The 72,089-nt window shown below is 45.0% G+C and overlaps 1 protein-coding gene and 2 pseudogenes across 2 annotated transcripts; all 3 read left to right on the top strand.

Annotated features, from left to right (window-relative positions):
* The first annotated feature begins 24,574 nt into the window (after nt 1–24,574).
* On the top strand, nt 24,575–25,491 carry LOC123039199 (uncharacterized; annotated as a pseudogene).
* A 5,489-nt stretch (nt 25,492–30,980) lies between these two features.
* On the top strand, nt 30,981–38,496 carry LOC123039198 (casein kinase II subunit beta-1-like; annotated as a pseudogene). Its single transcript, XR_006417942.1, has 9 exons — nt 30,981–31,988; nt 32,176–32,369; nt 32,566–33,389; nt 33,682–36,029; nt 36,858–37,075; nt 37,672–37,781; nt 37,909–38,074; nt 38,247–38,401; nt 38,491–38,496. The product of XR_006417942.1 is annotated as a casein kinase II subunit beta-1-like (transcript).
* A 717-nt stretch (nt 38,497–39,213) lies between these two features.
* Nucleotides 39,214–42,316, top strand: LOC123044759 (ATP synthase subunit delta', mitochondrial). Its single transcript, XM_044467647.1, has 2 exons — nt 39,214–39,670; nt 41,670–42,316. The coding sequence occupies exons 1-2, from the start codon at nt 39,395–39,397 to the stop codon at nt 42,012–42,014; spliced, it is 621 nt and encodes a 206-aa protein (XP_044323582.1). The 5' UTR covers nt 39,214–39,394; the 3' UTR covers nt 42,015–42,316.
* Nucleotides 42,317–72,089: the final 29,773 nt, after the last annotated feature.

The following is a 72,089-nucleotide window of genomic DNA, read 5'->3' as shown; positions in this document are numbered from 1 at the left end:
GTTCGACACTCTTACTTATCGAAAGGACTACGATAGATCCCCTATACTTGTGGGTCATCAAGACTCTTTTCTGGCGCCGTTGCCGGGGAGTGAAGCGCCTTTGGTAGGTGGAATTTGGTAAGGAAAAATTTATTTAGTGTGTTGAAATTTTCTGTCACTTGTTACCATGGAAAGTAATTGTTTGAGGGGCTTGTTCGGGGTATCTTCACCCCGTCCAGTTGAGCCAAGAGTTGCTCCTCAACCTACTGAACCTACTGAATCTATTGAAAATGAAAGTGCTTTTCAGATTCCTTCGGGTATGATGGAAAAACTGCTAGCTAACACTTTCGCAGGAGATGGAACAAAGCATCCTGACGAACATCTACGCTTTGTGGATGATATTTGTGGACTATTTAAGTTTGCAGGTATACCCGATAATGCCGTTAAGAGGAAGGCTTTCCCTTTATCTTTGGAGGGAGACGCATTGACATGGTATAGGCTATGTGATGATACGAGATCATGGAACTATAAAAGATTGAAATTGGAATGTCATCAAAAGTATTACCCTATGCATCTTGTTCATCGTGATCGCAATTATATATATAATTTTTGGCCTCGCAAAGGAGAAAGCGTCGCTCAAGCTTGGGGGAGGCTTAAATCAATGTTATATTCATGCCCCAATCATGAGCTCTCAAAATTGACAATTCTCTAGAATTTTTATGCTCGGCTTTCTGATAATAATCGCACCATGCTCGATACTTCTTGTGCTGGCTCTTTTATGATGAAGTCTATTGAATTTGGATCAAATTTATTGGACAGAATTAAACGCAACTCTGAAGATTGGGACCTCGACGAAGGTAAGGAGTAAGGTATTACACCTAAGTTTGATTGTGTTAAATCTTTTATGGATACCGATATTTTCCGTAAGTTTAGCACTAAATATGGACTTGACTCTGAGATAGTAGCTTCTTTATGTGAATCTTTTGCTACTTATGTTGATCTCCCCAAGGAGAAGTGGTTTAAATATCATCCTCCCATAGAAGTAAAAGTAGCTGCACCTATTAAAGTTGAAGAAAAGATTTTCATTTATAATGATCCTATTGTTCCTACTTCTTATGTTGAGAAACCACATTTCCCTGTTAGAATGAAGGATCATGCTAAAGCTTCAACTATTGTTCGTAAAAGCAATACTAGGACTTATACACCCCCTGAGCAAGTCAAAGTAGAACCCAATATTGCTATTGTTAAAGATCTCTTGTCTGATAATATTGATGGGCATGTTATTCAATTCACTGGTGAAACTGCTAGAATTGCTAAACCCCGTGATAGAGAAAAACATAGACTTGTGGTAGGCGTGCCTATTATTTCAGTTAAAATAGGAGATCATTGTTATCATGGCTTATGTGATATGGGTGCTAGTGCTAGTGTTATACCCATTGATTTATACAAAGAAATTATGCATGATATTACACCTGCTGAGTTAGAAGATATTGATGTTACAATTAAACTTGCCAATAGAGATACCATATCTCCAATGGGAATTGTTAGAGATGTTCAAGTCTTGTGTGGGAAAACCAAATATCCCGCTGATTTTCTTGTTCTTGGTTCTCCACAAGATAGCTTTTGTCCCATTATATTTGGCAGACCCTTCTTGCGTACTGTTAATGCTAAGATAGACTGCAAAAAGAATGTTGTTACTATTGGCTTGGACGATATGGTTCATGAGTTTAATTTCTCTAAATTTAGTAAACAACATCGTGAGGAAGAATTGCCTGGTAAGGGTGAAATTATTGGTCTTGCTTCTATTGTTGTACCTCCTAGTGATCCTTTAGAACACTATTTGCTAGACCATGAAAATGATATGTTCATGAATGAAAGAAGGGAAATAGATGAAGTATTCTTTAAACAGGAACCTATTCTGCAACACAATTTGCCTGTTAAAATCCTAGGGGATCCCCCTCCACCCAAGGGTGATCCCGTATTTGAGCTTAAACCGTTGCCTGATAATCTTAAATATGCTTATCTTGATGAAAAGAAAATATATCCTGTTATTATTAGCGCTAACCTTTCAGAGCATGAAGAAGAAAGATTATTGAACACTCTAAAGAAGCATCGTGCCGCTATTGGATATACTCTGGATGATCTTAAGGGCATCAGTCCACTCTATGCCAACATAAAATAAATTTGGAAGCTGATGCCAAACCAGTTTGTGATCCTCAACGACGTTTGAATCCTAAAATGAAAGAAGTGGTAAGAAAAGAAATACTCAAGCTTCTGGAGGCAGGTATAATTTATCCCGTTGCTGATAGTCAGTGGGTAAGTCCTGTCCATTGTGTCCTTAAGAAGGGAGGTATTACTGTTGTCCCTAATGATAAAGATGAATTGATTCCGCAAAGAATTATCACAGGTTATAGGATGGTAATTGATTTCCGCAAATTAAATAAGGCTACTAAGAAAGATCATTACCCCTTACCTTTTATTGATCAAATGCTAGAAAGACTATGCAAACATACACATTATTGTTTTCTAGATGGTTACTGTGTTTTTTCTCAAATACCTGTGTCGGCTAAAGATCAATCAAAGACTACTTTTACATGCCCTTTTGGTACTTTTGCTTATAGACGTGTGCCTTTTGGTTTATGTAATGCACCTGCTACCTTTCAAAGATGCATGATGGCTATACTCTCTGACTTTTGTGAGAAAATTTGTGAGGTTTTCATGGATGACTTTTCCGTCTATGGTTCCTCTTTTGATGATTGCTTGAGCAATCTCGCTCGAGTTTTGTAGAGATGTGAAGAAACTAATCTTGTCTTGAATTGGGAAAAGTGTCACTTTATGGTTAATGAAGGTATTGTCTTGGGGCACAAAGTTTCTGAAAGAGGTATTGAAGTTGATAAAGCCAAGGTTGATGCTATTGAAAAGATGCCATGTCCTAAGGACATCAAAGGTATAAGAAGTTTCCTTGGTCACGCCGGATTTTATAGGAGGTTCATCAAGGACTTCTCAAAAATCTCTCGGCCTCTGACTAATTTATTACAAAAAGATGTACCATTTGTCTTTGATGATGATTGTGTAGAAGCATTTGAAATACTTAAGAAAGCATTAGTCTCTGCACCTGTTGTTCAGCCACCTGATTGGAATTTACCCTTTGAAATTATGTGTGATGCTAGTGATTTTGCTGTAGGTGCTGTTCTAGGGCAAAGAGTTGATAAGAAATTGAATGTCATCCATTATGCTAGTAAGACTCTAGACAATGCTCAAAGAAATTATGCTACTACCGAAAAGGAACTTTTAGCGGTTGTATTTGCTTGTGATAAATTTAGACCCTATATTGTTGATTCTAGAGTCACTATTCATACAAATCATGCTACTATTAAATATCTTATGGAAAAGAAAGATGCAAAACCTAGACTCATTAGATGGGTTATCTTGCTTCAAGAATTTGATTTACATATTGTTGATATAAAAGGAGCTAAGAACCCCGTTGCAGACAACTTGTCTAGGCTAGAGAATGTTCTTGATGACCCACTACCTATCGATGATAGCTTTCCTGATGAGCAATTAAATGGCATAAGTACTTCTTGTAGCACTCCATGGTATGCTGATTATGCTAATTATATTGTTGCTAAATTTATACCGCCTAGCTTCACATACCAACAAAAGAAAAAGTTTTTCTATGATTTGTGACATTACTTTTGGGATGACCCACATCTTTATAAAGAGGGAGTAGATGGTGTTATTAGACGTTGTGTACCTGAGCATGAACAGGAACAGATCCTACGCAAGTGTCACTCCGAAGCTTATGGAGGACATCACGCTGGAGATAGAACTGCACATAAGGTATTGCAATCCGGGTTTTATTGGCCTACTCTCTTCAAGGATGCCTGTAAGTTTGTTTTGTCTTGCGATGAATGTCAAAGAATTGGTAATATTAGTAGATGTCAAGAAATGCCTATGAATTATTCACTTGTTATTGAGCCATTTGATGTTTGGGGCTTTGATTATATGGGACCTATTCCTGCCTCTAATGGTTACACTCATATTCTAGTTGCTGTTGATTACGTTACTAAGTGGGTAGAAGCTATTCCAACTAGTAGTGCTGATCATAACACTTCTGTTAAAATGCTTAAGGAAGTTATTTTTCCGAGGTTTGGAGTCCCTAGATACTTAATGACTGATGGTGGTTCACACTTTATTCATGGTGCTTTTCGTAAGATGCTTGCTAAATATGACATTAATCATAGGATTGCATCTCCATATCATCCGCAGTCTAGTGGTCAGGTAGAATTGAGCAATAGAGAGCTCAAATTAATTTTACAAAAGACTGTCAATAGGTCCAGGAAGAATTGGTCCAAAAAACTTGATGATGCATTATGGGCCTATAGAACTGCATATAAAAATCTTATGGGTATGTCTCCGTATAAAATGGTTTATGGAAAAGCATGTCATTTACCTCTCAAACTAGAACATAAGGCATATTGGGCTATTAAGGAGCTCAACTATGATTTCAAACTTGCCGGTGAGAAGAGGTTATTTGATATTAGCTCACTTGATGAATGGAGAACCCAAGCTTATGAAAATGCCAAGCTATTTAAAGGAAAAGTTAAAAGGTGGCATGACAAAAGGATACAAAAGCATGAGTTTAATGTAGGTGACTATGTATTGCTATACAACTCTCGTTTAAGATTTTTTGCAGGAAAACTTCTCTCCAAATGGGAAGGTCCTTACGTTATCGAGGAGGTCTATCATTCCGGTGCCATAAAAATCAACAACTTTGCAGGCACAAATCCGAAGGTGGTGAACAGTCAAAGGATCAAACACTATATCTCAGGTAATCCTATAAATGTTGAAACTAATGTTATTGAAACCGTAACCCCGGAGGAATATATAAGGGACACTTTCCAGAACATTCCAGACTCCGAAAAGGAATAGGTATGTGGTACGGTAAGTAAACCGACTCCAAAACAATTTTTAAGGAAATATTTCTCTGTTTTGGAATATTTAGAAAAATAGATAAGTAAGTAGCAGTCCGGGGAGGACACGAGGCCTCCACGAGGGTGGAGGGCGCGCCCTACCCCCTGGGCGCGCCCCCTACCTCGTGAGCACCTCGTGTGGCCTCCGGACTCCGTTTCCTTGCATGATACGTATTTTGGTCGGTAAAAATTCATTATATATACTCCCGAAGGTTGTTACTCTCGTATCACGCAAATCTCCCCTGTTTTTGTTTCGAGCCATTGCTGCTGCAGACTAGAGCAAGATGTCTTCCCAAGATTCGAAGGGAGAGAGCTACATGGCTGATTATATTGCAAATCCCAAGGTATATGGGGACGTGGAGCATTATGGCTGGACCACGGAGGAAGAAGAAGACTATGATCCAAAGAGGAAGGAGGAAACGAGTTCCGACGAAGAGGACTATCCCCTACCTCAACTTGGTGACATCCATGTGGAGTTCAAGAAGTCAAGCCTCCATAAGGTCCAATCTATCCCACCTCGTTTTTTGCAGGACAGTAAGGCAGCACTATGCAAAAAGATAATGAAACTTGAGCTCGAGAATGAGGATCTGAGGTATGAAAATTTTAGCCTCAGACACAAGCTAGAGAAGAAAAATGCGACAACTCCATCATCAACAACACCTCCACCGCCAACAACAAAGAAGGATATATAATCACATGGGTATGGGCACTCCCCTTGGCAACTGCCAAGCTTGGGGGAAGTGCTCTGGTATCGTATCACCATCACAACTCCTATCTTTACCGTTTTTCTTAGTTCGATCCTATTAGTTGTATCTTGATTTAGTAGAATAAAGTCATGGGATGATCTAGTTTTGAGTTTTGCTTTATGATCCTTCTTTGTAATCGAGTCCGTGAGCTATATAATAAAGATTAGTGTTGAGTCAAGGGCTTGAGTATTTTGCCATGATCTTGGGTGATTAGAAGAAAAAGAATAAAAAGAGTCAAGAGTTCATATTGATCTTATTGAAAGTAATGACTTCACATAGAGAGAGTATGATGATTTAAAGTTGTTGGGAGTTGGCAAATATAGCTTTGGTCATCGTTGCAATTAATAGGAAGTAATAAGGAAAGAGAGGTTTCACGTATAGATATATTATCATTGACATCTTTTATGATTGGGAGCACTCATTAAAATATGACATGCTAAAGAGTTGATGTTGGACAAGGAAGACAACATAATGAGTTATGTTTTCTTACATCTGAGATAAAGTATGTTGTCATGGTTCCTCTACCGTGTTGAGTTTGCCTTTCCCCCTCATGCTAGCCAATTCTCAGCACTAAGTAGAAATACTACTTGTGCTTCCAAATACCCTTAAACCAGTTTTGCCATGAGAGTCCACCATATCTACCTATGGATTGAGTAAGATCCTTCAAGTAAGTTGTTATCAGTGCAAGCAATAAAAAATTGCTCTCTAAATATGCATGACTTATTAGTGCAGAGAAATAAGCTTTGTACGAACTTGTTGTGGACGCAATAAAAGCGACGGACTGCATAATAAAGGTTCACATGCAAGGGGCAATATAAAGTGACGTTCTTTTGCATTAAGATTTTGTGCATCAACCCTAAACGCGCATGACAACTTCTGCTTCCCTCTGCGAAGGGCCTATCTTTTATTTATTATCCTCTACCTTATGCAAGAGTCATGGTGATCTTCACCCTTCCTTTTTCATTTTATCCTTTGGCAAGCTCAGCATGTTGGAAAGAACATGATATATATATCTAATTGGATGTGGGGGGCGTGAATTATTATTGTTGACATTACCCTTGAGGTAAAAGGTTGTGGGGCAAAAACTATAAGCCCCTATCTTTCTTTGTGTCCGATTAAAACTCCGTAACCACAAAGTATCGCGTGAGTGCTAGCAATTATGAAGGACTAAGTGATAGTTGAGTATGTGGACTTGCTTTTAAGCTCTGACATAGACTCTTTCCGATGTTATGATAAATTGCAATTGCTTCAATGACTGAGATTATAATTGTTGGTGCCCAATAAAGTTTCTGATTCATATTTTGGCTTTGTGAAAAGATCATCACTAGAACATAAGTAATCATATGACAAAATTTATATATGTTGCTGTTATGAAGTTATCATGATGCCTTCATGTCCGTATTTTATTTTTATCGACGCCTCTACCTCTAAACATGAGGACATATTTATTGTTATCGGCTTTTCGCTTGAGGACAAGCGAGGTCTAAGCTTGGGGGAGTTGATACGTCCATTTTGCATCATGCTTTTATGTCAATATTTATTGCATTATGGGCTATTATTTCACGTTATGTCACAATACTTATGGTTGTTCTCTCTTATTTTACAAGGTTTACATAAAGAGGGAGAATGCCGGCACCTGGAATTCTGGGCTGGAAAAGGAGCAAATATTGAAGGACTATTCTGCGCAACTCCAAAAGTCCTGAAACTCCACGGAATACCTTAGAATAAATAAAGAAAAATCGTCACCAAAGATGAAGGCCAGGGGGCCCACACCCTGCTCATGACGATGCCCCCCCTGGGCGCGCCCCCTACCTCGTGAGCCCCCTAGTGGCTCTCCGACGTCCATCTTCTCCCATATAAAGTCTTTCGATGAGAAAAAAATAGAGGAGAACCTTTTGGGACGAGACTCCGCCGCCACGAGGCGGAACCTTGGCGGAACCAATCTAGGGCTCCGGCAGAGCTGTTCTGCCGGGGACAATTCCCTCCGGGAGGGGGAAATCATCACCATCGTCATCACCAATGCTCCTCTCATTGGGAGAGGGCAATCTCCATCAACATCTTCACCAGCACCATCTCATCTCCAAACCCTAGTTCATCTCTTGTATCCAATTCTTGTCTCCAAGTCCGGGATTGATGCTAGTAGGTTGCTAGTAGTGTTGATTACTCCTTGTAGTTGATGCTAGTTGGTTTATTTGGTGGAAGATCATATGTTCAGATCCTTTATGCACAATATTACCCCTCTAATTATGAACATGAATATGCTTTATGAGTAGTTACATTTGTTCCTGAGGACAAGGGAGAAGTCTTGCTATTAGTAGTCATGTGAATTTGGTATTCGTTCGATATTTTGATAAGATGTATGTTGTCTAACCTCTAGTGGTGTTATGTGAACGTCGACTACATAACACTTCACCATTATTTGGGCCTAGAGGAAGGCATTGGGAAGTAATAAGTAGATGATGGGTTGCTAGAGTGACAGAAGCTTAAACCCTAGTTTATGCATTGCTTCATAAGGGGCTGATTTGGATCCATATGTTTCATGCTATGGTTAGGTTTACCTTAATACTTTTGTTGTAGTTGCGGATGCTTGAAATAGAGGTTAATCATAAGTGGGATGCTTGTCCAAGTAAGGGCAGTACCCAAGCACCGGTCCACCCACATATCAAATTATCAAAGTACCGAACGCGAATCATATGAGCGTGATGAAAACTAGCTTGACGATATTCCCATGTGTCATCGGGAGCGCTTTTCCTATTATAAGAGTTTGTCCAGGCTTGTCCTTTGCTACAAAAAGGATTGGGCCACCTTGCTGCACTTTATTTACTTTTGTTACTTGTTGCTCGTTACAATTTATCCTATCACAAAACTATCTGTTACCACTTATTTCAGTACTTACAGAGAATACCTTGCTGAAAACCGCTTATCATTTCCTTCTGCTCCTCATTGGGTTCGACACTCTTACTTATCGAAAGGACTATGATAGATCCCATATACTTGTGGCTTATCAATCATATCTACTATATGATTCACGCTCGACCTTTCGGTCTCCATGTTCTGAGGCCATATCTGTATATGCTAGGCTCGTCAAGTTTAACCTGAGTATTCCGCGTGTGCAACTGTTTTGCACCCGTTGTATTTGAACGTAGAGCCTATCACACTCGATCATCACATGGTGTCTCAGCACGAAGAACTTTCACAACGGTGCATACTCAGGGAGAACACTTCTTGATAATTAGTGAGAGATCATCTTATAATGCTACCATCAATAAAAGCAAAATAAGATGCATAAAGGATAAACATCATATGCAATCAATATAAGTGGATATGATATGGCCATCATCATCTTGTGCTTATGATCTCCATCTCCGAAGCACCGTCGTGATCACCATCGTCACCGGCGCGACACCTTGATCTCCATCGTAGCATCGTTGTCGTTACGCCATCTATTGCTTCTACGACTATCGCTACCGCTTAGTGATAAAGTAAAGCAATTACAGGGCGCTTGCATTTCATACAATAAAGTGACAACCATATGGCTCCTGCCAGTTGCCAATAACTCGGTTAAAAAACATGATCATCTCATACAATAAAATATAGCATCACGTCTTGACCATATCACATCACAACATGCCCTGCAAAAACAAGTTAGACGTCCTCTACTTTGTTGTTGCAAATTTTACGTGGCTGCTATGGGCTGAGCAAGAACCGTTCTTACCTACGCATCAAAACCACAACGATAGTTCGTCAAGTTAGTGATGTTTTAACCTTCGCAAGGACCGGGCGTAGCCACACTCGGTTCAACTAAAGTTGGAGAAACTGACACCCGCCAGCCACCTGTGTGCAAAGCACGTCGGTAGAACCAGTCTCGCGTAAGCGTACGCGTAATGTCGGTCTGGGCCGCTTCATCCAACAATACCGCTGAACCAAAGTATGACATGCTGGTAAGAAGTTGACTTGTATCGCCCACAACTCACTTGTGTTCTACTTGTGCATATAACATCTACGCATAAAACTAGGCTCGGATGCCACTGTTGAGGAACGTAGTAATTTCAAAAAAATTCCTACGCACACGCAAGATCATGGTGATGCATAGCAACAAGAGGGGAGAGTGTTGTCCACGGACCCTCGTATACCGAAAGCGGAAGCGTTAAACAATGCGGTTGATGTAGTCGTACGTCTTCACGGCCCGACCGATCAAGCACCGAAACTACGGCACCTCCGAGTTCTAGCACACGTTCAGCTCGATGACGTCCCTCAAACTCCGATCCAGCCGAGTGTCGAGGGAGAGTTCCGTCAGCACGACGGCGTGGTGACGATCTTGATGTTCTACCGTTGCAGCGCTTCACCTAAGCACCGCTACAATATTATCGAGGAGGACTATGGTGGAGGGGGGCTCCGCACACGGCTAAGAGATTAAGAGATCAATTGTTATGTCTATGGGGTGCCCCCTGCCTACGTATATAAAGGAGCAAGGGGAGGAGGCGGCCGGCCAGGGAGAGGCGCGCCAAGGGGGAGTCCTACTCCCACTAGGAGTAGGACTCCTCCTATTTCCTAGTAGGAGTAGGAGAAGGGGAAGGAAAGGGAGAGGAGGAGAAGGAAAGAGGGGGGCGGCCCCCTTGCCCTAAACCAATTCAGTTTGGACCTTGGGGGGCACGCCCCACACTCCCCTTGCTGCCCTCTATTTCGGCCCATGTAGGCCCATTAAGCCCTCGGGGGGGTTCCGGTAACCACCGGTACTCCGGTAAAATCCCGATTCCACCCGGAACACTTCCGACATCCAAATATAGGCTTCCAATATATCAATCTTCATGTCTCGACTATTTCGAGACTCCTCGTCATGTACGTGATCACATCTGGGACTCCGAAGAACCTTCGATACATCAAAACTCATAAACTCATAATATAACTATCATCGAAACCTTAAGCGTGCGGATCCTACGGGTTCGACAACTATGTAGACATGACCGAGACACGTTTCCGGTCAATAACCAATAGCGGAACCTGGATGCTCATATTGGCTCCTACATATTCTACGAAGATCTTTATCGGTCAAACCGCATAACAACATACGTTGTTCCCTTTGTCATCGATATGTTACTTGCCCGAGATTCGATCATCGGTATCTCAATACCTAGTTCAATCTCGTTACCATAAGTCTCTTTACTCGTTATGTAATGCATCATCCTGCAACTAACTCATTAGCCACATTGCTTGCAAGGCTTATAGTGATGTGCATTACCGAGAGGGCCCAGAGATACCTCTCTGACAATCGGAGTGACAAACCCTAATCTCGAAATATGCCAACTCAACATGTACCTTCGGAGACACCTGTAGAGCTCCTTTATAATCACCCAGTTACATTGTGATGTTTGGTAGCACACAAAGTGTTCCTCTAGTAAACGGGAGTTGCATAATCTCATAGTCATAGGAACATGTATAAGTCATGAAGAAAGCAATAGCAACATACTAAACGATCAAGTGCTAAGCTAATAGAATGGGTCAAGTCAATCACATCATTCTTCTAATGATGTGATCCCATTAATCAAATGACAACTCATGTCTATGGCTAGGAAACACAGCCATATTTGATCAACAAGCTAGTCAAGTAGAGGCATACTAGTGACACTATGTTTGTCTATGTATTCACACATGTATTATGTTTCCGGTTAATACAATTCTAGCATGAATAATAAACATTTATCATGAAATAAGGAAATAGATAATAACTTTATTATTGCCTCTAGGGAATATTTCCTTCAGATTAAGCCATGAAAAAGTTATATTACAGTAGACACAATGCAAAAACAAAATATGAATTGGTTTGCAATAGTACTTAGAGTGGTGATTTGCTTTATTATACTAACGGATCTTACCGAGTTTTCTGTTGAAGTTTTGTGTGGATGAGGTGTCTAATTGAGTAGGTCTCGATATGAGGAAAAGGAAGAGAGGCAAGAGCTCAAGCTTGGGGATGCCCGAGGCACCCCAAGTAAATATTCAAGGAAACTCAAGCGTCTAAGCTTGGGGATGCCCCGGAAGGCATCCCCTCTTTCTTCAACAAGTATCGGTATGTTTTTGTATTCATTTCGTTCATGCGATATGTGCAAGTCTTGGAGCGTCTTTTGCATTTAGTTTTCACTTTTATTTTATGCACCATGCTGGTATGAGATAGTCCTTGGTTGATTTATAGAATGCTCATTGCACCTCACTTAAATCTTTTGAGTATGGCTTTATAGAATGCTTCATATGCTTCACTTATATCATTTGAAGTTTGGATTGCCTGTTTCTCTTCACATAGAAAACCGCCATTTGTAGAATGCACTTTTGCTTCACTTATATTTGTTAGAGTGTGGGCATATCTTTTGTAGAAAGGATTAAACTCTCTTGCTTCACTTATATCTATTTAGAGAGATGACAGGAATTGGTCATTCACATGGTTAGTCATAAAATCCTACATGAACTTGTAGATGGCTGAATATGATATGTTTGATTCCTTGCAACAGTTTTGCGACATAAAGATGGTGATATTAGAGTCATGCTAGTGGGTGGTTGTGGATTGTAGAGACACTTGTGTTGAGGTTTGCAAGTCCCGTAGCATGCACGTATGGTAACCGTTGTGTGACAAATTTGAAGCATGGGTGTTTCTTTGATTGTCTTCCTTATGAGTGGCGGTCGGGGACGAGCGATGGTCTTTTCCTACCAATCTATCCCCCTAGGGGCATGCGTAGTAGTACTTTACTTCGAGGGCTAATAAATTCTTGCAATAAGTATGTGAGTTCTTTATGACTAATGTTGAGTCCATGGATTATACGCACTTTTACCTTTCCATCATTGCTAGCCTCTTCAGTACCATGCATTGCCCTTTCTCACCTCGAGAGTCGGTGCAAACTTCGCTGGTGCATCCAAACCCCGTGATATGATACGCTCTATCACACATAAGCCTCCTTATATCTTCCTCAAAACAGCCACCATACCTACCTATCATGGCATTTCCATAGCCATCCCGAGATATATTGCCATGCAACTTCCATCATCATCATATACATGACTTGAGCATTCATTGTCATATTGTCTTGCATGATCGTAAGATAGCTAGCATGATGTTTTCATGGCTTGTCCGTTTTTTGATGTCATTGCTACGCTAGATCATTGCACATCCCGGTACACCGCCGGAGGCATTCATATAGAGTCATATCTTTGTTCTAGTATCGAGTTGTAATATTGAGTTGTAAGTAAATAAAAGTGTGATGATCATCATTATAGAGCATTGCCCCATGAAAAAAAATGAAAAAAGAAAAAAAATGGAAGGCCAAAGAAGCCTAAATAAAAAAGGGGGCCAAAGAAGCCCACCCAAAAAAAGAAAAAGAAAAAAAGAAAAAAAAGAAAAAAAGAAAAGAAAAGGGGCAATGTTACTATCCTTTTACCACACTTGTGCTTTAGAGTAGCACCATGTTCTTCATATAGAGAGTCTCCTATGTCATCACATTCATATACTAGTGGGAATTTTCATTATAGAACTTGGCTTGTATATTCCAACGATGGGCTTCCTCAAATGCCCTAGGTCTTCATGAGCAAGCAAGTTGGATGCACACCCACTTAGTTTTCAGTTTGAGCTTTCATACACTTATAGCTCTTAGTGCATCCGTTGCATGGCAATCCCTACTCCTCGCATTGACATCAATTGATGGGCATCTCCATAGCCCGTTGATTAGCCACGTCGATGTGAGACTTTCTCCCTTTTTGTCTTCTCCACATAAACCCAACCATCATATTCTATTCCACCTATAGTGCTATATCCATGGCTTGCGCTCATATATTGCATGAGGGTTGAAAAAGCTGAAGCGCGTTAAAAAGTTTGAACCAATTGCTCGGCTTGTCATCAGGGTTGTGCATGATGGGGGCATTTTATGTGACGAAAATGAAGCATGGCCAAACTATATGATTTTGTAGGGATAAGCTTGCTTTGGCCATGTTGTTTTGAAAAGACATGATTGCTTTATTAGTACACTCGAAGTATTATTGTTTTTATGTCAAATGATAGACTATTGCTTTGAATCACTCGTGTCTTAATATTCATGCCATGATTAGACATATGATCAAGATTATTCTAGGTAGCATTCCACATCAAAAATTATCTTTTTTTATCATTTACCTACTCGAGGACGAGCAGGAATTAAGCTTGGGGATGCTGATACGTCTCCGTCGTATCTATAATTTTTGATTGTTCTATGCCAATATTATTCAACTTTCATATACTTTTGGCAACTTTTTATACTATTTTTGGGACTAACATATTGATCCAGTGCCCAGTGTCAGTTCCTGTTTGTTGCATGTTTTATGTTTCGCAGAAACCCAATATCAAACGGAATCCAAACGGGATAAAAATGGACGGAGAATTATTTTGGAATGTTTGGGATTTTCCGGAGGAAGAATCAACGCGAAACGGTGCCCGAGGTGGCCACGAGATAGGGGGCGCGCCCTCCCCGCTGGGCACGCCTGGCACCCTCATGGGCCACCTGTAAGGTGGTTGACACTCTTCTTTTGCCGCAAGAAAGCTAATTTTATGAGAAAAATCTGGGCGAAAGATTCACCCCAATCGGAGTTACGGATCTCCGGATATAAAAGAAACGGTGGAGGGGCAGAATCTGGGAACACAGAAACAGAGAGGTAGATCCAATCTCGGAGGGGATCTCGCCCCTCCAAAGCCATGGGAGCCAAGGACCAGAGGGGAAACCCTTCTCCCATCTAGGGAGAAGGTCAAGGAAGAAGAAGAAGAAGGGGGGCTCTCTCCCCCTTGCTTCCGGTGGCGCGGGAACGCCGCCGGGGGCCATCATCATCACCGCGATCTTCACCAACACCTCCGCCATCTTCACCAACATCTCCATCACCTTCCCTCCTCTATCTACAGCGGTCCACTCTCCCGCAACCCGTTATACCCTCTACTTGAACATGGTGCTTTATGCTTCATATTATTATCCAATGATGTGTTGCCATCCTATGATGTCTGAGTAGATTTTCGTTGTCCTATTGGTGGTTGATGAATTGCTATGATTGATTTAATTTGCTTGTGGTTATGTTGTTGTCCTTTGGTGTCCATCATATGAGCGCGCGTGTGGATCACACCATATGGTTAGTTGTATGTTGATAGGACTATGTATTGGAGGGCAAGAGTGACAGAAGCTTCTACCTAGCATAGAAATTGATGCATACGGGATTGAAGGGGGGCCAATATATCTTAATGCTATGGTTGGGTTTTACCTTAATGAACGTTAGTAGTTGCAGATGCTTGCTAATAGTTCCAATCATAAGTGCATAGAATTCCAAGTCAGGGATCACATGCTAGCAGTGGCCTCTCCCACATAAAACTTGTTATTGGTCTAGTAAAGTAGTCAATTGCTTAGGGACAATTCCGCAAATCCTACCACCACTTTTCCACACTCTCTATATTTACTTTATTGCATCTTTATCTAAACATCCCCTACTTTTTATTTACGTGTTCTTTATTATCTTGCAAACCTATCCTATCACACCTACAAAGTACTTCTAGTTTCATACTTGTTCTAGGTAAAGCTAATGTCAAGCGTGCATAGAGTCGTACCAATGGCCGATAGGACTTGAGAGAGTATTTGTTCTACCTTTAGCTCCTAGTTGGGTTCGACACTCTTACTTATCAAAAGAGGCTACAACTATCCCATATACTTGCGGGTTATCACTTCCCCAGACTTGCTGGCATCCCCCATCAACTTCTGTGACTTAGCAGGAGGTGCTTGAGCAGCAACCTCTTCTTCATCTTCCTCCTCACTTGCAGAATCCTTCCTCATAGATGGATTTCCAATCACTCTAGCTATAGTTTTTCTGACCCTCTTCTTCCCTTCTTCACCTGCTCTTGGCTCAAGTGTGAAGACCATAGTTTCCTGAGTGGAGGTTCTGGCCTTTGACATGGGAACTCTCTTGGAAGGTGCGTTCTTGTGCATACCAGCTTTTGTTGCAGCAGCAGTTCCATATTCCTTTTTCAGCACTTTCTTCTTGGAGCTTACTTCCTCCTCAGCAGCCATATAGTCCTTATCCTCTAAGTCTGAGGTTCTCTTCTTCCTTGTCCTTGTAGCTGCCTTGGGAAAATTGCTTGGAGTGCTCCTGCTGCCATCATCAGAGCTACTAGAGGGACTAGTGCCCTCACTCATGTTCACTTGCTCTTCTGATTTGTTCTGGCTATCACTCTACTCAGACATTCTGGCAAAGCAAACTGACAGCAGACCCTGTGAATAGATGTAGATGAGGTAGAGTAAATGAGCATCACAAAGTGCGGAGTTTTTGCAAAAAGAATGAGTCAAAACTTAGTTTTAGTTTTCTACAGGAAGCATTTCGGAGCTACCGATTTGTAAAACTCGGTGATACCGAAGCAATTTTGGAGTCTAAACATGTGGAATCGATCAGACCAAGACACAGTTTGGTGACTCCGAGTTTGCTAGGGTTTCACAAAGTCCTGGTATCGGTCACATCGATTTGCAACTTTCGGTCAGACCGAAAATCACTTGTGCTTTGCCTAAGCCAAATTGGTGGAACCGATTCCTACAACTCGGTCGGTCCAAGATGAGTCCGACGGAAACCTAACCCTAAATTTTCAAATCAAATCTAGTCTAATGGAAGTTCTCTGTGGATGGATCGATCTCATACGTGGTAAAGAACATGGCATTGACCTTGTGCTCAGAATCTGAGGTAAAAAGAATGCACAAGGGTTCGAACTCATACCCTAGCTCGGTGGTGAGTTTGCTATGGCGGCAACGGCGGCATTGAAATACGTTGACGGCGGCAGAGACCAGCGGCGGGAGGTCGCTGGCGACGAGGTGACAATCCGGAGACCCGAGGAAGAGCAGGACACGCACGGGCGAAGAGGTTTTGAAGTGATTTCCAAAATCTGGCCCGTTAGTATATATTTCCTAACATTGTCGGTGTGACTGAGTGGAACAACTTGGTGGCACCGAGATACAGAATCGCAAGCGGTTACTTCAACTCGGTGAGACCGAAATGTTCTAATCAATTGCACCGAGATTGAAAACTTGATCAACCCAGTGAACTCGGTGTGACCGAAATGGAGGAGTTGGTCAGACCAAAATACACAAAGAGGTTTTGGAAGTTTTAAGTCTATGACAAGACGGTACTCCGAGTGCTCCTCACACGGAGGGTTTGAATTTGACTTAGATCAAACTTTGTGATGTAGCATGAATAGAATTTGAGAAGAGAAAAGCATAGATAGCTAGAGGGAGTTCTTAGGCATTCTTGTCCATCCATTTGGCAAAAAGAAGAAACTCCAAACAATCAAAGCAACAAATGGATATCCTCGAATGAGAAAAGTATGCAACCAACATGCTCACACAATAAAATAAATGAAATATCTGGCAAAGCATGCACAATCACTCTAGCATCTATCAAGCAATTGGCGATGACTAGGCCATCTATGTATGAGTATATTGACTTAGGAGTCAAAAGAGAACATTTGATCATAGGTCATACTCATCGTTTAAGCACAAGTGGGGTTACCACTTTTACATAAAGCATTGTTGTGTTCACACCATTAGAGTTGCTTTAGCTCAATTCTTAGAGTAAAGCTCCCGCTAGATGTGATATCCCCCCTTAACAGGGATCAACTAACCTTGGGTTTTGTCGATGGTGACTTCATGTAGATATCGAAGATGTGGATGCTCATTGTTAATGTAGATCATTTGAAGCAATTCATTGGAGTGAGCTGCACTTTCAATACCTACATGGGTTAGTCCCACAAGGAACAAACAAGGATATCCATAGACATAGAGTGAAGCACACACATGATGATGTCCATGGAAGCATTAGGTTACCTTGTCCCTTGTCTTACCAACAAGAGGGTTTGTGACTCCTTGAACTAGCACAAGATGTGCAAGTTGTTTGCACTTGTCCTTACCAAAATAAATATGAGTGAAGTATGTTGGCGGAGTCACCCTCAAGAACTCTCTAGTTCTTCTTCTTCGGGATCCACATCATCTTGATGGGAATCCTTGGAGTTGTAGATGTACTTGATGAAGTAGAACTTGATGTAGTCTTGGGAACCCACTTGACCAAGGCCTTCGGAGCATCTTCAAATGCATCAATATCTTCTTGAAGCTTGTCATTGCCTTTTAGCTTGTGGTCTTGTGGTGGAAGATCATCTTGAGCTTGTGTCCCCTTGAAGGAAGTAGGGTCATACTTCTCTTGTTGAGGAACAAACTTTGTCTTGGGGTATTGATCTTCTTCCCACTCAACTCCATTGGCATTGAACTTTCTTTCAAAACCAACACCTTGATTCTTCCGGTGCCTTCCTTGCTTGCGTACAATTTCCTCAAATTGCTTACTCACGGCAAGGCTTTTGTAAACACATTTCTCTATAATTCCCTTCAATAAGCTATTTTCTTGCTCAAGTGTAACTTGGCTAAGAGAATCATTAGTGGAATCAAGAGAACTACTAGAAGCAACAATATTAGATTTAGCATGATTATTTTTACTACTAGAAGAAGATTCTTTCTTGTTCTTGTTGCTAGATTTTACTTGTGGCATGTAAGTAGACAAGAGTAAACACTTGGCAATGTAAGAAGAACTTTTCTTCCGAATATCATCATTGATGGCCTTTAAGAACTCATGCTCTTGCTCAAGATTGAGCTTTTTGAAGCATAACTTCTCATGAGTTTTTAGAAGTTCCCGATGATCTTCTAAAGTAGTTTCATGAGCTAACTTAAGAGTGTTTAGTTCTTTAGTTAGACGCTCAATATCCTTCTTATCATTCTCATTCATTTTATCTTGATTAGCATGATTAGTTGATGTTTCATCATAGTATTCATCACCAGAGTTGTCAACAAGTAAATCATCATCACTATTGAAATCAACATACTCGGGGTGTGTTACCTTGGGGCCTTTAGCCATGAAGAATCTCCCAATTCCTTCATTTGGTGAATCAAATATGTCATAGGAGTTGGTTGACACAAGTGCTAGACTGGCAACACCTTCATCTTGAGTATATTTGGAGTTGGAGTGATAACTTCTCTCAGAGTGGTGGTCGGAGTCAGAGCCGGATACCCATTCACCAACATGAGCTTGATGTCTTCGTTTTGTGTAGCTCCTTGATGACTTGTCCTTCCTTTTCGAATCATTGCTTCTTCGAGAGGTTCTTCGTTCATAGCGATCATCCCTACTCCTTCTCTCTCTTGGAGGTGATTCTTCCCTTTTGCTCTGTCTTTTTGGTGAGTCTTCTCTTGTTTTGTAGGGAGCACTCATTGGAGTAGTGTACGGGTCTTCCACAATTGTAGCAGTTTCGCTCATGACTAGAAGATCTTTTGTCATTGTAGGACCTTGACTTGGAACTTCTTTCCTTGCTTCTACTCTTATAGAATTTGTTGAAGTTCTTCACCATTAAGCTCAGTTATTCATTGAAGGCTTGTTTCTCATTTGATGATGTAGGAGCATCACATGAGGCTTTGTAAGCACCACTAGATTCATTGTGAAGCTCTTCTTTGTCCTTGAGTGACATCTCATGAGCAACAATTCTTCCAATGACTTCGGTTGGCTTGAGATCTTTGTAATTTGGCATCATTTGGATCAATGTGCACACGGTATCATATTTTCCATTCAAGGCTCTCAAGATTACGGATGGCAATGGGGACAATCCCCTATGGGGATACCTACAACATCCCCATCCCCATCAATTCCCTATCATCCCGTCCCCATCCTTGTTTACATGACTGGGGATAAAAATTTCCCCATACCCATGCCCCACTGGGGAACGGGGCCCCATTAGGGTCCCCATCCCCATAAACAACACCATCTATTACCTTTTGGAGAGTGGTATCTCCTAGATTGGTTAGGTGTCACTTGGGAGCCTCCGTCAAGATTGTGGAGTTGAACCAAGGAGTTTGTAAGGGCAAGGAGATCGCCTACTTCATGAAGATCTACCCTAGTGAGGCAAGTCCTTCGTGGGCGATGGCCATGATGGGATAGACAAGGTTGCTTCTTCGTGGACCCTCCGTGGACTCGAGCAGTTGTTACCCTCCGTGGGTTGAAGTCTCCATCAACATGGATGTACTAGCATCGCCTATTGGAACCACACCAAAAATCTCCGTGTCAACATTGCGTTTGCTCCCTCCAAACTCCGCCCATTAACTTTCTTGCAAGTTGCATGCTTTACTTTCCGCTGCTCATATACTCTTTGCATGCTTGCTTGAATTGTATTGAGATTGCTTGACTTGTGCTAAGTTGCTAAAATTTGCCAAGAACTAAAATTGGGAAAAGGTTAAGTTTTTGTTTGGTCAAGTAGTCTAATCACCCCCCTCTAGACATACTTTCGATCCTACAAGTGGTATCAGAGCTTTGGTCTCCATTTGCCTTGATTTCCATAGCTTTGGTGATCATAGCCTTGGTTTCACAACCTAGGAGAGTATGGTGTCTAGCGAGGGAAATTACCACCGTAGAGGTCCTTACTTTGATGGTACTAATTTTGCTAGTTGGAAACATAAGATGAAAATGCATATTCTTGGACATAACCTCGTCGTTTGGGCTATTGTGTGTATTGGCTTGCAAGGTGAATCTTTGATGGGAGAGAACCAAACCGTGAAGCTACCACGGAAGAATTGAAGATGTTGCAATACAATGCTCAAGCTTGCGATATCCTCTTCAACGGATTGTGCCCCGAGGAATTCAACAAAATCAGCCGTCTTGAGAATGCAAAGGAAATTTGGGATACTTTGATTGATATGCACGAAGGTAGCGACTCCGTCAAGGAATCCAAGTTGGATGTGCTCCAAAGTCAACTTGACAAGTTCAAAATGAAGGATGGTGAAGGTGTCACCGAAATGTACTCTAGGCTTGTTCTCATCACAAATGAAATTGTCGGCTTAGGAAGGGAAGAGATGACCGACAAATTCATCATCAAGAATATCTTACTCATATACATAATATGACACCCTATGATCAACATAAATACATGGTGTTGTCCTTGTCCTGCTAATGCTTATCTAGGTCGTATTGACTTCTTGGTCATGGTGGCAGCTGAAGTGAGGATGTGAGATATGTTTAAGGTTTTTTTCAGAGCTTTTTTTGTTTTCGCAAGTTTGTTTGTGAATATTTTAACGTTGACCGCAGTGTCACGGTTACTAACCGGGTCCCCGATGGGTATTGGGTCTGGGGAATATGATATCGTCCCCATCCCCATTGTACCCTATGGGGAATAAATTAGTTTGGTAAATATCCCAATGGGGATGTTTTTCGCCCATCCCCACCCCCTAATAGATGAAATCCCCAAGGGTTTGGCGGGTATGGGGCCCTGTTGCCATCCCTAGATGGTGTGTTGTTGATGAACTCCTTGCTCTTGTGCTTCAAATGATAGTCTTCCCAACACTCAAAACTCTCTCATAGATTTGGCTATGGAGGAAAGATGATTTGAGTGGAAAGCAACTTGGGGAAGGCTAGAGATCAAGATTCATATGGTAGGATTGGAGTATCTTGGTCTCAACACATGAGTAGGTGGTTATCTCTCAGAAAATGAGTAGTGGAAGTGTAGGTTTGTTCTGATAGCTCTCCCATGAATGAAGACTGGGTGGAGGGGTATATATAGCCTCCACACAAACTCTAACCGTTACACACAGATTCCCAAACTCGGTGGGACCAAATCAACAAACTCAGTTAGACCGATTTAGGTCAAAATATGAACGTTAGATTTTCGGTGGGACCGATATAGTCATCTCGGTGAGACCGATATGCTAGGGTTAGGGCATAACGTAATCTCGGTGTAACCGATAGCATAAACTCGGTTGGACCGATCTCGGCAATAGGTAACAGAGGGTTGGTCAGGCAAACTCGGTGGGACCGATTTGCTCACTTCGGTGAGACCAAAGTGTTACGAAAAGGAAATAGGGAGTTTGCAATGCAGACTCGGTGGGACCGATTTGCTCATTTCGGTGAGACCAAAATGTTACAAAAAGGAAATAGAGAGTTTGCAATCCCATCTCGGTGAGACCGAAGTAACTAGGGTTTGTGGCGATGGCTATGTCAAATGAAACTCGGTGGCGCTGGATAGATCAAATCGGTGGGGCCGAATTTGACTTTAGGTTTAGGACTATGTGGAAATGAGAAAGTGGTTGAGGGTTTTGGAGCATATCACTAAGAATTTTGAGTAAGTAAGCCATTAAGCGACACCTCATCCCCTTTTAATAGTATTGGCTTTCCTATGGACTCAATGTGATCTTGGATCACTAAAACGAAAATGTAGTCTTAAGCTTGTTGCCAATATATGTCCTTTGCATTTTGAGGGGTCCACATCTCTAGTCCATGCCATGCCAATCATTGAACTTTCTGAAATTATCATCTTGAAATAGCATTAGTTCAATGAACTATATGTTGTTAAGAATTACCAAAACCACCCAGGGATTAGTTGCACTTTTAGAGATCAACTGCTACAGATTTTTGAACAAAGTGGGATAAGGCTCGATACGATACCATCCACAACCCATGGACGCGGCGACACACGACGTTGACGAGATCGGCGGCACGGGACATTGAGAAGATCGGCGACACGCGACGTCTAAGCCATCTGCGGCAGCCTGCGCCGAGGAGATCGATGATGCAAACACACACATTATTCTTGGCGGCCGGTGCGCTCTCGTATTAATTAGTATCATACTATCAATTAGAACGTGGATAGTATGTACATGTATAGAATTAGGGGTAATTTGGTCTTTTCCCATGCTTATAAATGGAAAAGGAAAAAAGAAAACCACTAAAAGAAGAGAAGTGGTATGGTAATCATGGAGCCAATGAGCAAAGTGGCAATTTTGCGAAGGCCATCTTGGAAGTGGCAATCTTGAGAAGCCACGTATTGAAAGTGGCAAATATCCAATTTTCTCCTCCCCAAGAAAATTGGATATTTGCCACTTTCAATACGTGGCTTCTCAAAATTGCCACTTTCAAGATTGGATAGTACGTATGTGTATAGAATTAGGGGTAGTTTGGTCTTTTCCCGTGCTTATAAATGGAAAAGAAAAAAAGAAAATCACTAAAAAAAGGGAAGTGGTAATCAAGGAGCCAATGAGCAAAGTGGCAATTTTGCGAAACCCATCTTGGAAGTGGCAATTTTGAGAAGGCACGTATTGGAAGTGGTAAATATCCAATTTTCTCCTCCCTCCCTGTGCCTGCCCCCTCCCCCTGCCACCCCAACCCTAACCTCAGATGGCGCTTCCCGCATGAGAGGACGCTGCCACGGCAGCAACGTTGAGGGGGGCTTCATCGTCGTCACCGCAACAGATGTAGAAGCAAGGGGCGGCCGGAGGGGCGGGGCTGGACCAAAAGCGCATCAGGGACGTGCTCGATAAGCACCTGGAGAAGGCGGTCGGGTCGCCCTCCACGTCGAGAGGCTCGGCGGGTGCCCGAGGCAACCACAACCGCGTCGTAGTGCCGTCCTCCATCCCCAAGGGCCGCTGCTCCAAAGGTGACGCGATCTCCCCCTCTCCGCACACATGACGTTCCGTGGTCTATAATTCGTGGTGTTGTGAGGCGTTCGTGGGGTCTGGAGTTAGGGCATGTACAATACATATGTCCCGCTACAAGAAGTAGTTTGAGGCACCTACATTTATTTCTTCTCCCAATGCAAGCTATAACTAGTGAGCCTCATTAAGAAATAGAAAATAAAGACTCGCCTTTTCAACTTTTGACACCGGACAACACTTTTTTCTCTCCAAGCACCTGCCTCCTGCAGAGGATCCCACTTCCCTATCCGAACCTACTTTACCTGATATCCGATCCTACATGACATGCGAGGCATCATCATGGGGCTATGCATTGTACATGCCCTTACGTTCCTGGGCTTTGAAGGGCAGCATGCGTTCTACTAGGATAAAATTTGGCATGGATTGGGGTTCCATCTTCATTTGCGAGCTGACGTGATATTGCTACGCAGATTTGAGTGCATGTGGTAGATCTTTTTTTGTTGTTGTTACGTTGAATGTTAGTGGCAAGTGTGTTGGTGTGCTTTTGGAATGGACCACTGGCATCTGGCTTTTTGGTACCTGTGAAGGTGTTAGAGATTTGCTATACATTTTGGAATGTTAAGATAAGCTTTCAAGATGTTTTTTTAATATGTCGGGTGGGTTTGGGGGGATCCCTACCTGAATGTTGATCTCTATTCAATGAAATGGAGCTGGTTTATACGGGAAACCTGTTCAAAAACCTTGATCCAGCTTATGTGAAAAACCGGATCGAAAACCAAACCCAAGTGGCAAGTACATCCTGCCAAGGCAAGAAACAGAAAAACTCAAAATAACCCAATTACCATCTACAACAGAACGCAAGGATCAACTACCTAAGAGCATCTCCAGCCGTTGCCCCCCCAGGAGGCATTTTTTCGCCGCTTGGGGGCCTGCCGGCGAGAATTTTACTCCGGGGCTGAAATTTCTTCCAGTCGTTGGCCCCCCAGGTAGCAACGAGCAGGCGGAGCAGCGCACCGCCGCGGTCTCCGAGCTCTCGCATGCACCACTGCCCCCTCCCATTTCCTTGGCGTGCTCCCAATGCTGGAGGCACCAACATCCCCGGGACGTGCGTGCATTGCGGACCCATGCACCGCCGCGGTCTCCGAGCTCGACCGCCGATGCTCCGTCCTCATGCCCGCGGCGAGCACCACGTACACCAGGCGCTACTCCGGTGCATGCGGGCACATCATACGTACCCTGGCAGCGAGCTGGTCGGCGCGCTCCTTGGATGCGCGAGAGACAGAGCGCTCCAAGAGCAAGCGTGCCCGGAGGAAGTCGATGGTCATGGGCGTCACCACCGCCGCAGGGTCCTCCATCCGCGCCGCGCACGCTCAAAGCCTCGGCATGCACACGCCAAAACAAGATGAAGCTTCAGGTAGCCACGGTAGCCATCTTCCTCCTGGTGACCGTGGCCACGTCGGCCCGGGCTGTGACGTTCGACGCGTCGAACATGGCGTCGGACACCACCGGCGGCCAGTGCTTCGACCAGGCCGCCGGCCTCGCGTACTCAAAGCAGGTCCTCTCCGACGCCTCAACCTTCATCTGGAGCACCTTCAACCAGGGCGCCGTGGCCGACCGCAAGCCCGTGGACGCCGTCACCCTCGTCGTGGAGGAGTTCGACGGCCTCGCCTACGTGTAGCTCAAGGTCGGGCTCGCGCCTGGGCACTGGAGGCCGCAGGGAGCGGCAACCGGTGGGATGAGGGGTACGACATCACAGCGAGGTTCCTCGACTATTGTGACTCGCTCAAGCCCGCGTTCGTCGTGCAGCTCAATGCCAAGATGAAGAGCGGGTACATCGATGACTTCTTCAGGCGGCTGCCGGTGCGCGGCGGTTTGCCGCCGCTGGCGCTGCGTCGTGTCCCGCGCGCCCCGCTGCCGTCGTTCATCCCCACCATGGGCGTCGCGCTCAGCCTCGGCTTCCCGTGTGGCCCGCCTACGGCGTCATCCTCATCGACTGCCGCGGCCACCGCCTCCTCCTGCGCGAGCTCGACGGCCATGGCTCCGTGCAGTCGACCAAGAAAGAAACAAAGAAGTGAAGGGAGGATCCAGAACGGCAGAGAGATGCTGGCAGGCGGGCCAGCGCCTGCAAACGGCGAGATTAAGCCCCCCAGCTTCCTAGTTTTGCCTTGGGGAAGCCGGCGTCGTTTTTGGTCGAATCCGGTGAAAACTAAGGGGCTGGGGGTGCGAGTGGGAGCTTTTTTACTCGAGCAGTGCTACACACACGATGCTGTGCGCACGATTCATGCACGACAACAGATCCCTGTCCGTCCATGCATGTAGCAGAGTCCAGCAGACCGTTTGATCCCGCATCGTTCATCTGTCGTGCATACTGTTGTCGTCCGCGCAGCAGTTCCGTTTTTACTCGCCGCGGTGAAAAAGTGACTTGGGGAGGCTTCTTAGGGGACTAGTGGAGATGCTCTAAGCATGTAGGAGGTGGGGTGATTCAGTAGTGGTTGGGTGATGGCCGAGTGGAGCAGACGTCCACCACCGATCAAACCAGGACGGCGAGGGCCAATGCGAGGGTGGCCTTCGCAGCCCTCCAATCGTGTGAGCAGGCGCCGGGTGGCTTGGCATCGGCAGGCACGTTGGGTGACGATAGATCTAGCGACGCCGCCGGCGGCATGTGCCTCCCCGGTAATGGGGAAGCGAGCAAGCAGGGACTATCGTGTGGCATGGATCGGAGGGAGGGCCGGCGCACCGGGCGGCGCCGACGTCAGGCAGGAGAGAGGACGTGGGGCGCAAGAGGGAGAAGCGGAGCGTCGTGCGACAACAGACGCGCCGTGGTTCCATCGCGAGGATGTGATACGGGCCGGCTTGGGGCCCCTACATCCTGCGACAGGCCGAGTGAGGCAGCCAGCTGACGTGATGAGAGGCGGATCCCCAGGCCGAGGCAGCCAAAGCCAAGCCATCCGCGGTCCGAGCAGAACGAGCATGGGGACGCGAGGAGGCGGAAGTCAAGCGCCACACAGGAGCGCAAGGTGGTTGTAGTCGAGCACCGCACGCAGGGACGGAGCCAGAAAATAGCGATGGGGGGGGGGGGCTTGAACTATAAGAGTCGATCACAATTATATAAGAGACAATCATATAGGCATATAGCATAGTAAATATCATGGGGTCTAAATACTCAAAAAATTGCCGCGGTTCTACAATATGAATAATTTGCATATCTGTTAATTTGAATGAAAATCATGATTGGATAATTTCTTCAGAATTCTACTAGTTTAAATTGGCTAGAAAATGTTCTCAACAAAACTCTTTCTCTTCGTGATTACAAACCCATAATTTGACAGTCAATTTTTTCTGATTGTTTCTATGTTCTAGTTCCTAGTTCCATTGTTTTTAAGGAACACATCAAAATAAGGCAAATACTGAGAGCTTGAACCAATTGACTTGAAAAATATGAATTGACTGAGTTCTCTTCCTCTATATGTCTACACACACATAATTGGACAATACAAGAATATCTAATTAGTTTTTAATGTCCATATATTTCTACAATTAGATTCTAAGACACAGACTAATCAAATACTAAAAATAAACTAACCTTTTGTTGATCGTCTGGTCCCTCATCCGTGTGTGTGCGGCCGACCGGATTGCGCCTACGATCTGCGGATCGGCACGACGGGCAGTCGTGCCGTCGGGGAGTCGGACAGAGGCCTTCCCTCCTCGGCGGATGGAGAGATTCGATGGAGAGGTGGATGATCTAGATCCAGGGACGATTTCAAGGGGGGGCGAGGGGGGGCTAGACCCCCCCCTAACGATTTTGTTTTACGTACGTAATTCTGAAGTAGCGGGTAAAAAAAAGGAAAATAACGAGTGCTTGGATAACTTCGCCCCCCCTAACCACGTGAAGTCCAAAACTACAAAGCCCATATATAGCAAGGCCCTGCAGCAGTAGCCCACGATGGGAAGACAGAAGACGCAATCAGCGTTCGTTTACCTTTCTTAATTGCCCCCGATGCGATGCAACTGCCGTCTAGGGCAGTTCCCAATCTAGCGTTGTGTAACTCCTAACTCAAGACTTAGACTGCCGAAGGGGGGCAAGGCGATCCAATGGTTGCTTGGATGCACGGCTGGCCATTCGGCCGCACAGCTAGCATGATCGGCAATAAGGCAAGCAAGGACTTCTCACTTTCGTTACTTCATCCATGGCTTACTTTAATTATTTAGATTAATTTGTGCCTATAGGAGTAGAAAGATTGCAATTAGAATATGCATGATCCGTGAGACAAGATTTTAGATTGTTTATCCCCTTCAGTAGTAGAAAGATTTAGACCATTAGCTGCATTTGTTTCATGGAGTAAAAAATTAATAATTGTTCAAAGCCACCATCTCTTTTCACCCCTTGATGAAATCTATCATTAACCTAGGCTACAACCGTCTCTGCCTAAGTTTTTTGCCAATCAGTTTCCACGCGCAAAATCTCGCCCCCTCCATGTTAAAATCCTAGCTCCGTCCCTGTCTAGATCTACTGGGCGGGCGGGCGGCGGCTAGGAAGTTTTTCCAATCGCAGGAATCGAGGAACGACGAATGAGCACATTGTGGGAACGAAACGATCGTGCGTACATCGTGAACTCGCTGGTGGTCGTGCGTATTGCTTCTAGACTCCTTGTCTTCCACGTGGGCTGTTTTTATTTTTATTTTTTCCTGTATTGGGGCCGCTGGCCATGTACATGGGCTATAGGCCTCACGTTGTGTGATGGCCGGATGGATCATAGGAGGGGCGAGACAACCAGAATTCTGTGCTTAGGAAGAAAATTATATGTGGTACCTAATCGCTATTAAGGGGTGACGAGATCGTTAGGGGGGGTCTAGCCCCCCCTCGTCCCCCCTTAAGAATCGTCCCTGACGTCCGCATGGGGGTGCGATGTGGAGGAGAAGACACACTGCAGTCTCCGGCGAGGAAGCAGCAGCTCTGCCCGGACCAGAGAAGAAGAGGCGGGCGGTCTAGCAGCGCGTCTTAAGGACGGTACGACGAAGAACGTATCTCATGCAACGGTTGAATTAGTGCAACGAATGCACCGATAGATTCTGGTCCATTGGATAGAGAATAGATGGAACAGATTTATCACAATCAGGGTTGTCGGTACATTTTATATCTAGGACCCTGCAGAATCATTGAAAGATGTAAGTAGTCCTCAACAAACATACCGTCTCTTCCCCATCTCCTGTTCCTCTTTCCATGGGATTCGCTTTTTCTGTACCAAGTCGTCGAGCTATGATCCATGGTGCTGCGAGATCTCTTCCAATCTCGATGGCGGCAACCACCTTCGGTGCGATCCCTCTTCACCCTTCCCCCCACCTCTTTCCCATCAGCTATTCCTCTACACGACGGTGCTCGTTAGGGCTTGGCGCTGTCGACGGTACAGATGTAGCAGATGTCGACTCTTATGATATTGCCTCTATTTTCATTTCAAAAAATTGCGAGTTTCAGGTTTTCTGTCTAGAATTCCAGATGTTGTCCCGTTTCCTGCAAGCATGTGGCCTCTGTGTGAATGGTTCGATAATGTCTTGTTTGCCAGTTTCTTCAGTCTGGTAAAATTCCTTTGTGAAAATAAAAACGGGTTATCCTCAATTTCAGGCAGTACTGATTTCAGGTAAGAATTCTGACTGAAAAGAGTAGTCAACCAACAACCAGTGGATTAGAGCCCAAACTTCCATTAATTCGAATCAAGGTACAATATTAGTACACTAGTACAAGTGCTCTATGAAAAAATCATGAATATATATATATATATTTTTTTTGAAAGTTCTCATATTGTCTTGCATGTGGATTACTCTTTGTTTACAACAATGAACCAACAATTATTTGGTTAGAAGCACGTCGGCAAGGTACCTTGTTCACACTGATGTATTAATTATTGAAGTTATCTTCCCAAGTTTACATGAATGAACTCATTTCATTTCCTCTTATTGTAAGGTTGTAGACCCCCAAGATGTCATTAGTGAGAAAATAGATTGAGCCATGAGAAATTATGCAAGTGTTTCATCGACGACTAAGGTGCTTGTTGAAACAGATTGCCAAATCCTATCTTTGTGGAATGAAGAGGGAAAGCAGTTGGGTATCAGTTCACAAGATGAAGTTTACTCCTTTATCCATCTAGGACTAGGATTCAAGCCTCAGTTTGCATGACAAAATAGAAATGTTGCTGCAGACATCTGTACAAGAGAGGCAGAATATATAATGTGTTCTTGAAGCAGATTTTCCAATTGTATGAAAAATAAATTACATGAAGATTTTGCTTTTTTTTTTGCCAAAGTCAGCAATGAGCAATCATGCAACAGTTAGATAAGCTGATACAAAAACACATCTTTTATATTTTCCGAGGTGTTATGCACAGTTTAAAAGAAGCCGGTCAAACAAATGTATAAAGGAAGATGAGACATGCCTTCGTATGCAATCTACAGCAGAGTAATACTGCTACTTGAAAAGCAATAAAGAAGATTTTGATACATCTTAAACATTACATATTTCAGGTATGGGTCCTGTCAAGATTTTTCTCAGTCCATCATACACAAAGTCAGCCATAGGTATTTCTCAAAATTCAGGTATGGGTCCTGTCAAGATTTTAATCAAGTCACTCCTGCTGGACTGCCATCCAGCTAAAAATATGCTTGAAAATAAGACATACTACATCGACCATATCTCTTGATGGGTAATTATGATAGGATTTGGAGAACTGGAGTAACCTACAACATAGCTGCACACATCAAGATTTTTACGTCAGAGAAAAGGAACAATGTGATACAAATTGAGGAACATTTTTAACTAGTGATGCGACAGAGAGCTTGACTGGACATTTTAAAGGCCCTTTCCATTTATCATGAACAAATTAAAGTGGATAACAAGAACATAATACATTAGTAGTTCATGTCCAAGAACATCACATGAACAACTAGTAATTAACCTACTCTTGCCATGTATGCAGACTCCCAGGTCATCATTTTATCACACACATGTCAGGTCCCTTCATGTACAAACCTTACTATAAAATTATCAAGTGTACATGAAAACTGTATAGAAATCAGAACAAAAAGTCAGAAAGAACACATCTCCCTCGTCTACTTTTTCCACTATCGGTCATAATTAGTGGTAAGATTTGGCGCTCATACTATTCAATCCAAATGCCATTGGTTTCAAACAAATTGGGCAAACTGAAGGGATTGGAAAAATAGACTGTACGTGCATAACAGAAGAAACAAATTTGGAGCTTATACCGCAGATATCGTTTAGCAGTAAAAAGATTTTTTTTAAGAGCAGTAAAAAGATGGTGGCTGGCTCCTAATTAGCATGATCTGGTACATGATTTGGATCCTAGGCTCGTGGTGCTTCAGCATCGGAAGTCGGAGAGAGGGAGGGAGATGGAGGACATGGAGAGAGAGAGAGATGTGCAGCTTGCCCATATTTCTCTTAATCCTAGCTCGAGGCACTGGTACACAAGATGGAAGCGAGATTGACAAACTCAGAACGGGGGGTCAATTAGCTTGATTTAGCTATACTTGGAGGTCTGTTTTGCAAAGTTTACCAGCAGCTCCATTTGCACCGCATCCTGCCCCTCTCTTTTTAATCCAACGGCTGATGTAGCAGCGGAGCACCTGGTGCACCAGTACGTCTGGTGCACAGGATACGTTCTCCGGTACGACGAGGGGAGGAAGTGGTGGCGGCGGGGTCGGGGGTTGGGATGGGGGCTCGTAGTCGCGAGCTCCATCGTACCATCCTTCTGAGATGCTTTGTGGATGTGTTATTTGCATCTACCACTAAAAAAGTGTTACCTGCAGATTGAGAAGGTTGGTTTGCTGTTGTATACGCATATTGAATTTTCCTTTTAGTTTTGCTAAGATTCTCTGAAGGTGATTGTGGGTTGTGTAGCTGCGTTTAGTGATGTTGTTACCTCGTCATCTCTTTGGGTGTTTTGAGATGCTGGTATATGAGCTCACGGAGTTTACTCGTTTTATTTTAACTACTATCTGCAATGTTTCTATTATATTTGCAAATACTCCCTTTGTAAACTAATGTAAGACGCTCAAAATTTGCACGCTTTGTGCAATTCTAGATTATCACAGTGTCTAATCATCTTTTTTTTAATGTTAGCAAAGTAACCTATTGAATTTAATCTCTCCCAACAAGAACAGAAATAAAATTTACTCGTTTTATTTTAACCTGAGAATCGTGCTACTTGCACTTTTTCAAAAAACACCCTGTGCTCGGACAGAATTTTGGAGCAGGGACATCCATACACAACACCACCTGGTGCCCGGTAGTTCCAACGGGCTGTCTCTTCTCCTTTCTCCTCCTCTCAAGAAAGAAACAGAGTCTTCTAGACCCCTCCCAAATTCCTCGTCGCCGCCGGGATCTCGCGTCACCGCTCTCCTCCGCTGCCTCCCGAACTTCCCTCGCTCTGGATCCGGTCCACCATGAGCCAAGCCTCGCCGCCAAGTCCCTTGCCGCCGCCTGTGTCCTATGTCCCCACGGCAGCCGCCGCCGCATCGGCCCCCTTGCTCGATGCATCGGCTCGGCTCCAGCGCGTGACCCAGGGTCGCATGGTGGGCTGCGCGAGCCTGCTGGCCTGCCCCGCAGCCCCCTCGCCAACATGGGCCCAGCCGCCCCTCCTCGCCTCGCGAGGTAGCTGGAGAAGAAGCTGCCGGATCGGAGGCTACCGCAGGACAAGTTCATCTGCTGCTGCTGTGTCTGCTTGTTGAAGAAGGGTGTGCCGGCAGGAGGAGGCAGTGTTGAGAGTGCTCGATCTGCAACAGGGCGAGCTTGGGCTGCACCGCAGGTGTGTCTGCTGCTGAATTTTCCAACTGCTACTGTTCCCTATACCTGTATTACATTATGCTTCGAGCTTTACCCACGACCTCTCCTTCTAGACCTGGGCACGCAAGATATCGGAGACTGAGAGGATAGTGCAGTATATATTCTTTGTTCTCCGTTCGGAGCCTGTCCACTCATTCCATTTTATGCAGGCTCTGGTTCTCAACCTCCAACATGATTCCCTTTCTTCCGTGCCTCCAATGGAGGCTACCAGCGGCAGGAACGCCACGAGACATCCTGGCATTGCAGATGCAGAGCTTTCTAGGGGCGGCCTGTTTGTTTCCGGCCGCGCCGATGTCAACTACCTTGATCCACTGTGACTGTCCCCAACCACGCTCAACTCCCCGTAAGTCATGTTTTTCTCCTACCAGATCAAAAAAATTGTCAAGTTTTTGGAGTACAGTTGTGTGCCCGATCCGTTCATGATTGAAATTATGGTCTCTAAACATGTGATTTGTGAAATTTTTAGCAACAAATTGTTTGTGGATCTGCAAAGTATGTTGTCACCAGTGGATTCAGACTTCCTATTTAATTTTTTGCAGAAACCTGTACCATCCCCTCAGGTCAATATTCATACCCTTTTTCATTGCGACATTTGTCAGATTTTTGTACTTGGGATGATTTGGTGCAAGGTATAGAGGAGCATGATCAAGCATGGCTAAATATATTTGCAAGTAGAGAAGTTCTTGAGTCACACACTAAAGGAAGAGAGATAAGCTTTTTCTCTTTGTTGTATCAAGTAATTTACTTCCCAGTCCGCTATATATTATTGTGTACTGAACGCAGTCTGAAATAACCTCTTTTACAAAAAAATACATACCTGTGTGGTTGTGTGAGATCTATTTGGAAGTGCTAATTGATGAAATGTATGTAGCATTAGTAATAACCTTCTGATGTGTGGTCAGATATGTGATAATTAGTGAAATGTTGCTTTAGATAGTTTTTTCATGACTTCAACATGTGCCTAACATCTCCTTGATCATGTGAGTTCATATATCAGTTTTTAACTTCTGCAAGTAAATTTTGATGTTGTGCAAGTTATATATGATTGGAATCACAGGGAAAACTGTGTGATTCTTTTCTTTCATGATAGTAGACTCTTAAACCTACATGAACCAGCATAATTGTTGTAAACATTATTTAAAGACGTATATCTTCATTTATCTTAATTAGTTTAGATACATGGCGAGGGAAATTCTACTCGAAGCTCATTGCGTCAGATAGTCAACCAAACGCACCACATCGTGGGCTGGCCCACCATGGCCGGAGATGAGAATGACCGCTCAAAGTGGAGTCGGAGACGACGCGACAAATCAGATTTTGGTGCATTATATAGTCTCTCGGCAGTTTTATTCCCTATAAAATGGTACAAATTTGTTTATGTTGAATACTATTTCAGTGTCGCGAGGCAAAAACCACTAGATTTTTTTTTAATTTAGTATGTTTAGAGCATTGGGATCCTAAGTAGTTGTCTTTTAGTTTAAGGAATATTTGTCCTTCTGTCCACTTGCTAAACAAATATTGTAGTTTAACACTTTTGTCAAAAAAAATCTTCGCCAAAATACTACAGATCATCTATAGGCTTGTTAATTTTTCCTTTGCCTAAATATACTACAGACCATTATACATGCAATACTGATTGTCCGATATCTTTTTAGGTGTTTTTAGGTGAGAAGATAGATGAAGTGAGGGCTCAAGAGCTAATATTTTCGCGCTGATGTTTTGAACAAACAAGAAAAAGAAGGATACACTATGCTTGACAAACGATTCCATGACCTGATAGATGCCTATGGTATGTAACTATGTAAGTTGAACTAGCTGTGTGAGTTATGCCTGACATTTTATTCTCTTCATGGTGGTGCTGTGTACAGATTCATGCTTCTTGTTCATATTCAGCAAAGTATTCAGTCAAACACCTTTACTTAATTCTTGTTTCGTAAGGAACCTTCTATAAGTGTGTGCTCAAAGCTCGCTATAGTATGTATGTTATTTGAATATATTATGCTATTTATCTTAACATTCAAAATTGGTGTGCCTAAATAGCAAGAAATGAGCAATGTTGAATCCTTGGATTAAAGGCAACATAATAATATGTTTTTGGAGATTTCTTGTTGTGCCCATGCTGATGATTTGGGTGATTTGGCGTGAGCGCAACAGCCACCGCTGCATATTTCACAATTCAGAGTTATTTGCTGCGGTGCTTGCGTGCATTTGCCATTGAGTAATCCAATGTTGAAAGGAGGCTGAAGCACGACACATCATTTTGCCATAGTTTAATGGGCTAACGGCTGATGTGTGTATTGCCTTCTACTTTTCATGTGTTTGTAAAGTATTTGTTCCTTCTATCAATGAAACCGACAACGGCCACTTTGGGTCATCAAACTGAACCTATATTTCTATGGAATCTTGCGGTGAGGTTGAGGCATCATCAAACTGAACCTATATTTCTATGGAATCTTGCGGCGAGGTTGAGGCATTAATGTTCATTGAAGTGCCAAATTCATGTACATGAAAAAACTTTCTGAACTTGTATATAGTATCTTATGTATGCAAGTTATATATCCTATATTTTATGCATGTTCTTTTTTCATCTTAATTCTCACCCATGGGTGGCATTTTGGACCGTATTAATGCTCATGGGCATGGAGATATGATGTTGCACGGCATGAGTAGGTGATGGAAGAGGAGATGTGAACATGTTGGCCCCATTGGATTGAAGCCGGAGGATGAAGTAACTTGTTGCCATACCTCCATTGCACATACTCTTGGGGATAGATAATGAGATTGTGGTGTTGTCGTTCTTTCATTATCGATATTAAGGTTAGTCCAAAGTGATATGCTTAATGTGTCACCATTTCTAGCGGAAAATGATGTGTGCTTGAGGTCGAGCACATGTCAAGTGAGGTGGAACAAAGACATAGACAGATTTGGAGTTAGGTGTCATCACAAATTCACTATTGCCAGATATGTGGACTTGTTAGCTATTGCGAAATGCTCTCTGTCCCTAGCGGACACCTCGATATAGGACTTAGCGGACAGAGGGAAAGCCGAGTAGGAAGAACAAGTCCTCTTCCAAGGTGAAAATGGAAGCCCGTATGTTTGATTGTTCCCAATGTGTACCGATCAAATATTCAAATGTATAACATCATTTTGATCAATGTCTCCTACATTATTTCGTTGTCCCCTAGCATTGCACTCATGCCTTCTTTTTGATTCCGTAGCGTAGCACGGGCATCTTACTAGTTACATCAGAAGTCTTTTCGACTCTCGAGTTGCTTGTGTAGAGCAATGTGTGCCACCACCAAGTCCCGAACTAAATGCCCCATAGGCCATTGGATTACGGAAACCTTATCGCCAGGCTTCATTAGTTTCTATGTTAGATGCTTTTCTCATTTGCTTGTTTTCCGCATGAATCATACAAATTGGATGCAGAAATACATAAGTTTTGAATCATTATACTTAAATTGCTCCAATAGCCATCTTAGACGGAATGCACCCTCATGGCTCGACTATAAATACTTATCAGTATATCAGTGGCTTAAGGTGTAAAAACATCTGGGAAAATTAATTTTGTTTCTGGAAACAGCCTCTTGCAGAAATGTAGGGAAAGGCTGCGTACTATAGAATCAAAGCGGTCGGACCCTTGCCCGGACCCTGCGCAAGCGGGAGCTACGTGCACCGGGCTGCCCTTTTTTTTATACTGCTCTGCTTTGAAGAAGCTCTTGTTCTCTCTTTAAGTATGATTCCACTCACAAATTCTTGGGTTAGTATATTGTTTCCTTAGACATATCTATACTCCTTTATAGTGCACGAGTAGGTTTTGGTATTAGCCGTCAGATATGCTACATCGGATGGTTGGTAAGTGGCAAATCTGTGAGCTGCTGCCTGCTAGTCGTAGATTAAAGTCCATCCAACGGTTCAAGTCGCCTGGATTCACAGCTACAGTATACCTCATCCAACTGTCCTGCCATCCAACCTGATGAGGCAATGACAAACGGGGCAACAGGTAGCTACTGTGAACAAGTTACATCAGTATGTTTTAAGCTCTTTTTCTAGACAACTCATGTGGACACCAGATAAGATAGGAAGAATAGAAAGGTCAAGATTCACGAGAGAGTTCTAGAAAGATGAGATAATGTGGTCTGGATAAAGATAATGCGGTATAGTTACCAAAACATAGTTTTTTCAATTGTGCTATATTACTTAGTAAGATGCTCCTAATAATCATGGAACTTAAACCAACCCGTTGCACTTTTCTCTTACAAAATTCATAAGAGTAGTTTTCTCTACGTGCTTTGCACGTACCATGTCCTAGTAATGCTATAGCCTAGAAGTTGAGAGCATAATGCAAAATTGTTGGCTTAATACTTATATCTGTCTTTGGAATTGTACTTAGAGGTATGATGCAGATCATATCTACCTGTCTCCTAATTGCTATGGTGTATTCCAGGTCTGTTGAGTTATTCCAATTCTGCTTTCAGTAGCACTTTATATTGTTAGTTAGCTAAAGTTGTTGCTAGCTATGTTTTTGTAGTTGCTCCAATGTATATATTTTCTGCATGCGTGTTGTATTTGCGTCATCTATGTTAGCTTAGGAGATATGCTGCTGCTTTTCTATTTTGTTGTTTTTCTAGTAGCCTAGTTTGTACAGGTTTTTCCCCCCTTAGCCTGGTTTTTGTTTCTGTCGGTCGGAGGCCGCCTTTGGTGGGATCTACTGCTGCGCCTTCTTTGTCATTTTCTTTTAATAAATATTGACCTGCATTTAGGTGCGTGTTTGAGAGAGAATCAGTTTGTGAACAAGTGCATTGATGCTTCCATGCTCTTCACGTTGCAGGGGAGTCTAAATCTGACAGTGAAGCATCAGATGTTAGTGGCTCTGATGGAGAAGACACCTCTTGGATTTCATGGTATTGCAACCTAAGAGGGAATGCGTTCTTCTGTGAAATCGATGATGATTACATTCAAGATGACTTCAATGTTGTGGGCTTAGCAGTCAAGTTCCATATTATGATTATGTTCTTGATCTCATTTTAGATATCGAGTCTTCTCATGGTAATTGTTCTCAATATTTACTCATTTAAATGGAACCACCCGACGGGTGTATGTTAACAAGAAATGTTAGATGCATTTCTGCATTTGATATGATGCAAATGTGTTGTCCCTATACAGTTATTTGACTCATTTAACGTCACTAGTTTGGATGCTCAAAGCCTTTACTAGTAGTGATGCTAACACTTACTGGTTGCTTGGGCTCTGTTTCTAAGTACTCCCTTCGTCCCGAATTAGTTGTCTTAGATTTGTCTAGATATGTGTTAGATACATCCGTATCTAGACAAATCTAAGACAAGTAATTTGGGACGGAGGTAATACATTTTTGGTGTTACAGATTTTTTTTTAGTTTCCCAATGCCCTTGAATTTGTTTCTTTACTAGTTAAACGCTGAAGTAAAAGGTGCCATATCAATTACTGTAAGCATAAATGGAAGGTTTTATCTGCCACACTAAATAACATCAATCCTTTGCATGGGCTTTGGTTGGTTGATTTCGTGCAATATATGGCTCTCACTTGTCCATGGCATGGTATTGTGCATGTTTCCTTTTACATTGCCTACTGCTATTGCTGATGTTCTTGATTATTTGAATATGTAGGTGATATTTTCACAGAAGAACAAAATGAGCTAGTGGAATCAGCTGCTGAGATGTTGTATGGGCTATTTCATGCGCGATACATTCTTACCGGTAAAGGGTTGGCTGCTATGGTAACTGTTATGCTAACCTTGCTTTGCTAGTACTTGCCCATATTTGTTTCCGAAAGGCTGAAATTCGCTCATGTCGGTGAAGTTTAATTTGTAGTAAGTGGTAACTTTTATTCCTTACTTTTGGCAGCTGGAGAAATACAAGAACTATGACTTTGGACGATGTCCACGGGTTTATTGCTGTGGCCAACCATGTCTACCAGTTGGACAATCGGATATTCACTGATCTAGTACAGTGAAGATATACTGTCCCAAGTGCGAAGACATCTACTATCCACGGTCTAAATACCAAGGCAGTATCCTAATCACTCTCTTATTATACTGTCTCAAATTGGTGTGTTTTTCTCGTGGGGAAAAAAGAGTGTCATCTACAAAGAAATATTTACATATCTGCATCACGGGGATATCATAATTGAAGAAAATTGCTATTTTGTTGTTATATTTTGCTGTTTTGTTGACCATGTCCAGATATTTTGCTGTTTCCTCACCTGTTTCTGATGACATACGATCATCTCAAGCCCCAGAAGCCCTCGCAGCGCTATGTTCCTCACGTATTTGGCTTCAAGCTCCACAAGCCATTATGCGGAGGTGAAGGAAAAGATAAGAGGCCCCGGAAGACTACTGTAAGAGTGCAATCGCCGGATCATGCTGCCCACCCATATTGTGTGCCCTGTCTGGTCTATTCAACATTGAAATGTTGGTATAAAAGAAGACATGAGACGATGTTGTAACTTAATTCCAGCTCTACTGGCTAGTAAATCTGGACCTCTGTTTCCAAAACCACCCGCTATCGAGAAATCAAAGTTATGGTCGACAATATCATGCCAGTTATCGTTTAGATATTTCTTCCGCAAATCTGATCGCTATGATACGCCAACTTGGAAGAAATGGATTAGAAAATTAAATCAGCTAGGCAACTCTTTGTTTATTTAATTTAAAAACTATTCATTCATTTTATGACACGTCAAAATTTGATGTCATATGAATTGTGGGACCCTCTAGAAGCCCCTTCAAATATAAGCGTAGAGCTTGTCTAAAAAAAAGCGTAGAGCTGCTTATGTGAGCTATCACGATAGCTCCAATTCCCCTGCCGGAAAACCTAGTTTTTTTTTATCTCCTCCGGCAGTTGTTACCCGTCGAGAGTCTCGCTGGCTGATTTTCTCCTGTGATCTTCCTCCACCCATCGTGTGTCTCCCTCCTTTGCTTCTCTTGGGTGGCCCGGGGTCTCGAACCATGGCGGATGAAGAGGAAGAAGCATGATGCGATCTGGAAATAAGGATGTTGAGGACTTTGGAAAGATTGGATTTGCATTTCATTGAGATTTGCGTTTTTTTTTGAGACAATCATTGAGATTTTTTTTTTTGAGATCTGACAATCATTGAGATTTGCGTGAAACAGAAGGCCACCAAAATATATGTACGCAATTACCAGGCGCCCGGCCCGGCCGGGTCCAGCCCAAACAGCCCAACCCAAACGCAACAACGCCTTCAGTGTCGCCACTCCTCTTAGCGTCGCCTTCTCCAAATCGCCGAAACCCCAATTCATTCAGCACCCACTCATCTGCAGGTCGCACACATCCATCCCGTACCTGTCCGACGAGGGAGGAGAAAAAAAAAATGCTGCGCCACGCCGCCCGCCGCCTCGCGTCCCGCGCCGCCGCTGCCGGCAGCGGCTCCATGAGCCGCAGGGCCCTCGCGACGGCGCAGGCGCCCGCGGAGGCGGGCGAGGACCCCGCCTTCCTGGAGGCGTGGAAGAAGGTGACCACAATCATCGAGCCCCCCCAGACGCCCATGTCGGCCATGAAGCCCCGCCCGCCCACGCCGGCCTCCATTCCCTCCAAGCTCACCGTCAACTTCGTCCTCCCCTACAAGTCCGAGATCACCAACAAGGAGGTATATCGTCGTAACCTCCCCCGTCGTCCCACCTCCCGATCTCAGATCTGTGCGTGTGCGTCTAGGGTTCCGACCGTTCGCACGATCTTTCGGCCGTTTTTCTTTTTTCGGTCGGAGATTAGGGACGTGTGAGAGGGGCCTTTGTGATCTGGTTCATCCCGCGGGATGGGTGGAATCCTAGGGGCGATTTGGTTAGGAACCCCGAATGTCCCTTGTATGGTCTTGTCATGGGATGCTTTTGATCATGTCATTGTTCTGGTGGAATGGTTGTGCTGGGTCGCTTGTTGCGCTTTGATCCTGTGCATGGGTGCGCTTCAGTTTTGTAGTCTGCGTGAGATTGTTGGATTATATCAGTTAATCTGATGTCTCTGTGGGTAAGCCTGATCATTCCAAACCTCACCTTTTTGGAGTGCCATGCACCAGATGGCTTATATGTTGATTGACTGTACTGAGTAGAACATGTGTCCTCCTAATGGTTATTGCCGTCCACAAGGAACTGCAGTTTTCACTTGGGGCTGTGGATGCTTTAATTGTAAGCACTTTAGATTTCTGCTAGCATCTTCAGGCCATTAAATTCTTAGTGGCGTCCTAGTAGACTTCTATGATTTTTTTTTTCAATTTGTACCGTGAGGATTGTGACATGCCTCCTTGTGGGTATCCTTGTATGTTTTTCTTCTCCCAAGCTTCTAGCCCAGTGCCTAGATTAAGTATTAGTCCGATAAAACGATTTTTCTTTCATATTTTGCATTTAGAGGCTGTTCCGATTGACGCCCCAGGCTGCCAAGCCAAAATATTGGCGTTGACCGGGTACATGGGAACCGTTTGTATCGAAGCCAATTCTTTGGCGTGCCCTGACTACCTCCAGCTTTCTAGTTCATTTTTTTGCCAACTACTGGCCAGGGCGTGGGCGGCAGAAAGCAGCGCCAGTATTTTGGCTTGCCCATGCATTGGCAGGGTTAGCATAGGCAATATCCAAACAGCCCCTTAGTGCTCTGTTTGCTTTCTGGTTTGTTCCTTTGTTGTGATATGGTTCATTATTCTTATTTTTTAGCTGTAGTTCGGAGCCTTGTTAGTGGATTTAGGACAATAGGGCTACATTTATATGAGTTGTGAACTTCTGATCACATGATATGGTGCACCGTTGCTACAGTAGTTGGAACAATATTAATGTTTAACGACATTTGCCCTCGCTGACATTAACTAATTATACCTGTTGTCAATTTTCTTGATTGAGATAACCTTCATTCACTTACTGCACTGTTTTGCACAAACAGTCTTTGTGTCTGGAACAATCATAACATTCTCCCATGATATATTTTCTTGACCTTTTGTGGTAGCAATGCCCCAGTACAGTTTCCAATTTAGCTATGAATGTTTCTGTATTATTCTTAGTGTATCAAAGACATGTCATGAGTTGCTTAAATACTACTCCCTCCGATCTTGTATAAATGTTGTGGGAAAACAACTGAGCCAGTTACTACTCATAGTATAACTTCCGAATGTTTTGGGATCAGAGGGAGTAGCATCTTTTATTGCGATGAGTGGGTTTCTTGAACTGGGAGTAGAACATGCTCAAATCTGTGTCAAATCATGATATGAATAATTAAATTATTAGACGGCCAGAAGGTGAATTGATGGTCTGATGTGCCAAGCGTTTCTTAAACTTAATCTACAGTTAATAATGTTTACTTTAAGTTACCTAGTGTCTTTGGTTATCTGAATTTTTTTTCGAGTCCTTGAATTTACCTTTTTTTAGGTTTCCAATTTTGTTATTAGCTATCAATTTTATTGTTGCTATTTGTCTGATAAGTAATTTTGGTGTTTGAGGTAAGTTCATTTTGTGATGCTGTATTTTTGGTGGGAGAAGGTCGGAGAATGATTTTCAAATTTTGTACATTGATTCCTAAATGCTTATGCTCGCTTAAAGTGCTACTCTTGATCATTTGTATGGTCTTATGTTTTTGTCACTACTCATCTCATATTGTTTGGCTATTGTCAGGTTGACATGGTAATGGTACCGGCTACAACTGGCCTGATGGGTATTTTGCCAGGCCATGTTTCCACAATTGCAGAGCTCAAGCCTGGTGTTATGTCTGTACACGAGGGAAATGATGTTACAAAGTACTTTGTGAGCAGTGGCTTTGCATTCATCCATGCAAACTCCATTACTGATGTTGTGGCTGTTGAGGCTGTCCCCCTTGATCAGATTGACCAAAGCTTGGTCCAGAAAGGTCTTGCTGAATTCACTGCCAAGCTTGGATCAGCCTCGACTGACCTAGAGAAGGCGGAAGCTCAGATCGGAGTGGATGTTCACAGTGCGCTCAATGCTGCATTGACTGGTTGATGATGACATCTTACATTTTTATGTCCTTTTCATCCGCATCTTTAGAATGTGAGTTGAAGTCCGCAAACTCATGAATGAGGATGGATGGAATTATCTTAAATAAATTATACTCCATCTCAAAGAAAGACTTGTGTTTCTTCCTGCGAGGATTTTGTAATGGTAATATTTTCCTGTGTTCCAAAATCCGGTGCTCCCTTCAGTTTTCATTTCTCAGTTGTGACTTGAATCAAATGGAATTGATTGATTTCCATTTCATAATTCCAGTCAAATTGTCAAAATATAATCAAAGTTATTTCTTTTCATGTTTGTGATGTTGTGGTTCCTGGTGAGTTGAACTCTTCAAAATTGTGCAAGTTTTTATCAACCCACGACGACATGTTGTCATGTTCTGTGTATCTGTGATATCTATTTCCTCGCTAAAACGTATGAAAGGCACGCTACCCTTGCAGGCTGAGAGGAAAAAGAAGCTAGAGTAGTCATTTTTTTCTCAAACTTGAATCTGTTACGTGGTGCGCTGTAAACATTCATGTGAAAACATTCTAGATATTTGAGCCGCTGGGCTGTACTGAGATTCATGCAGTTGGTTGTTTTCTCATTGGTATGCGGACATGGGCCATTGCCAGTCTTGACGAGCAGATATTCCTACAGTTTGTCTAGATGTTTTTTAAGCAGATATTCCTACAGTTTGTCTAGATGTTTTTTAAGGATGTCACATCTAAGCTCTCACAAATATATAATGCAGCAACAAGAAACAAAAAAAAAAGAACTACTCCCTCTTTCCATCTATATAGGGCCTAATGTTTTTTCAAGACCGCCTTTGACTATTGATAAGACTAACAATAAATGAGATGTATATTATGAAAATTATACCATTGGAAGCTCCTTTCACGTACGAATTTGACGGTATGCTTTGTGTAACTTGCATGTCATATATTATTTCTCTAATACTTGGTCAAAGTTAGCCTCGAAAAACGATTAGGCCCTATATAGATGGAAGGAGGGAGTAGAAAAAAAAATAGACCACAAGCATAATGGACATCAGCTTAGACGTGACATAACTATGTCACATCTAAATGTGTTCTACACAGACCCATATTCCTAAGCATACGGTATGTTTTGTTTACATGGTTCGGTTCACGGTATCGGTATTAATATTTTGGTAAATCTATACCTACCTACTAATAAAATGTCTATTGCTTCTGTGATGTTAACTAATCCGTAGTCTCTGGTAACTAACCCGGAGTACATAGTGACAGGAAATTAAAAAGAAGCCCCCTGATATTTTGGCAAATCAACCCAAAGTCCATCCAAAACTAATGTTTTTTTTTTAGATATACTACATATCTTTTACACCCAGACTTCAATTTTAACATGTTATAATGAATTTTGATTAGAAAAGTGAAAAAAAGTGGAAACCCCAAAAAAGGAAAAAATGGTTTCAAAAGGAAATAGAACGAACAGACAAAGAAAAAAAAACAGAAAAAAGAATAACAAAAAGAAAAAGAACAAAGAAGAGAACCCGGTTTTGGAACCATGTCGAAGGTTCCCAAAACCGGAAAAGACCAGCTGCAATGTCCTCTCCCAAAACCGGCAAGGACGAACGCATTAACCGGGCCAACCCAGCTAAACGCTCGCTTGCCGCCTCCCTATACGAAAGGTCGATAACCTGACGCAGAATGCGTCATATAGGGTTTTCCCCTATTGACGCAGTTTCCATCACATAGGACATCCCGAATTATGGGACAGGTGTACTGGAATTTTGAAAAGGAAAAAGCTTGATCTATGTGTGAACGGAACTTTTGGGCCGGCCAATGTGCTGGCGCAAGGTTTTTTAAATTCATTTTTTCTCTTTCTTTTTCTTTTCAAATTTCATTTTTTGATAATATAGATAATTTCGGATTTCAAAGAAGTTTTGAATTTTTTAAAATGAGCTTTTGAAGAAAATGTTCAACAAACGCTCGTAGATTTTTAAAAAAATGTTCGCACATCCGAAAAATGTTCACAATTTTGAACAATGTTCGCGTATTCAAAAAATCTTCATCAATGTGAATAAAGATGACAAATTGAAATAATATACATGAAAAGTTTAAGAATGTTCGAAAAAATGCTCATGAATTTCGATTTTTTTGCAAACTTTGTAAAAAAGTTCATGAATTCCAAAAAATTATCACAGTCTAAAAAAAATGTTTTTTTGAAAAAGGTCACAATTTCAGAAAAGAATCACAAATTTGAAAGAATCTTCATCATTTCAAAACAAATGTTTATTAATTTAAAAAATGTTCATGATTTCAAAAAAAATGTTCACGATTTCAAAAAACATCTTCAGAAAATTGGAAGATGTTCGCGATAAAAGTCAAAAAAATATAAATAAAAAACAGAAAAGAAACGAAAGAGTACTCAATAATCGTATTCACACATTTAAAATGTGTTTGTGACTTATGATTTTTTTTTGTAATTTCTAAAAACTCGTCATGCTATTTAAAATATTTGTGTAGTATTAAGAAAAGTGTTAACTTATTAAAATAATGTTCATATAATTTAAAAAATCAACCTCCTTTAATTTTTCATGTAATTCTAAAAAGCGTTCTTGTGCTTAAATATATTCATAGTTTAAAAAATATTCATGTTATTTTAAAAATTCCATGTGATTTAAGAAGGATTTATGTGTTTATAAAAGAATGTTGATACATAAAAAAACAAATGCACAGTTTAAAAGTGGAGCGGCCGTATGAGGGATGATGTATGGAGTAGGTGTGGGATGTAGCTCAGGAAGGAAGGTCGTCACAACCAACTCGACGAGATTAATTTTGAAAGTATTAAACATTCACCTGCAATGACTAAGTTCAAGGAAAAATATGTCATGCGGTGGTCGAGATCATCACCAGGATTGACCATGGTCGCACGCATTGTGATTAGCTTGACACCATGACCGTGATCGAGGAGGGTGAAAAGGAGGATAACGGAGAACACATGAGAGTCACTATGTTGAAATAGATAATGTGGACCTGAATTCGTGAAATCATTCTTATTGCGATGGAGCATGTGTTTTTTCTCCCGTTTGCAACCCACATGCATGTTTTTTCTCGGGCGGCGCGGGGATCTCGGGGCGGCGACCTCGATCAGTGGCGCGGTGCGGCCTGCCTGGCGGGCGACACCTGCCGGTGCAGATGGGGGGGGGGGGGGCTTCCATGACTGCATGGGCGGCGTGGACAGGGCGGCGCTACGGCGGCTCCTTGATGGCCGCCCGGAGTTCCATGGGAGGCGTCATCTCCGACTCGATCTACTCTGGTTCGTGCTGGCTACAGTAGCGACTACGGTCGACGCCAATACTACCTGGACGGATCTGACGGGTGGGCATGGATCGGGGGAAACTCCAGGCCAGCGTGGCGGCCACACCAAAGTTGATGCGCTCGACGCTGATTACCTTTCTGGAGGCTTCGGTGTGGATCATACGCCCCCACCTCTGCCATGAGCGCAGGCGAAAGCCTCTGTTTCTCTGTTTGGACGATGATGGCACTTTGGTGTCGTGTTCCTTCCTGAAGGCGTCGACCGAGGACTGCTCAGGGTGGTGGAGTTTCTAGTAGTTCGGAGTCGACGCGAGATGGCATGTAGGTGGAGCGGTGTGGCATCAACAGTATCATCGATGGCGGGTCTCGGCGGCATGGCACAGTCGAGTCTCGGCGTCCGATGTATGGAGATGGACTCGCACAGGAGGAGGAAGCTGCCTGGCATCCTGGTGGCGTCGACGGTAGCGAGACCGTGCAAGGTAGATGCAATAGTACATATTTGAAGATGGATTGGTGGCAGGTGGCTGCGGCAGCCTCGTACCCGGCAGGCGTCCTAGTTGAGGAGTGCGCCGGACTGGTAGGTGCCCCATACCCGGCAGGCGTCCTGGTTGGGACCTCAGGTCTTAGATGTTTAGGTTTGGCTGCGACGTCTGTTTGGTATTAGGCCCAGACTATCAGCGCCCCTTCATCGATTAGATAGGTGTAGCGACAATTGTTGCTTAGACGGTGGCTTTAATCTTGCTGTTGTATGACTTTGTAAGGTTTTGTGAGAATAATTAATAAAGTGGTCGTATACATCACCCAGATGCAGAGGCCGGGGGTCATCCTTCTTTTTAAAAGAAAACGTTCATGTTTGCTAGTACAATATAACATTGAGGGCTCTCGTGTGCATTTACCATTGTGTAAAGGCCACAGTTCATTGAAGCAAAGGATATAAAAACTGACGTCGTAAGGAGGGTGCTTGAAACCCTGAGCACCAACCACCTGGCGTGCGTGTCACACTTGTAGGCGGTTTCCACCACGGACAACGAACCTCACTACCGACCAAGCATTTAATGCCTTCGCAGGCTACTCGGTGTGGCCCATAGGTCTACGTATACTAGACCACCACCATCATGACATATAGAATGGACACGCGCCTCGGACCGATAAAGCGTAGGCCCTATCGGTCAGATGAAGGCGACAGGGCCCAGACAACCTTTTGACCAAGGGAAGCAGCACCTCGCGTCACACCAGGCATTACGATGACAACTGGGACCTGAGCATCTACTGGGAGCACTCGAGTGTCTGACACACTTGGTGTCTGTTTATGTAACATTCTAAATTTTTAATTTAGAATATTATACATTACATCATCATTGCATATCATATTTTATTGCATTTTGTCTCGATTCTATAAATTCTACGCAACTCAAGGACCCATGAAGAGAGCTGGGAATTCCATTATTTCCATATTTGAGTTTTCTCAAATTTTTAAAAATAGGATCATTTGATTTAGTTATTTTATCTTTAATTATTTCTATTATAAAAATATGAGAGAGGGAATAAAATGACTTTCTAAAAATAAAGAAATATTGATGACTTAATAATAAAATCAAACAAAATTTTATTTCGGAGTTTTATCGCTATTTTATTTAAATTAGGAAAAATGCGCGTTTTTCAAAATTGCATTTAGGCTCCAAATAAATGTTCATCTGTCCGGCTTGATTTTAGAAGTCGGGAAAAATTTATTTCGAGATTTTTGGAGTCCATTTAATATCTCTTTTATTTGTTTTTCTGCGCGTAATTATTTTAAAAAAACGCGAACCGACCTAACCGGGCCGTGTCCGACTAGGACACTTGGCCCGGCCGGCCTTTATAAGCGCCGGTAGGCCACCCCGAGCCCACCCGAAACCCTAGCCACCGCCGCCCTCGATCCGCGCGCCGCCGCCAGCCGCCGCCGCCGCACCACCCTCACCGCTGCCGCCGATCGCCGTCGCCGACCGCCCCGCCGGACCACGCGGCCTCGCCGCCGACCGCCGCCGCCCTCGCCGGAGTCCGCCGCCGCCGGAGGTAGCCACCGGATCCGCCGTCGGTTTACGCCGGTTAACCACCTGTTTTTTATAAAACCGCGGTTGTTTTTTTAATAGATCAGTTTTTTCCCGGTTTAGTTTTTTTAGCGAACGCCTGTTCGTTCGTTCGTTCGTTTTAACGAACGATTTTTCGTCTTTTAGCCACAGACAACGAACGTTCGTTCGTTAGCCTGTTCGTCCGTTTTTTCTTTTTCTCGGATTTTCCGCGATTATTTTCGATCGCGATTTCTGATCCGATTTTCGTTCTATTATATTTTCTGCTCGTTTATCGGAATCAGGCGATTCAAGCGCTTAGAGTTTCGTCTCAAAACTCTCTTTCCGTTTAACCAACTCAAACAAGTTTTTACTATTGTAAAATTTGACTTAGGTCCAGATTAGTAAATGAAGTTTGTTTCTTTCGCCGTTTGACTTTCGTTGCTTCGTTTGGTTTGATTCTTTTTGCAAACCGGAGTTCTTAAGTTGAACTTTTTGGTTAGATCTCTTATTTGAGTTTTACGTGTGCATTAGATGAGTACTTATTGTATACTTGTTTGTTTGCGATAGAGTACCCGGAGTGCGCCGCTTGCTACTTCGAATCTCTAGGTTTCACAGATCATCAGCAAGGCAAGTAACACTTTGATCATACCTCTTTACTACCCAGTTTTATTGCATTAGATCAATCCTCAAACAATTGCATGATTAGGATCTGATTAATATGTGGGTTTTGGAAAGTAGATGAGGTAGAACCTATTACCTGTTTTATTATCAAACCTTTGAGAGTTACTTCTATGTTTGCTTATATTGCCATGCTACGCTAGTAGACGTGGATTGGGTGTGTGTATCCATGACAGATGTGAGATTATTAATTAATGGTTTATTTAAGGTGACAACTTAAATTCACATCTGGGTGGATTGAGGAACCTGGGGAACCCAGTGTTGTCTGTATTTTTTTGGAAATCCCGGGGTACAGTGTGATTCTCCTATGGACCGCCACCCAGGCTCAAAGGGATCATGAGATTCTTCATGCTAGAAACTTCCGTGTGCAGCCGCAAGCTACTATGGGCTTTAGCATAGTTGATTAAGTTGCGTGAGCTCTTGAAGAGGTAGACTAGCAGATGTAGAGGATGTAGGTTGGTACTGTCTACCCGGAGTAGAGAGTTAATGCTTCTGAAAGACTGTGTCTCGGTCATCCGTTTCTCAAACACCATGTAGTGCGAGAAATCAAGCGGAGGAGATCGAGTCTTGCGGGGAAAAGTGCGCAAACCTCTGCAGAGTGTATAAACTAATCATGGTTAGCCGTGTCCCCGGTTATGGACGTTTTGAGTATCTAGTACTTGGATTATCATGTGAATCTCATCATGTTACTTAATTTAATTTTGTTGGGTTAATGATGATGCTTAATTGGGATTGAGTTGGAGTACCCTTCTCAATGTTTAACAACCACCATGATAGTTAAATAAAATTTATTCCTTTGTTGTAGGGAAAAATTGGCTTTATGCAAAACTGTAACCATAGAGTTTTCCACAAGCCATATATGCATGTAGTATAGCATATTTCTGTTCATTACTCTCTATGTGTTACATGCCAGTATATTCCATGTGCTGATCCGTTTTCGGGCTGCAACGTTCATGTTGCAGACTTTTCAGACAACGAGTAAGGTGCCTTAGGTCATGATCTTATACTCAGTGATGCCGTTGGAGTTGATGGACTCGCTTATCTTCCAAGCGTTCCGCTGTTATCGTTATTAGATGGCCTTAAGCCATATTTATTGTAATAAGTTCTCTTTTGAGACATTCGATGTAATAAGTGTGTGATTGCTACTTTGTTATAAATCCTTCAAGTACTGTGTGTGTCAGCATTACCGATCCAGGGATGACACTGATGCACAGAGATTGGACTATTTGAGGTCTGGTCGCTACAAGATGGTATCGAGCACACGCTGACTGTAGGACACGACCACTAAGCTTAAGCCCTAGATCACTACTCTCTCTTCTCATTTCTGACTCCTCATCTTTTCTACTCTTTTAGGATGGCGGATGCAAGGAACAAGTTCACGCAACCGGATGAAGATACACCCTTTGGACGCCACTTGAAGGAAGTTACTAGATACCTGAACATCAGAGTGCCAAGCTTCATCGGGACCTACATCGCCACTTTACCCGAAGAAGAGTGTTGGATGATTCAAGTTCAAGTTCCAGGAAGAACGTTCATGCCCGTCACTGAGCCCATAGAGTTTTCCTTTGATGCACCAACCTGGAGTCTAGGAAAGAGCATGGCAGCTCACATCACCATGGGATGCATTGGATAAGTTTACCACAAGGATCTCAAGGATACTATCTACCAGATTTGTGGGCGCCGAGATGAGCAATGGGAGATGATCAACACCAGAAAGGATAGATCAATTGCAGCTTTCATCCAGGAGTTTGACCAGCACATTCTTCACCAGGAGAACCAGATGTGCGCAGGCATGATAGATATGAAGAAGGCTATGACCAAGATCACGGAGCTGGAGGAAGAACTCAAGTCTACACGCGATGGATATGAGGAAGAAATGACGACACTCGTGGAGAAGAATGATGATCTGAAGAAGAAGCTAAAAGTATTTATGGGATTTCCTGCGACTGGAGGAGAAGACGATGATTGCACTTGCCCGGAGAACTACATCATCATCGACGACATCGACTCGGACCCAGACGATAGCGATGATGACTTTGTTGATGAAGCTGGAGCAGATATCATGGAGTCTTCGACCGAGCAGTTTTTCTAGTCGACCACCATAACAGTAGTAACATTTCCCCATGTATATAGTATAGTCCGAGCACTTTTGTAAACGATAGTTAGACCGTTGTATGCCCTTGTTTGATTTGATTGAAGTGACATTGATTGAATTTGTCTCATGTGCATATGGGTAGTGTTTTTCTCTCTAGACCTTATTCTATTCTATATCCTCATCTTTTCTAAACCCTCAGATGCCTCCAAGACGTGACAATGGATTTGCTTTCCCACCGGAGCTCACTCAGTTGATCCAGCAGCAGAATGCATTGATGCAGATGTTAGTCCAGAATTAGAACCAGGGGAACAACAACAACAACAACCCACCACCACCACCACCTGTTGATCACTTAGCCCGTTTATTGAGGCTGAATCCGCCGGTGTTCTCCAGTAGCACCGAGCCGATATTTGCAGATGATTGGCTCCGCAAAATGGGAAGGGAGTTTACCACTGCAGGATGCACAGATGCGGAGAAGGTGCGTTTTGCCGCACACTAGCTTGATGGACCTGCAGCATCATGGTGGGAGAATTTCACAGCCACTTATCCTATCGACACTGTCACATGGGATCAGTTTCAGCAGGCTTTCCGTACTGCCCATGTTTAAGCAGGAGCAATGGCCATGAAGAAGCGCGAGTTTTGCAACTTGGACCAACGAGGACGTACTGTTGGCCACTATGTGGATGATTTTAGTAAGCTAGCACGTTATACCCTAGATGACATTGCTATGGATGCAGCTAAGTAGGAGAAGTTTCTGGAAGGACTGAATGATGAGCTGAGCATCCAGTTGATGGTAGCAACCTTCAACAATGTCAGGACCCCGACTCGATGTCACATCGATCTAGCCGGTAACACCTCATATCACTTTGCGGCCTCACGCACGGTATCCCCACGGGTGTCGCCTTACCTTTGCCCGGGACCGTTTGCGCCTTTTGGCTCACGTATATGATAGTGTCGCTAGCATCCATATGATAAGGAGCCCGGGCTGACATGACTAGTCGTAAACCCAAAGTGGCACAGACTTACAGGGACAGGCATCCATGACCCAGCTTTGAACGTGTCGGTCATCAGCAAGTGGGTCCGGGCTGTAGCACTGGGCTAGCAGGACTCCGGTAAACCGGGCTGTAGCGGGCTAACAGGACTCCGGTACTCAAAGCGTGACATTTCCCCGAAGGGACAGACACAGGAACGAAGAAGGACACATGCCGGCCAGCCTAAGTGTTCCAGAGCAGTAGCAAGCTACCAGGGCTCAGTGGAAGCACTAGGAGACATTTCCCGGTAAGAGAGGCTACTAAGAATAAACAACTAGATAGTCAGATCCCACACATAGCAATACACATTACACGTACGCATAACATGCAAGTATGTGCTGTACAACATGGCATCACAGCATAACTCAACAACTTATATAGATAAAGGCTCAGAAGAGCCGTCATAGCAATTATTGCAAACAGGGGTCACTAGACCCATCATACAGAGCATACAAGCAACAAGCGGAAGCATTACATGTCTGGGTACAGACATCTACAAATGAAAAAGGCTGAAGAGCCTGACTATCTACAACATCCGATCAAGATCGTAGCTGAGGTACTAGCTACTAGTCGAAGTCCATGAGAACCCTAGTAAGACCGAAGTCTCCGCTGCAAAAACATAAATAAAGCAACATGAGTACAAAGGTACTCAGCAAGACTTACATCAGATCCTATCATACATGCATTTGTATCAAGAGGGTAATGTGGGGTTTGGTTGCAGCAAGCCAGCTTTGACTCTGTGGCTATCCTGTTCTACGACTACCAGAAACTCTGGAGGTGAAACAACGTACACGAGTCCACTAATCACCATACAATACACTACTATGGATTCATCCCCGTCTCCCTACGAGAAGGCCATCCATAGCACTCACACTTGTCTTGAGCATTTTATAGTATCCACTTCAAGTTGTCTATGTACCATGTAAGCATCCAAGAAGTCCATAACCGCGGACCCGGCTATTCGAATAGATCATGTTAACCCTGCAGGGGTGTACTTCTTCACACACGCTCTCGCCACTTACCGCCATGTACACGTCATGTATCTCGGCAACCTTCAAGCGGAAGCCTGGTGAGGGTGTCGGCCACGACCTGACTAACCACACAAGACTCTAATCCAGGTTTATCGCCTATTCGGGTTCCATCCGCAAGGAGATCCGGCCGGGGTGTCGCTTACGGCCCCAAACGATGTGTACAGGGTTCCCGAGCCCACCAACCGGGTGCCACTCGGTACACCGGGCCACGTGTGCCTAGTCTGTCCCAAGCCCACCCTGCCGGGTGCCACTTGGTAGAAAAATAGCACTACCTACAAACACCAGAAACTAGTTGCGACTCCTGGACAGAGATCAAGTTGGTTAATAAGTCGAGAGGGCTTGGAGCGCCCGGAGCCCAATGTGTGGTAGTATCGAGTCATTGGACAACATACACAGAACTCAGGGCTTAAGGACGGTTCCAGTGAGACAACCCACCATGTACTCCTACATGGCCTCTCACCGCTACCTTTACCAAATCGTGTTCACACACTTCACTCTTAGCATCAGAACATATCGTGACACTCCAATTCATTCCCAATGAACCAGACCTGACACACTCTAAGCAATAGCAGGCATAGCATGGTAGGAACACATCAGTGGCTTCAATCAACTCCTACACATGCTAGTGGGTTTCAACTATTTACTGTGGCAATGACAGGTCATGCAGAGGAATGGGTTCAACTACCGCAGCACAAAGTAGCAGATGAATCGTTGTTGTCCTAATGCAATAACTGAGAGCAGGAGCGAGAGAGTAGGGTTTTATCGAAATGAACAAGGGGGGTTGCTTGCCTGGTAAATCAACAAGGGAGGCACTGCTTCACAGACAGGTACTCTGGAACGTCTCCGGAGCAGGACCTATCGAGAAGGAACGGTGCCGGCAATCAATACACAATCATATGCAACAATATGATGCATGAACATGCCATGTAGATGTGATGCTGTTTGAGCTAATGCAACTAGTATTCAATTGGTTTGAAGTCCATTTGAACCAAAGGTTCAAATGCATTTCTAAATTAGGTCTCTTATATATGCCATAATGTGTTTTCTCATATTCAGCATGTATAGGTTGGTTTGTCATGCATGAAACTAGTATAGATGGAAAGATTGCATTTTTCTGATAATTTTTCATATATAAATTATTTAAATCTGAGCTACGGTTGAATTGATATGAATTTTTGAAGTTTAACTCAATTTCTGGAATTTTCCTGATTTAATTAAATCCAGAATTTATATACTGCGCCAGCATGACGTCAGCACGACGTCAGCGGGTCAACGCGGCTGTCCAGGTCAAACCTGACGTGTGGGACCCACACGTCAGTGGCAGGGGGGGGTTAACAGGGTTAATTTAATTTAATAAAAAGGTTAAGGGGGGTCGGGCCCACTGGTCAGCGTCAGGGGGGGGGGGTTAGTCAACGGTGATTAGCACTAAGCTAATCACCTGACGGGCCGGCCCCACCTGGCAGGGCTCAGGCGACGGGGGCTCGTCGCCGGCGACCTCTGGACGCGGCGGAGTCCGCGCCACAGGCCACGGGGACGGCGTCTGAGAGCACCGGGGCGTAGCCCGGGCTCTCGCGCATCTGGTGGGACAGGTGGGAGGAGCGGGGACGGCCGGAGCTCGCCGGAGCGAAGCTCGGGGCGACGGTCGGAGTTCGGCCGCGAGCGGGATCGGGCTGCGGGGCACGGGGAGGCCACCTGAGGGGCCCGGCGGCACCCTCGTGGCACCAGGAGCGCGAAGGGGGGCTTGGTTTGGGCGGAGGCGGGCCGAGACGGCGGCGGCGACATGGACGGCGGCGAGAGGCTTCGGCCGTGGTGGGGAGCGGCGCTACGGCACGGGAACGGGAGGGAGAAGAGAGGGGAACGGTGGAGGAGCTCACCGCGGATCTAGCGAGCGCGAGGACGAGGTCGGGGATGCCCGGAAGCTCCCGAATCGACGGCGAGTACCCACGGCGGCCGGAGGCGAGGATGGCGACGGCGATGGCTCCACGGGATGCCCCGTCTTGCTTGGCTCGACGAGGAGGTAGAGGGGGTCGCGGCGGAGCTCGGGGGCTCTACGGAGGGGCGAGGGGACGGCGGGGAGCGCGTCGGTGACGAGCTGCGGCGGCGGCAGTGCTTCGGGTGAGAGGGAGAGAGAGCAGGGGGAGAGGAGGAGGGCGAGGGAGAGTGAGAGCGGTGCGGGGCAGCTGCGTGGCGACGTTCCGGACGTCCAGGCGTCGAGGGGGAGGACAGGCAGGCAGGTGCCGTGGCGGCACGGCGGTGCGCACGCGCCGGCCACACGCCTCTGGCCTCCTGGCGGGAGGTGGAGGACGACTGGCGCAAACGCTGTCAGGACCCCGACTCGATGTCACATCGATCTAGCCGGTAACACTTCATATCACTTTGCGGCCTCACGCACGGTGTTCCCACGGGTGTCGCCTTACCTTTGCCCGGGACCGTTTGCGCCTTTTGGCTCACGTATATGATAGTGTCGCTAGCATCCATATGATAAAGAGCCCGGGCTGACATGACTAGTCGTAAACCCAAAGTGGCACAGACTTACAGGGACAGGCATCCATGACCCAGCTTCGAACGTGTCGGTCATCAGCAAGTGGGTCCGGGCTGTAGCACTGGGCTAGCAGGACTCCGGTAAACCGGGCTGTAGCGGGCTAACAGGACTCCGGTACTCAAAGCGTGACATTTCCCTGAAGGGACAAACACAGGAATGAAGAAGGACACATGCCGGCCAGCCTAAGTGTTCCAGAGCAGTAGCAAGCTACCATGGCTCAGCGGTAACACTAGGAGACATTTCCCGGTAAGAGAGGCTACTAAAGATAAACAACTAGATAGTCAGATCCCACACATACCAAGCAGGACCCCGACTCGATGTCACATCGATCTAGCCGGTAACACTTCATATCACTTTGCGGCCTCACGCACGGTGTTCCCACGGGTGTCGCCTTACCTTTGCCCGGGACCGTTTGCGCCTTTTGGCTCACGTATATGATAGTGTCGCTAGCATCCATATGATAAAGAGCCCGGGCTGACATGACTAGTCGTAAACCCAAAGTGGCACAGACTTACAGGGACAGGCATCCATGACCCAGCTTCGAACGTGTCGGTCATCAGCAAGTGGGTCCGGGCTGTAGCACTGGGCTAGCAGGACTCCGGTAAACCGGGCTGTAGCGGGCTAACAGGACTCCGGTACTCAAAGCGTGGCATTTCCCCGAAGGGACAGACACAGGAACAAAGAAGGACACATGCCGGCCAGCCTAAGTGTTCCAGAGCAGTAGCAAGCTACCATGGCTCAGCGGTAACACTAGGAGACATTTCCCGGTAAGAGAGGCTACTAAAGATAAACAACTAGATAGTCAGATCCCACACATACCAAGCATTTCAATCATACACACAATATGCTCGATATGTGCAAATACAACGAAGCATCACAACATGACTCTACGACACAAGTACTTTATTTAAGGCTCAGGGAGCCATACATAACATACACAAAGGTACGGGTCTCACGACCCAACATTCAAGTCATACAGTCATACAAACCAGCAGCGGAAGTAACTTGTCTGAGTACAGACAACTAGTAAAATAAAAGAGGCTTGGAAAGCCTGGCTATACTACGTGGTCCTTCACAAGCTCAGGGTCACCACCTGGGTCTTTAGCCTACTCGTTGATGTCAATGTCTACATAGAACCCATCAGAAGGGGTTGCAACGTCTTCTGTAAAAAATGTAAATTATAGCAACATGAGTACAAAGGTACTCAGCAAGACTTACATCAGATCCTACATACATGCATATTATCAAGAAGGGTTGGTGGGGTTATTGCAGCAAGCCAGCTTTGACTCTTGGCTAGACTATCCTACGATACTTCAACTTGAAATGGTTTTGCGCACACAAGTCCACTACTCACCAATTCAATACACTACCGAGGATCCGCCTCCGTCTTCCTACGGAAGAGCCATCCTCGACACTCACACTTATCTTGAGGCTTTTAGTAGTTTCCATTTACTTGTCTATGAACTGTATAGGCAACCAAGTAGTCCTTTACCGCGGACGCGGCTATTCGAATAGATTATGATAACCCTGCAGGGGTGTACTTCTTCATACACGCTCTCACCACTTACCGTCGTTTACACGACATGTACTCGGCAACCTTCAAGCGGAAGCCCAACGTGGGTGTCGGCCACGACCTACCTAATCACCTAAGCCTCCAGTCCAGGTTTATCACCTATCCAGGTTCCATCCGCAGGGAGTCCGGCCGAGGTTTCCCATACGGCCCCGAATGATGTGAACAGGGTTCCCGAGATACCTAACGGGTATTCGGTACACCCGGCCACGTACCTACCGCATCACAGCCCACCCCTACGGTTCGCGCTGTCCACGACCTTCAGTAGGCTACAAACACCAGAAACTACTTGCAACTCCTGGACGGAGAACTAGGGTGAATAAGAAGCCGAGAGGGTCCATTGGTTTCGGGCCCAATGCATGGTAGTAGCTGTATCTTAAATCACACATACAGATCTCAGTGCTTAAGGTCGGCTTCAATGAAACAACCCACCATGTACTCCTACATGGCCTCTCATCGATACCTTTACCAAATCGTGTTCACCACACCACTCTCATTACCGACATAATCATTTCACTCTAGCCCATCACCCAGATGAACCAGACCTGACACGACTCTAAGCATAGCAGTCATAGCAAGGTAGGAACAACACATACATATGGCTCATACAACTCCTACACATGCTAGTAGGTTTCATCTAGTTACTGTGGCAATGACAGGTCATGCAGAGGAAATGGGTTCAACTACCGTAGCACACAGCAGTTTGAAACGCGTTGTCTTAATGCAGTAAAAGAGAGCAGGAGCGAGAACATGGGATTGTATCGATATGATCAAATGGTTGGTTGCTTGCCTGATGGGTCGATGCACTGATATGGTTCTTCGTTAGGGTAATCACGGTACTCCTCGGAGGCAGAACCTGTCGCAAAGGACACCGATACACAACCATCACCAAACAATGTGCAACAATATGATGCATGCATGAAACATGGCAATATGAGTGTGTTGGGCTAATGCAACTAAAACCAGAAGGGTTTGAACCAATTTGAATCAAAGATTCAAATTTCAAACTCAAACATGGCCTTTTAAAGTGCTTTTCCTTGTTCTGCTTAAACATCAATTTAACTTGTTTGATCATGCATGAAAATAGTACAGATGGATAGATTGGATTTTTCTGATCATTTTTCATATATAATTTGTCTGATTTGGAGTTACAGAATAAAAGTTATGAATTTTTGAAGTTTAAATAATATTCTGGAATTTCCTGATTTAAATTAAATCCAGAAATATATATATTGCGCCAGCATGACGTCAGCATGACGTCAGCGGTCAACTGCGGCTGGCTGGGGTCAAACCTGACGTGTGGGGTCCACACGTCAGTGACAGGGGGGGTTTAACAGGGTTAATTTAATCCTAATTAGGAATTAGTGGCGCTGGGGCCCACTGGTCAGTGTCAGGGGGTTAACTAACAGTGATTAGCACTAATCTGACCACCTGGCCGACGGGGCCCACGCGTCAGTGACCCTGGGGGGGGGGGGGGTCAAACCCCAGGTCAAACAGGTCAAACCCACCGGCGGCATGACGCCGGCGAGGCCCGAGACGGCGGCGCGATACGGAAACGCGCTACAGGGCACGGGCGAGGCCGTGCTTGGGCTCGTTGGAGAGCCCTTGCTCCCGCGCGTCGAACGGTGGTGGTGGCCGTGCCTGAGGTGGCCGGTACCGACGACGGCGAGCTCGTGAGCGGCGGCCGGAGTTCGGCCAACGGCGGGTTAGGCGATGCAGGGCGCTAGGGGAGGCGTTGGTGCGTGCTACGTGCTCCTGGTGAGGTGTGGAGCACGATGGTGTGCTCGGCTTCGAGCTACAACGGCTCCAGCCACGGCAGCGACGAGGCATGGCGGCGGCGAGCTTCGGAGCTCAAGGGGACGGCAACTACAGGATGCTAGGGACGACGGGGCAAGGGGGAATCGGGTCAGCGGCTCACCGCGGAGCTGCAGGGATGGTTAGCGGGCTCGGGGACGTCCGGTAGCTCTCGAATCGACGGCGACGATCTCCGGTGGCCGAGGAGGGGAACGGCGACGTGGGCGGCGATGCAGGGCTTCCGGAGGCCCGTGGATCGGTGGGGAGGAAGAGGGGGTCGAGGCGGAGCCTCTGGGCTAGTCGGGGGAGCGAGGGAAGGGCGGTGGCTGCAGCTACGGCGAACGGCGTCGGCGGCTGCGCTCTGCTTCGGGAGAGGGGGCGAGGGAGGCGAAGCAGGGAGAGAGGGAAGAGGTGCACGGGAGAGTGAGGGGGGTCAGGGGGATCGGGACGGCCTGCGGAAGTCGTCCACGCGGCCAGGAGCTCGTCGGCAAGCAGGAGGTGGCCGCGCGGCCGTGCGCGTGCGAGCACGCAGCAGCTTCGGGGCGAGGGGAGGAAGACGACGGAGGGCTGCAGTGGTGGGCTGGGCCGCCTGCTGGCTGGGCCGGCCAGCTGGCTGGGCCGGACAGGGAGGAGCCCAGGTAAGCTCCTCCTTTTATTTATTTTGTTTTTCTAATTTCTGACATTTGTTTTGATTTAAATAAAATATTAAATCATTTTATTACCTTATGCCAATTTTTGCAGGAGCTAGATATATTATTCCAGAGCTCCCCAACAGGTGGCATAATTTTTGGACATATATTAATATATATAACTAATATATTTCCAATGCAAATATTTATGCATTAATTCCAAATGCCCAAAATAAATACCTATGAGCTCTTAAAAATATTGGTTTGATTTTTATCTCTGTCCAATATTTTCAGAGAGCAACATGAGCATTTTCTTGGACCCTTTTGGAGAAATTTTTATTTGGGTCATTTTCAAAAATGATTCTGAGGGTTTCACAAATCCCCATTTCAAAATTAAATGGAATTTTAAACATGATGCACACACTCTGATGCATGACTAGCTAGGGTGTGACAACTCACCCCCACTCAAAAGAATCTCGTCCCGAGATTTGGGTTCCTCCGGGAAGAAGGCGGGATACTCAAGTCGAAGACGATCCTCCCTTTCCCAAGTTGCTTCATCCTCAGAATGGTGCGACCATTGTACTTTGAGAAACTTGATATTATGACGTCGGGTGGTACGTTCGGCCTGATCGAGGATACGAATGGGGTACTCTCGATATGTAAGATTATCTTGGAGATCAAGCGTTTCGTGGTCCACTCCACGGATAGGATCCGAGAAGCAACACCTGAGTTGAGAAACGTGGAAGACATCGTGGACTCTGGAGAGGTGCGGAGGTAGTTCCAACTGGTAGGCAACTTCTCCTCGTTTGGCGAGAATGCGAAAAGGTCCAATGTAACGAGGAGCCAATTTGCCTTTGATACCGAAACGATGGGTTCCCTTCAGAGGGGTGACCCGAAGATAAGCCTTCTCGTCAACCTCGAAAGTCATAGCCTTATGTTTTCGGTCATATTGACTCTTTTGACGAGATTGGGCTGTTTTCAACTTTTCACGAATGATACGAACTTGTTCTTCTGCTTCCTGAATCATATCCGGGCCAAAGAATTGTCTTTCCCCGGTCTCTGACCAGTTAAGGGGTGTTCGACACCGTCGTCCATAGAGAACTTCAAAAGGGGCTTTACCCAAGCTAGATTGATAGCTGTTGTTGTAAGCGAATTCGGCAAATGGAAGGCACTTCTCCCAGTCCATTCCGAATGAGATAACAGAGGCTCGAAGCATGTCTTCTAGAATCTGGTTGACGCGTTCCACTTGACCACTCGACTGAGGGTGGAAGGCGGTGCTAAAGGAGAGACGGGTTCCCATAGCATTTTGGAAACTTTCCCAAAATCGAGAGGTGAAAAGACTTCCTCGATCCGAGTTGATTTCCAAAGGAACACCATGGAGGGACACTATTCGGGAGATGTATAAGTCTGCCAGCTGGCTAGCGGTTATACTCTCACGAACAGGTAAGAAATGGGCTACTTTGGAAAGACGATCGACCACGACGAAAATAGCATTATTCCCTCTCTTGGTCCTGGGAAAACCGGTAATGAAATCCATACCAATTTTATCCCATTTCCATTCAGGAATAGCTAAGGGTTGAAGGGTGCCAGCAGGCCGTTGATGCTCTGCTTTTACACGACGACAGACGTCGCAATTAGCAATATACTGAGCAATTTCTCTCTTCATCCTAGTCCACCAGAACCTCTGGCGTAGGTCCTGATACATCTTAGTACTACCGGGATGAATGGTGAGAGGAGATTCATGAGCTTCCTTAAGGATCAATCGCCTCAGGTTTCGCACTTTGGGAACCACTAGTCGATTCCCGAAGTATACGACCCCTTGATCATTAATGGAGAAACAATTCGCAACTCCTTTCTGGATGTTTCTCTTGATGCGGGAAATTCCCGGATCTACCTTCTGTGCTTTGATAATCTGATCCGTAAGGGTAGGTTTTGCCACCAAGGTGGAAAGAAAACCTTGAGGTACAATGTGAAGGTTAAGCTTCCGAAATTCCTCATGGAGAAGCGGTTGACTTTGTTGTAACATCAGGTTGTTACAATAAGATTTACGACTTAGCGCATCAGCCATGACGTTGGCTTTCCCTGGGGTGTAGGTTATTCCTAAGTCGAAGTCTGTGATCAACTCAACCCAACGTCTTTGCCTGAGATTCAGATCCGGTTGGGTGAAAATGTACTTCAGACTTTGGTGATCAGTGAATATTTCGCAACGGTTACCGAGGAGGTAATGTCGCCAGGTCTTAAGTGCATAGACTACGGCTGCAAGCTCTAGATCATGAGTAGGATAATTCTCCTCATGTGGGTGCAATTGCCGTGAAGCGTAGGCAATTACGTGTCGATCTTGCATGAGAATGCAACCTAGTCCTTGTCGCGAGGCGTCGCAGTAGATAACAAAGTCCTTGGAGAAGTCTGGCGGTACCAGTACGGGAGCAGAGGTCAGGCGTCTTTTCAGTTCCTGAAAGCTGTGCTCACATTGTGGAGTCCATTCGAACTTCTTATCTTTCTTGAGGAGTTCGGTTAGAGGTTTAGCAACCTTGGAGAAGTTCTCGACAAAGCGACGACAATAGCTCGCTAAGCCCAGAAAACTCCGAACTTGCTTGACCGATTCAGGTGGAGTCCAATTAAGGACGGCTTGAACTCGCTCAGGGTTAACAGCAATACCTTTACCAGATATTACATGACCCAGATAGGTCACTTCTGACAACCAGAATTCACATTTAGAAAATTTGGCATAAAGGCGATGCTCTCGAAGTTTCTTCAACACTAGCCTTAGATGTTCGGCATGTTCCTCCTCGTTCTTGGAGTAGATGAGTATATCATCGAGGTAAACCACGACGAATTTATCCAAATACTCCATGAAGATTGAGTTCATTAACCGAGAAAAGGTGGCTGGAGCGTTGGTTAAACCGAAGGACATGACGGTGTACTCGTATTGGCCATAACGAGTAACAAAGGCCGTTTTAGGAATGTCCCCGTTTCTGATTTTGATTTGATGGTAGCCCAACCTCAAATCCATCTTGGAGAAGACTGAGGATCCAGCGAGCTGATCATAAAGGTCGTTGATCCTGGGGAGCGGATATTTGTTCTTGATTGTGACCAAATTGACAGGTCGGTAATCTACAACCATCCGGTCCGTACCATCCTTCTTCTTGACGAATAGGACGGGGCAAGCCCACGGAGATGAACTAGGTCGGATGAAACCCTTTTTCAAGGACTCATCGAGTTGTTTCTTAAGCTCGGCTAGTTCTAGGGGTGCCATCTTATAGGGTCTTCTAGCAATCGGAACGGTTCCTGGGATGAGGTCTATTACGAACTCAACATCCCTGTCAGGTGGAACACCTGGCAATTCCTCTGGGAAGACATCCGGGAAGTCACGGACTACCGGAACGTCCTCAAGGTCTGGCAAAGGGCTGGCGTTAAGAGAATATAATTGTCGCTTGGCTATTCGGGTCAAGACATTGACTATCTTCCCCGAAGGATGAGTGAGTTGAACAGTCCTAGAGAAGCAATCAATTTTGGCATGATGAGCTGACATCCAGTCCATACCCAGAATGATATTAATATCTGAAGATTTAAGGGCTATCAAAGATGCAAGAAAAACAAGTCTGTCGACTTGGATTTCATTTCCATAACTTACCCTAGAGGTCTGCCATCTAGACCCGGGAGTAGAAATTTCCATAGTGGATGGCATGTCACAGAATGCGGTGTTATGCAAACGAGCATAGTTCTCGGATATAAATGAATGAGAGGCTCCTGTATCGAAAAGAACAGATGCCGGGTGGCAATTAACAAGAAGCGTACCGAGAACGACGTTGGGATCCTCTTGAGCTTCTTCGGCAGAGATACAGTTGACATGGCCACGTGAAGCGGTGACCGGCTTGGCGTGGAACACTTTCCCTGTCGGCTTGCCACGGCCAACAGCTTTAGCAGACTGGTTGGGGTTGGTCTGGGGACACTCACGCATATAGTGGCCAGATTCCCCACACTTGAAACAAGTCACGGAACTGGTACGTGGAGGAGCATTGTTAGTTGGACCCCCATAGGGCTTGGCCGGTGCAGACTGTTGAACAGGGCGAGGCGCCTGGAAAGATGGCCTCGGTGTGAACCTGGGTGGCAGGGCGGTGTTGGGCACCCACACGCGGCGCTTCTGAGGACCAGCACCGGATGAGGAACCCATGTCACGGCCATGCTTGCGTGTTGCGTCATAGTCAGTCTGACCAGTTTCAGCACTGATGGCTTTGTTGACAAGTTTCTGAAAAGATGTGCACTCATGCAGACGGAGGTCACGGCGAAGCTCAGGACTAAGGCCCTTACGGAACCTTGCTTGCTTCTTGGCGTCAGTAGACACTTCCTCAGTTGCATATCGTGCGAGGTTACCAAACTCCCTGCTGTAAGCATCCACAGAAAGTCGGCCTTGGGTGAAACTGCAAAATTCCTCACGTTTACGGTCCATGAGACCCTCCGGAATGTGATGTTCACGGAAAGCCTCACTGAATTCAGCCCAAGTAGTGACATGGCCCGCTGGGCGCATAGCTCCATAATTCTCCCACCATAGACTGGCGGGGCCTTCAAGATGATATGCAGCAAAGGTGACCTTGTCAGCCTCCGCTACCAGCGCGGAACGCAGTTTGTGAGAGATACTGCGAAGCCAGTCATCAGCGTCGAGAGGCTCGACGGAGTGGTGGAACGTGGGTGGATGTAATTTGATAAAATCACTGAGTGACACCACGTTAGTCCTCTGATGGTGTGCTGTGTTCTGTTCAATACGCTCCAACAAACGGTTGGTCTCCCGCTTGTTTCTCTCAGCTTCCATCATAACCTCGGCTAGGGAAGGAGGATGAGGCAGATTTGCATCCCTGACTTCACTGCCTTCGGCCTGCTCTTGAGGAGCAGGGTTAGTGCGCGTGTTGACCATCCTAGGTAAACAAGACAATGATTTAGTCAGGATGATAAAATTCCGACATAGGATATAAAATGTAAGGAATAACTCGAAATGCAAGATGATCATCCGTATGACATGGTAAATACAGAAACTGCTTCTTTATTCCATCGTCATACACACCATACAGGGTTTAGTACAAGACCAAACAAAGTACTATTACGGTGAAAAGAGGATTACATCTCATCGGAGGCATTCCAAGCTCCTATACATTATTTTTCTACACCTCCGGAAAGAGTACAAACTAGGTCATATCCCACGAGTCACGCGGGACGATAGACGACACAGCTAGTGCGAACTAGTGATACTACCACTAACTCAGACCGATCCGTAGTAGTCCTCGTAGAAGTCACCTCCATAGCCTGGAAGCTCAACATGATCATCCGGAAACAGACGATCTCGCGGAGCTTGTGGACCATAGGGGCTAGGATGAGGTCTTGGACCAACAGACGGTGGCCTGCGGGGACCGCGAGGTGGGGTGATGCCTCCTACATCACGCCAACCCATCACGTCTGGCAGAGCAGATCTCACAGGATAGAGATCGCGCATATCCGAATATCCAGCTTGCACCGCCGGTGCGAACCGAGTCAATGTGGCCCAGTGGTCAGCACGGGTATTGAAGAGCTCTAACCTCAAGGCCCGATTTTCACGGTCCTTATCCTCGAGCATCTCAGCAGTGGTGCGAGTCCGTGAATCCTCCTGGGTGGGGTCAGCATAGATAGCCTGGAGATACCCTTGTGCTCCCGGAAGTGATCCTGGCATATACCGGAAATCAGAGTCCCGAAATAGACCAGATCTGACTCGCATGATGGTCATCATAGAGTAGGCGGCGTCCTGCACAGCCATCTCAATAGTAACCCCGAGTCCATAGGAGCAGTGAAGGGGCTCGGTGGATCCAGGATAAGATGGAAATATCCTGACAGTGCAGAGATACTGGCTTTGATTAAAGTCCCGAAATTGCTCTTCGACCGTGTACTCAGGATACCAGCGGTATCCAGCCTCAGTCATTACCCTGACCAACTTGGCAGTATGGCCGGGTACATCTAGGCATCGAGTCAGGCGAACCACTTGATTGAGGTCGCGAGTGGCCATCTGAAAGCACAATCATAATGCAAAGGCATTAGAATTTCTAGCAAAATTTCGGCAGCATAACAGCTGTAAATGCTCAAGAAGGATTTTGAGACATTTGACAAAGGATTTCATACACACTCAACATCATCATATCAAAGTTCTGAGACCATCCTAGCAACATAATGTGGTAAAAGAACTGAACTAGGCTTGTATCCATCATACCTATAAGGTACTACTGATTAGTAACACGTGATCCTGATAGAGAGAATAGATCCTAATTCCTTAACCCCCGGTGGAAGAATGGACTGACTCAGATCAGAATGTCATAAGATAAAGGAGTAAAAAGAGCCTTACGTTCCAACCCACAAACAATTCCCCTACATATAACTAAAGAATTTCTAGACTCAACATCGACCAGTTTGGCTTGGAGAACCTACAGGCAGTCCGGCTCTGATGCCAACGCTGTCAGGACCCCGACTCGATGTCACATCGATCTAGCCGGTAACACCTCATATCACTTTGCGGCCTCACGCACGGTATCCCCACGGGTGTCGCCTTACCTTTGCCCGGGACCGTTTGCGCCTTTTGGCTCACGTATATGATAGTGTCGCTAGCATCCATATGATAAGGAGCCCGGGCTGACATGACTAGTCGTAAACCCAAAGTGGCACAGACTTACAGGGACAGGCATCCATGACCCAGCTTCGAACGTGTCGGTCATCAGCAAGTGGGTCCGGGCTGTAGCACTGGGCTAGCAGGACTCCGGTAAACCGGGCTGTAGCGGGCTAACAGGACTCCGGTACTCAATGCGTGACATTTCCCCGAAGGGACAGACACAGGAACGAAGAAGGACACATGCCGGCCAGCCTAAGTGTTCCAGAGCAGTAGCAAGCTACCATGGCTCAGCGGTAACACTAGGAGACATTTCCCGGTAAGAGAGGCTACTAAAGATAAACAACTAGGTAGTCAGATCCCACACATACCAAGCATTTCAATCATACACACAATATGCTCGATATGTGCAAATACAACGAAGCATCACAACATGACTCTACGACACAAGTACTTTATTTAAGGCTCAGGGAGCCATACATAACATACACAAAGGTACGGGTCTCACGACCCAACATTCAAGTCATACAGTCATACAAACCAGCAGCGGAAGTAACTTGTCTGAGTACAGACAACTAGTAAAATAAAAGAGGCTTGGAAAGCCTAGCTATACTACGTGGTCCTTCACAAGCTCAGGGTCACCACCTGGGCCTTTAGCCTACTCGTTGATGTCAATGTCTACATAGAACCCATCAGAAGGGGTTGCAGCGTCTTCTGTAAAAATGTAAATTATAGCAACATGAGTACAAAGGTACTCAGCAAGACTTACATCAGATCCTACATACATGCATATTATCAAGAAGGGTTGGTGGAGTTATTGCAGCAAGCCAGCTTTGACTCTTGGCTAGACTATCCTACGATACTTCAACTTGAAATGGTTTTGCGCACACGAGTCCACTACTCACCACTTCAATACACTACCGAGGATCCGCCTCCGTCTTCCTACGGAAGAGCCATCCTCGGCACTCACACTTATCTTGAGGCTTTTAGTAGTTTCCATTTACTTGTCTATGAACTGTATAGGCAACCAAGTAGTCCTTTACCGCGGACGCGGCTATTCGAATAGATTATGATAACCCTGCAGGGGTGTACTTCTTCATACACGCTCTCACCACTTACCGTCGTTTACACGACATGTACTCGGCAACCTTCAAGCGGAAGCCCAACGTGGGTGTCGGCCACGACCTACCTAATCACCTAAGCCTCCAGTCCAGGTTTATCGCCTATCCAGGTTCCATCCGCAGGGAGTCCGGCCGAGGTTTCCCATACGGCCCCGAACGATGTGAACAGGGTTCCCGAGATACCTAACGGGTATTCGGTACACCCGGCCACGTACCTACCGCATCACAGCCCACCCCTACGGTCAGCGCTGTCCACGGCCTCCAGTAGGCTACAAACACCAGAAACTACTTGCAACTCCTGGACGGAGAACTAGGGTGAATAAGAAGCCGAGAGGGTCCATTGGTTTCGGGCCCAATGCATGGTAGTAGCTGATTCTTAAATCACACATACAGATCTCAGTGCTTAAGGTCGGCTTCAATGAAACAACCCACCATGTACTCCTACATGGCCTCTCATCGATACCTTTACCAAATCGTGTTCACCACACCACTCTCATTACCGACATAATCATTTCACTCTAGCCCATCACCCAGATGAACCAGACCTGACACGACTCTAAGCATAGCAGGCATAGCAAGGTAGGAACAACACATACATATGGCTCAACAACTCCTACACATGCTAGTGGGTTTCATCTAGTTACTGTGGCAATGACAGGTCATGCAGAGGAAATGGGTTCAACTACCGTAGCACACAGCAGTTTGAAACGCGTTGTCTTAATGCAGTAAAAGAGAGCAGGAGCGAGAACATGGGATTGTATCGATATGATCAAATGGTTGGTTGCTTGCCTGATGGTTCGATGCACTGATACGGTTCTTCGTTAGGGTAATCACGGTACTCCTCGGAGGCAGAACCTGTCGCAAAGGACACCGATACACAACCATCACCAAACAATGTGCAACAATATGATGCATGCATGAAACATGGCAATATGAGTGTGTTGGGCTAATGCAACTAAAACCAGAAGGGTTTGAACCAATTTGAATCAAAGATTCAAATTTCAAACTCAAACATGGCCTTTTAAAGTGCTTTTCCTTGTTCTGCTTAAAACATCAATTTAACTTGTTTGATCATGCATGAAAATAGTACAGATGGATAGATTGGATTTTTCTGATCATTTTTCATATATAATTTGTCCACTTTGGAGTTACAGAATAAAAGTTATGAATTTTTGAAGTTTAAATAATATTCTGTAATTTCCTGATTTATATTAAATCCAGAAATATATATATTGCGCCAGCATGACGTCAGCATGACGTCAGCGGTCAACTGCGGCTGGCTGGGGTCAAACCTGACGTGTGGGGTCCACACGTCAGTGACAGGGGGGTTTAACAGGGTTAATTTAATCCTAATTAGGAATTAGTGGCGCTGGGGCCCACTGGTCAGTGTCAGGGGGTTAACTAACAGTGATTAGCACTAGTCTGACCACCTGGCCGACGGGGCCCACGCGTCAGTGACCCTGGGGGGGTCAAACCCCAGGTTAAACAGGTCAAACCCATCGGCGACATGACGCCGGCGAGGCCCGAGACGGCGGCGCGATACGGAAACGCGCTACAGGGCAGGGGCGAGGCCGTGCTTGGGCTCGTTGGAGAGCCCTTGCTCCCGCGCGTCGAACGGTGGTGGTGGCCGTGCCTGAGGTGGCTGGTACCGACGACGGCGAGCTCGTGAGCGGCGGCCGGAGTTCGGGCACGGCGGGATCGGCGATGCAGGGCGCTAGGGGAGGCGTTGGTGCGTGCTACGTGCTCCTGGTGAGGTGTGGAGCACGATGGTGTGCTCGGCTTCGAGCTACAACGGCTCCAGCCACGGCGGCGACGAGGCACGGCGGCGGCGAGCTTCGGAGCTCAAGGGGACGGCAACTACAGGATGCTAGGGACGACGGGGCAAGGGGGAATCGGTTCAGCGGCTCACCGCGGAGCTGCAGGGATGGTTAGCGGGCTCGGGGACGTCCGGTAGCTCTCGAATCGACGGCGACGATCTCCGGTGGCCGAGGAGGGGAACGGCGACGTGGGCGGTGATGCAGGGCTTCCGGAGGCCCGTGGATCGGTGGGGAGGAAGAGGGGGTCGAGGCGGAGCCTCTGGGCTAGTCGGGGGAGCGAGGGAAGGGCGGTGGCTGCAGCTATGGCGGACGGCGTCGGCGGCTGCGCTCTGCTTCGGGAGAGGGGGCGAGGGAGGCGAAGCAGGGAGAGAGGGAAGAGGTGCACGGGAGAGTGAGGGGGGTCAGGGGGATCGAGACGGCCTGCGGAAGTCGTCCACGCGGCCAGGAGCTCGTCGGCAAGCAGGAGGTGGCCGCGCGGCCATGCGCGTGCGAGCACGCAGCAGCTTCAGGGCGAGGGGAGGAAGACGACGGAGGGCTGCAGTGGTGGGCTGGGCCGCCTGCTGGCTGGGCCGGCCAGCTGGCTGGGCCGGACAGGGAGGAGCCCAGGTAAGCTCCTCCTTTTATTTATTTTTGTTTTTTTCTAATTTCTGACATTTGTTTTGATTTAAATAAAATATTAAATCATTTTATTTCCTTATGCCAATTTTTGCAGGAGCTAGATATATCATTCCAGAGCTCCTTTATAAATGGCATAATATTTGGACATATATTAATATATATAGTTAATATATTTCCAATGCAAATATTTATGCATTAATTCCAAATGCCCAAAATAAATACCTATGAGATCTTAAAAATATTGGTTTGATTTTTATCTCTGTCCAATATTTTCAGAGAGTAACATGAGCATTTTCTTGGACCTTTTTGGAGAAATTTTTATTTGGATCATTTTCAGAAATGATTCTGAGGGTTTCACAAATCCCCATTTCAAGTTAAATGGAATTTTAAACATGATGCACACACTCTGATGCATGACTAGCTAGGGTGTGACAAACAACTACCAGGAGTTGGTAGACCAAGCTCTCATGATTGAAGGGAAGCAGCAACAGATTGACAACCGCAAGAGGAAGTATGGACAAGGGAAGTACAATTGTGGAGCTCAACAGAAGCCTCGTTTTACCCTGAACTCGGGAGGACATTTTCAGCATACCCATGGAGGAGGTAGTTCGCACAACCATAGTGGCCCCAAGAATGGTAATGGGAATGGAGGAAGCAACGGACAGAACTGCACCAACCCATCAACACCAGCCAAAAGGGCTCTGAGCCACATTACCTGCTACAAATGCCAGAAGACTGGACATTATGCCACCGAATGTCCTGAAGCGAAGAATGGAAATGGCAATGGAAGCTCTAGGAAGAAGCCCAACCCTTTCAACAAGGGAGAGGTGAACCACGTTAGCATGGAGGAGGTTGAAGCCCAGCCAGATGTAGTAATAGGTAAGTTTTTGGTTAAGTCATTTACTGCAATCGTTCTTTTTGATACTGGTGCATCACATTCATACATTTCAAGGGGATTTGTGGATAAGTATAAACTGCCAACCCAAGCCCTTAGGTCACCCATGTTAGTAACCTCGCCAGGAGCAGAGTATATGCCTAGTCTATGGTGTGATCGGTTACCATTAAGGATTGCTAACTACGTGTTTCCCTCAGACCTAATAGTATTGGAGTCGCAAGGACTGGATGTGATATTAGGCATGGATTGGTTATCTAAGTATGGAGGGAACATTGAATGCGCCAGTAAGTCAATTTTGCTTACCACGCCAGAAGGAAGAAGGATCAAGTACGTATCCCGGCATGTGCCGAAGAGGACTCAAGTAAATTCCTCATCAGGAGTTGTACAGGAGGAAGTGCCAGTGGTGAAGGATTTTCCTGACGTATTTCCAAAGGAGTTGCCAGGCATGCCACCGGATAGAGATATTGAGTTTTTGATTGAGCTTTTGCCAGGCACAGGACCAATATCTAAGAGACCGTACAGGATGCCCGCAAAAGATTTGGAGGAAATTAAGAAGCAGATTAAGGAGTTACTGGATAAAGGCTATATTCGCCCAAGTTCTTCGCCTTGGGGATTGCCAGTGCTTCTAGTAGAGAAGAAGGATGGATCATTAAGGATGGTTGTTGATTATCGAGGATTGAATGAAGTGACAATCAAGAACAAGTACCCACTGCCGATGATAAATGACTTGTTTGACCGATTGCAAGGAGCTAAGGTATTTTCCAAGATCGATCTGCGATCAGGATACCACCAGTTGAAGATATGAGAGCAGGATATACCTAAGATGGCTTTTACCACCAGGTGCGGGCTGTATGAGTATACCATTATGCCATTTGGTCTGACTAACGCGCCTGCCTATTTCATGAACATGATGAACAAGGTGTTTATGGAGTTTCTGGATAAGTTCGTCGTGGTGTTCATTGATGATATTTTGGTCTACTCAAAGAATGAAGAAGAGAATAAGGAGCATTTGTGTTTGGTACTGGAGAATCTCAGAGAACATTAGTTATACGCCAAGTTCAGCAAGTGTGAGTTTTGGTTGAAGGAAGTTGGATTCCTCGGACATGTTATATCCGAAGAAGGAATAGTAATAGACCCCACCAAAGTTGTCACTGTGACAAATTAGGAAGCCCCAACAATAGTTGGAGAGATCCGAAATTTTCTTGGACTCGCAGGATACTACCGAAGGTTCATTTAGAATTTCTCGAAGATTGCAAAGACCATGACGGAATTGTTGAAGAAGGACACCAAGTTTAAATGGACTAAGGAATGTGATGCTAGTTTCCAGGAGTTGAAGAAACGTTTGGTTACATCACCAGTATTGATTCTACCTGATCAGCGCAGGGATTATGAAGTATATTGCGATGCTTCTCGTCGAGAACTTGGAGCAGTGCTTATGCAGGAGGGAAGAGTTGTTTCATATGTCTCACGAACCCCAAGAGTTGAATTATGCTACACATGATTTGGAGTTAGCAGCCATAGTGCATGCTTTCAAGACATGGAGACATTTTCTCATCGGAAACCATTGTGAGGTGTACACGGATCACAAGAGTTTGAAGTACATCTTCACGCAGAAGGAGTTGAATCTCAGGCAAAGGAGATGGTTGGACCTCATCAAGGATTATGATATGAGATTGCATTATCATCCCGGAAAGGCTAACGTAGTAGCCGATGCGTTGGGCCGCAAGAGTCATGTCAACACACTCATGACCGGAGAGTTACCAAGGGAGTTAGCCGAGGATCTTCGCGAGCTATGTTTGGAGATAGTTCCGAGAGGCTATGTAGCAGCGTTAGAGATTCAGTCTACTTTGATGGATAAGACCAGAGAAGCTCAGAACACTGACAAGGAGATTGCCGAGATAAAGGAGAAGATGAGTAAAGGAAAAGCTAAGGGATTTCGTGAGGATGAGCACGATACCCTATGGTTTGAGGATTTCTTGAGGAAGTTGGGACACCCCTGCAGGGTATAAACTTTCGAGAGCCGTGCCCGCATATGTGGCAGATGGGAATTTGTTAATATCCGATTGTAGATAACTTGACATTTAACTTAATTAAAATGCATCAACCGCGTGTGTAGCCGTGATGGTTTCTTTTCGGCGGAGTCCGGGAAGTGAACATGGTTTGGGTTATGTTTGAAGTAAGTAGTCGCAGGATCACTTCTTGATCACTTCTAGATGATGACCATTGTGTAGTTTCTCTTCTTACTCTTGTACTCGCCTTTAGCCACCATATTTTTCTTATCAATTGCTACAACTCCATCT

The sequence above is a fragment of the Triticum aestivum genome, chromosome 2B (assembly GCF_018294505.1).
Source record: "Triticum aestivum cultivar Chinese Spring chromosome 2B, IWGSC CS RefSeq v2.1, whole genome shotgun sequence".
In the NCBI taxonomy this organism is placed as follows: domain Eukaryota; kingdom Viridiplantae; phylum Streptophyta; class Magnoliopsida; order Poales; family Poaceae; genus Triticum; species Triticum aestivum.
This window is presented reverse-complemented; position numbering and strand designations above follow the sequence as displayed.

Bases quoted from the DNA above. Each gene is read 5' to 3' on its own strand.
- LOC123044759 (XM_044467647.1), top strand. From the start codon at position 39,395: ATGCTGCGCCACGCCGCCCGCCGCCTCGCGTCCCGCGCCGCCGCTGCC. The intron at 39,671-41,669 runs GTATATCGTCGT...GGCTATTGTCAG, and splicing joins CCGAGATCACCAACAAGGAG to GTTGACATGGTAATGGTACC.